General features: G+C 40.7%; 4 protein-coding genes across 5 annotated transcripts; 3 read left to right on the top strand and 1 right to left on the bottom strand.

Moving 5' to 3' along the window:
• Positions 1–551: 551 nt before the first annotated feature.
• Positions 552–23,902, top strand: LOC120545864 (nipped-B-like protein B). The gene is made up of 48 exons (XM_039780487.1): positions 552–957; positions 2,285–2,433; positions 3,116–3,281; positions 3,774–3,874; positions 5,978–6,086; positions 6,172–6,314; positions 7,098–7,216; positions 7,309–7,399; positions 7,531–8,052; positions 8,148–9,746; positions 9,966–10,079; positions 10,343–10,489; positions 10,830–10,901; positions 10,999–11,088; positions 11,186–11,286; positions 11,396–11,482; positions 11,627–11,846; positions 12,131–12,282; positions 12,387–12,467; positions 12,603–12,703; positions 13,723–13,852; positions 13,946–14,028; positions 14,147–14,279; positions 14,392–14,535; positions 14,631–14,717; positions 14,978–15,192; positions 15,293–15,395; positions 15,487–15,585; positions 15,877–16,023; positions 16,385–16,519; positions 16,616–16,714; positions 16,813–16,866; positions 16,994–17,102; positions 17,218–17,354; positions 17,860–18,000; positions 18,134–18,227; positions 18,557–18,711; positions 18,806–18,896; positions 19,030–19,203; positions 19,339–19,529; positions 19,686–19,793; positions 20,275–20,475; positions 20,590–20,736; positions 20,873–21,243; positions 21,353–21,527; positions 21,616–21,804; positions 22,279–22,611; positions 23,861–23,902. Exons 2-48 carry the CDS (start codon positions 2,370–2,372, stop codon positions 23,900–23,902), a joined length of 8,166 nt encoding a protein of 2,721 aa, XP_039636421.1. The 5' UTR covers positions 552–957; positions 2,285–2,369.
• Positions 23,903–24,589: 687 nt separating this feature from the next.
• On the top strand, positions 24,590–41,545 carry nup155 (nucleoporin 155). 2 transcript variants are annotated; one of them, XM_039780427.1, is made up of 34 exons: positions 24,590–24,745; positions 25,019–25,174; positions 26,408–26,545; positions 27,239–27,335; positions 27,527–27,597; positions 27,684–27,776; positions 28,324–28,587; positions 28,677–28,750; positions 28,872–28,963; positions 29,075–29,172; positions 29,270–29,437; positions 29,609–29,709; positions 31,121–31,291; positions 31,401–31,511; positions 31,754–31,848; positions 31,937–32,022; positions 32,248–32,389; positions 32,501–32,567; positions 32,684–32,799; positions 33,245–33,348; positions 33,547–33,680; positions 33,856–34,047; positions 34,208–34,346; positions 34,438–34,573; positions 34,671–34,824; positions 34,916–35,020; positions 35,197–35,351; positions 38,387–38,516; positions 38,608–38,721; positions 38,827–38,947; positions 39,033–39,143; positions 39,519–39,655; positions 39,797–39,903; positions 40,573–40,711. In XM_039780427.1, the coding sequence occupies exons 2-34, from the start codon at positions 25,045–25,047 to the stop codon at positions 40,709–40,711; spliced, it is 4,092 nt and encodes a 1,363-aa protein (XP_039636361.1). In that variant the 5' UTR covers positions 24,590–24,745; positions 25,019–25,044. The 2 variants fall into 2 exon arrangements, with proteins under 2 accessions (XP_039636361.1, XP_039636362.1); XM_039780428.1 differs by lacking the exon at positions 24,590–24,745 and having other exon boundaries at positions 25,045–25,174; positions 40,573–41,545.
• Positions 41,546–42,638: 1,093 nt separating this feature from the next.
• LOC120545863 (rhodopsin) lies at positions 42,639–43,875 on the bottom strand. Its single transcript, XM_039780486.1, has one exon. It carries the CDS (start codon positions 43,873–43,875, stop codon positions 42,748–42,750), a length of 1,128 nt encoding a protein of 375 aa, XP_039636420.1. The 3' UTR covers positions 42,639–42,747.
• A 936-nt stretch (positions 43,876–44,811) lies between these two features.
• Positions 44,812–56,017, top strand: LOC120544889 (palmitoyltransferase ZDHHC8-like). The gene is made up of 10 exons (XM_039778748.1): positions 44,812–45,168; positions 51,035–51,156; positions 51,260–51,417; positions 51,865–52,037; positions 52,164–52,266; positions 53,170–53,261; positions 53,350–53,479; positions 53,601–53,715; positions 54,064–54,176; positions 54,291–56,017. Exons 1-10 carry the CDS (start codon positions 45,065–45,067, stop codon positions 55,581–55,583), a joined length of 2,403 nt encoding a protein of 800 aa, XP_039634682.1. The 5' UTR covers positions 44,812–45,064; the 3' UTR covers positions 55,584–56,017.
• The last annotated feature ends 4,931 nt before the right edge of the window (positions 56,018–60,948 follow it).

Below are 60,948 nucleotides of genomic sequence, written 5' to 3'. Positions count from 1 at the left end.
AGGCCTACTTCAGCGCTTCACCCAGTAGCCCTACATGTTGATCTTAATCTTTTAGATACTTCGAATTAGTGAGTATTTTCAATTGGCCTTAGTGTTACAGAACTACACCTCTACATTCCTGAATCGTTTGGAGCATGTGAAAAGAAAACATAACAGGAGGAGACAGCTTTGAGTAATGCTGGGTAAGTTTTTTATAGGAAGCAGTCAGCTGTTTGGCCGATTGTTCTGTGTTGATTGTGATGTCTACATACGTCACCTTTCAGCTGACCAAAGATTCTCTAAACCGTCTCTGACAAGACCAGTTTAAAAAGTAGAGAGAACAAATTACCAAACTGAAATTATGCTAAACCTGAAAAAAAGACCATTTTATCATTACAAGATTTCATTATTTTCATGTAAAAAATCTTGTCTTTGTAAAAGAAAAAAAAAAATGTAGCTAGCCTACCACCGAAGTAACATTCAATGATCCCAAGAGGTTGCAGAGGCTTACCAATGGTCATAGACGTTAACGCTAATTAGCCTGGCTCCTCACCGGTTTAGCGAGTTATTCCCTTTCCCGGTTGTTCCGGTCGGCATTTTGAAAGGGAGAGAGAGATAAGGGGGTGGGGGGTAGACAATGTGGATCCCCCTTTTATTCTGTTCCTCGATTGTTTTCACTCTAGAAAATTAACCGGTAACGTTACCCGAAAACATAACCTCCACAGTCTGATCAAATTCTCGCCTGATTTAAGGCAGGTTGCTCTCCTCCCTAACGTTACCCAGTGAATGTTCACCGTGAGAAAGAAGAAAACCCCCCAGTCCTCCCGACTCACAGGAGCTGTTTGAACAGTGGGACAGAGAGGGAGCTCGATACTCTTCTCCAGCTCCAGCTCCAGCTGCCATCCTACTCCTGCTCCTCCCCCTCCTGCTCCTCCTCCACCAGAACCACTTCTCTTTCTCATCACATCCAGAGCAGAGGTAAATAAGCCAGATTCAACAATAACAACCTCTAATCAGACAAGTCGTTTACCTTCCTGAGTGTTTCCGGTTTGTCAGACACATCGGGCAGCCGTTGGGAACCGTAAACGGGATCTGAATCATTCTGATTTGTGATGGGGTCTTTGCTTTGTACCCCAGCTGCCTCCTTGGCGTTGGGTCGGGGTTACGCTTCCTAAGGCAAGTCCGAGGTCCGAGGTTTGTGAGCTAGAGATGCGTCGACGAAGGCCATAGTAAGTGTGAGGTGAAAATCTAAATCCATACACGACCAGTACGATAAAAAAAGAGCGATACTAGCTACTATGCTAACTGGTTTTGATCCACTCCCGGTGATGCTAGCTTAGGCAAGTTACAGCGCTTTGCCAGTTAGCATACGTTAGCTAACTAACGTTACACCTCCAGTTGTTGCTAGCCGGCTAACCCCGAGTTGATTTTAGTCACTTTAACATACGTTGCTATGCCGCTAGTCTTCTTAGCAAATGTAACGTTATACAACGCCATGCTAGTAATACATGAGTAATAATACAGTCACATCTGGTGTTAAGATAAGCTAACGTAATTTCGTTGTTATGTGTTTGGACATCCCCGGAAACCTTAACTGACACTGTAACAAAAGAAATAATTTGAGATATAACTACAAGGTTTCTGACTTGCCTTTTGCTAGTAACGTTAGGTATCAGCTACGACAATGGATATAAACCTCTCAAATACGTGTAGCGATGCGTAACGTTAGAGATGCACAGAGAGAGACAGAATCGTTGTAACTTTTTATCATTATTATTTTTATCAGATAGCAAGCTAGGTTTGTCACCACTCGAGTCAACTTGCAATGCACGACATACTGCATTCGTAAGAGAGCTAATATTGTTGATTGTATGTTTCTGCAGCAATTACATGCTCTTGAGCAGGTTGAAATATCCCAGCCAAACAATGCACACCCTGACCTGGAGCTGTGTGTCTATAAAGAGGTGTAAAGAGGAAAAGGAACCAGGCAACAAGATGGTTTGGGCACCAGAAGCTGCTACAAATCAATAACTTGTAAAGGCATGCCCAGGCTTGCTATAAGGCCGGTATAAATTGTCTAGTCAGAGGTGCAGTTATGTTGGCAATGTAATAATGCATACTCATGAGCTGACACATTTTTAAATCCCCATCCCAGAAAAAGCACACTGTAGTTATATGGAAACATCTTTGGCTATTTCTTAATACTCATAATCCCAATGAACAGTGCTGCATGTAATGGCAGCCATACCTTGTTGACAGTGTACATTCTGTAAAAGTGTATGTTGCCACTTTTTTGTCTTTGCAGTATTTTGGAGATGTGAGGAATATAAAGAGATTGGTGATATTGAGCAGCCTGTGCATTGACACGACCTCTTGACCTCATCTTCAGCATGAATGGTGATATGCCTCATGTTCCCATCACTACTCTTGCTGGAATTGCTAGCCTGACAGACTGTAAGTGCAACATCCTCTCTCTCTAATGCTGTTCACACAGCCTAAACACTAACACTCAAACCAAGATGTGGCATGGTTAAAGAATACCTCACTGCCAAAATGTTATACTATGTGTAGTGTTTTAGTGTGTCTAGTATAAAGTGTAGAACATACAAGAAGCTAAATACTCGTAACTGTGATGCTTCTCACTACTGGGGATTCCAGCGCAGACAGAAGTGAAGTGGCGTATGTTCCTGAAGATGGGAAGTGGTAGGCTCACATACCCCAAACCAGTTTTGATGAAAGAAAAAATGAATATCTGTTACAATATTTTTAAGGCCTTTTGATAAAAAAGATAGACAGCACGTTTTATTACATTATAAAAGCTTTTTTTTATTTAGTTTTGCATGTATTCTGATGCCTTCAAAATGTTTATTCTATTTAGAAATGTTGTAATGTTTACCCAAAAATGTACAAGTAAACTATATCAAGCTGAAGTTACTGTAACACGTACATTGTCTAAAAAAAATATATATAGAGAGAGTGGGCCAGTTGGATGTTTTTTTAAAAATTTTAAATCCTTACATGCACAATTATTTTCACATACTAAACTTTTTCCAAAAGACTTTTTAAATATCTTTTTCCTATCCTGCTTCCTTTCTTTTTTCATCCAACCCAACTTGTCCATCCATCATCCTTTTAGTATTGAACCAGCTGCCATTGCCTTCTCCTCTCCCTGCCACCACTGCTAAGAGTCTGCTCTACAATGGAAGGATCTCCGAAGAGGTCAGCAGCCTGCTGGTGTGTCGGGACGAGAATCTGGTAACTCAGCTGGCACATAGCCTTAACCAGGTCTCTACTGAACACATGTAAGTAACACTCACCGATATTTCACATCTTTTGAGAATTGAAATGTATTAGAGGAAAGCTTGCCAGTAGTTTATACTACTACTACTACTACTACTACTACTGTACATTAGGTTTGTAAAAGTGTGCTAACTCTAACATTCGTTTTGAATTGGGGAAGAAATCATTGTTAAGTCAACTTTGTTGTCAAAATATTACTAAATGTAAAATAGTAAATGCTTTACAAAGCGTTGTTTCACTGTTTACTTTAACAGTGAATTCAGGCATTGATGTTTTAATTTCTATGATCACATTACTGCCACTGCTTTACCAGATAGTTCAGCTCATGTTCTGGGTTGTCAGAATCATGAAGGGCTAGTCTAAACTGCACGGAAGATGGTAATTGAGACTGGTAGGAATCAGAATGCATTAGTCAAAACTGGATTTAGGTCCAGTGGGCAGCTATTGGCTGCAATATGACTGTGGACTATACTGTACTTTTCTTTGCTTTCCAGAGAGTTGAAGGACAACTTGGGAAATGATGAACCTGAGGGTGACATGCCAATACTCCTACAAACGTTGCTGTCCAGGGACCCCAAAATCTTCAGGGACAAAAGTATGCCAACCCAGTACAAGGTTTGGGGTGGTAAGAAGGAGGCAATGAGCTGCGGTTGACTCTTCAGTTGAGCCCAGTGCATGCTCTTTCCCTGGCTGTACTCTTGGTTTTCACTGTAACTAGTTATTCACCTAAACATTTCCTGGATCAAATACGCTACTGGTGCCTAGTTTTACTACACTGGTGGTTCCCTAACTGGGGGCAGAGCCATTGTAGCAGGAAAAATGTAGAGTGAAACTTAAGTTGAATAAACCTTTTTCACAGCAGATCTTTCAACCTGTAAACAGATGTGTAACTAATACCATCACAGCATTATTATTTTTGTATTGCATTGCAGTAATGACTGGAACCTGGCCATCATTGCTGTTATTAGTTCCACCTGTATTTTTTCTGCTATCACAATTCAAAGTGAATTTTTTGGCTTCTAAAGGGATGACAGAAAAAGAAAGTAGTTCCATTTAAACCTGTTCACAATGCAGTTGCAGTAATCTGGACATTGTTTGTGGAAAGACACATTGGTTAAAAAGAAAGAAAGAAGGGGTTTTGGTCATTGTATGCCTTTTATTAGACAGCACCAGTAGAGAGATAACAGGGGAGAGAGATGGAACAAAGGTCCCCAGCACCCTAAACTCCGACTGCACCTCAATGTTGAATTTTTTAAATGTCATTTTCCAATGCACCAAAATGGAATTCCATTCATCTCCATCGTATTGGGGAGGAGGAAGAAACCAACCCTTAAAATATGTGTCTTTACACACAGAGATTAAATCTTCTATTGTTCTCCAGTGGAAAGTCTCCATGGGTTGGAATAAAGCTTCTTGTACAGTTTAACGTATTATGGTAAAAACAGCTTGTTGTGACTTTATCAACAGAAAAAATATTTAAAAATATATTTTCACATGAAATCCATACACAGCTCTTAAAGTCTTAGCTGTGTTTGTTTTGCTATCATAAATTATATCACTAATTGCTATGAACAGTTGCATATTTGTCTTTTAACCTTTGTTCAGAAAAGCCTTCTAGTTTTATGAGCAGCTGCACTAGATTGCAATTACAGGTAATTATAAGTACATAGTTTGCATACACACTTTCATACTGAATCGTTATTTGTGCAAAAGAGGAAAAAAGACAACAGATTTGCGCAGTGTGTATTGTAGAGCTAGAGGTGCTGGCAACTGCAAGAAAATTAGAAAAAACAGACAAAATAAATAATAAACCACAAGCCTTTTTGGTAGTGACCGCACACTCAACCCACAAAAATATATGATCAAAGATTAGATAATCAAGGATTATTTATGAACAATCATACATGAGCCTGTTTAAGCACTGAGCAAAACGTGTTGCTCTTAATATTTTCTGTGGCATTTTAACCGGTAGTAGAAACTTTGTGCTTCTGATTCGGGGAAATGCTGCCCCAAATATATGCTCAATGTGTACGTGTCACCAGATAGGATCCACATAATCCTGCACATTGGTAACTCACTATTCTCCTGCAGCTATAACTTCCTCCTTCATCACCCTGAACTCCAAATAACTGTTGTGGTAATATTTTTTATTTTCAGAATAAAAAGTACAGTGTATATATCACTGAAAGTATTACTTATCAGATATGTAACCCCATGTCACTACGTTTGCAGTCCTGAGGTACATACAGGGTTCATACGTTTTGAAAAAAACTGGAAAAGTTATGCCTGGAAAGGTTTTGGAAAGTCATGGAATTTTTTTTAACACAGCATAACAGTATGTCATTAATAAATGTATTTTCACGTCGTCTTAACCTCAACATTCTATTCGGGGAGCGATATTATGAATCCCACTATGAACCACATAAATTGTCATTCATTTTTATAGTTAAACGTCTGAGGGTAAACTTTAACACAGATTTGTATTCTTATTGTATAATGTCGACTGACATTTTCAGGAACACATAGTCATGGAAATTTGCCATAAAGTCATGGAAAAGTCATGAAAAAGTCATGGAAAAGTATTGGTTAAAATGCGTATGAACCCTGTATAGGCGAGTTTTGTTGCTGCAGAATTGTGTATGTTCAGCTCCTTGTTTGTATGACCTAAATGATAGATTTTTTAATTCTTTTATCTTAGGTGTAATGCAACAGCCAATGATGCAACAGTACAAGGTGTCTCAGAATCAGGTTCATGGGAGTCCAGGATCAAACTATCAGCAAACCACTGTCCCCCAAAGCCCCCCTGGGTAAGGCAGTGCCAGCATACAGTCCGATGATGAGGACTCAGAAGTATCTGTATTTTTACTAAGACTACTTCTTACTCCTTCACAGATGCTTTACATCCCCACAGTCTGGATCAGGTGCTCGGTTCGTACAGAGCAGCCCTATACCCAGTCCCTATACTCCTCAGAGTCCTGCAGACTACATGCAGTACAATCCACCTAGTTATTCTCAACACCAACAGACACAGCAAGGTAAGTACAAAGTCAAGTCAAGAAAAATGTGTCATTAGCTGCCTGCCACACCTCTGTGAGGAACAGCAAATAGCAAAGGTTTAATTTTAATGAATATCATAGAAGAGTTGTTGAATCTTCATTTTCTGTGCGTTTGTACTGGTTAAAAGAAACCAAGCTGGACAATATTCAGCAGGAAAAGTACCTTGTAGTGATTGATGAACAAAAAGCCGTTCACAGGAGACTACATATCTTATAGTACATATTCAGGGTGTGGCTCTGAGGCGGGGATCACACATTGTTCCCTAACATAGGGGATACGCCTTATCCTTAAGTTCCTCCAACTATTCTTTGGAGGAAAAAAGTTATTCTTTTTAAGATTATGTCTTTGGCATTATACCTTTATTTGACAGAGGACCGTGTAGAAATGTGGGAGAGAGAGGTCCCTCGAAGGTCCCAAGGCCAAGATCAAAGCTGGGACGTTTCCGTTATATGGCATGCGCTGTAACCATTGGCTACCAAGGCGCTCCACAATTACTTTTTTTTTTTAAATGACACCACCTGCATGGTGTTTCAGACCTAGCAGGCCACAAGCCAAATGCTTAACTAATCCTTTAACATCACTAAGTTTTATACACACTTATGTGGAGTCAGTTGATAAGCTGACCCTTTTCTTACTGTAAGATGGTAAAACTACAGCTGTCTCTAAAGGTGAAAAAGAAGGTATCTATCTCTCGGGGAGACGGGAGGCATTGCACGTCACAAATAATTTAACTGGATATTTTATTTCGCTCTCTGTTTTAGTTAGAAACATCCATGACAACAAGGTCTCTGGTCAGCTATCAAGTACTTCATCTAATCACAATGCGAGACTAGGCTCAGATGAAGACTACATCAACATGGCTCACAGGCTGGGAAATGAGGTAATGCAGAGAATCAAGATATCTTGAATTGGATCTTGAATTGGCAGATGTGGACTGTTTAAAGGGATGATAAATGTCTTGTGTTCCAACAGGAGAATAACCCCTCCATGAGGGTTGCCACGTTTCCAGTTAAATCACCACAGTCTGTGTGTTCCCCTGCTGGGAGTGAAGAGACTGCAAAAAGTATGCTGCCTTAGCAACAAGTCAATTCTTCATTTTGTGGATCAACAATAATGCACCGCTGTACAACTCATTCTTTGCAAAGATTTATTGTGTGTGCTGATTTTTCCTTGAATTTATTTGTGTTTCAACAGGGTCCAGGCCTCCCCTTATCATGCAGTCCCCTCCACTTGATGTGCCGCCAGGTGCAGCACCTGACCGGCTACTCACCTCTGCCGACCGCAAAAAGAAGCAGAAAGAAAGGAGTAAAGAAGAAACTGAGCATATGGACACAAATGCCTCATATGACATTGTCAGTTCTCCATCAAAAGAGTCCGCCAGGCTGACTTTAAAACTGTCCCGAGTGAAGTTTTCAGACATGGATCAATCTGCAGACCTTCCTCTTAGGCCATGTGTCGACTCAGACCATGAAACTGATTTGATGAATAATAGTAATCAATTGTCAAGGACTGTCCAGGACTTATCACACACAATTGGTGCTGTGGAGCAGGCAAACTGTCAGCAGGTTCCTGTTCGGCCAAATACCAAGGAGTCTGGAGTCATCAGTGGGGTTGTGTTTGAAGATGCTGAGATAGACACACTTGCAGAGATTGAGAGAATAGAGCGTGAGTCAGCCAGTGAGAGAGAACGGTGGTCTAAAGAAGTCCAGGATAAAGGTATGGTGGGTCGGCCTGTGCCTTCTTACATTTTAGTCATGGCTAGATTTGTTTGTGTTCGTAGTAGATCTAAGCTACATTTTTCTTTATTGCAGATAAGCCATTGAAGAAACGGAAGCAAGACTCGTATCCTCAGGAATCCGGAGCTGAGTCAAGTGATGGGCCTACTGTACAAGGGGGCAACACTGACAGCAAGTTGACACCCAAGAAGACGAATGCCGCAAGTAACGGTGCCAGTCGGCCTGCTTTGATGGTCAGTATTGATCTGCAGCAAGCTGGCAGAATGATAGGACAGCCTGTAGTGGTCCTGGAAGCACAGAAGTTGTGTGAGGACCACCTACGGCAACTAAAGTCAAAGACTGATGGAAAGGTAGATAAAGTTGTTGAAAACAGACCTGGGATCATCAATCAGCATGCTGAAAGCCCCAGGAAGTCTGGCTCAGATGGGCAACCAGAAACCCCCAAACAGAAGCAGGAGGGTCGACGTGAATCCAAACACAGACATGACAGCAAAACTGTCAGTGGCAAGGGACACTCCGTTGACAGACGGCCAGACGCACCACGTCAGAAACATGACAAGCATTCAGACTTGAGCCACAAAGAGGAAAAGAACCACAACAGTCACCGAGTGCATGTCAGCCAACCTGAGAATCCAAAAACCATGAGCAAGGCGGAGCGTAACTCCAAACATGGAGAAGACAAAGTCAGGGATAGAGATAGGGCTAAGGACAAAGATAGAGAAAAGGATAAGGACAGAGATAGAGATAAAGACAGAGAAAGGGTTAAGGACAGAGATAAAGAAAAAGATAGAGATAGGACTAAGGATAAAGATAGAGAAAAGGATAAGGACAGAGATAAAGATAAAGACAGAGAAAGGGTTAAGGACAGAGATAAAGATAGAGATAAGGACAGAGATAAAGAAAAAGATAGAGATAGGGATAAGGACAGAAATAGAGATAAAGATAGGGATAAGGATAGAGATAAAGACAGAGAAAGGGATAAGGACAAAGATAAAGAAAGAGAAAGGGATAAGGACAAAGATAAAGAAAGAGAAAGGGATAAGGACAAAGATAAAGAAAGAGAAAGGGATAAGGACAAAGATAAAGACAGAGAAAGAGATAAGGACAAAGATAAAGATAGGGATAAGGAAAGGGAAAAGAAGCACAAGATGTTGAGGGAAAACTGCAACAGACACTCTCCTGACCGGCATACTAAACCTGACAGCCCTAGAGTGAAGCAAGACGGAAGCAGAAAATCCACTGACCTCAATGGTCGACAGAGGACAGACAGTTCCAGCCTTCAAAACTCCCAAAATAAGAAAGAGAGGAAAAGTGGGGATGGCAGCATTAGCTGCCCAGCTGGAAACAAACAGCAGTCTTTGGAGACAAATCTTAGTGAGTTCCCCTCGTACCTGCTGGGTGGCAAGTCAGGAAGTCTGAAGAACTTTGTGATTCCTAAATTGAAACGGGATAGAAAAGATAAAGATGCCCAACTTCCAGACCAATTGATAGAGGGCTGGAGCATTCCCCTGGTCAGGCTGGAGAGAGTGTCATTGGTAGATAACTTAAACAAAGGAGCTAAACCTGTTGTTGTGCTCAACAAACTGAGTATTGATGAGGTAAAAAGGATCATTAAGGAAAGCAGGAATGCACCCAGCTCCAGATCCAAGAACTTCTTTGAGAAATCAGGAAGAGGTATGATTTACTTTGTTTATTAAATATGTACGCAAAACTGTAGGGGATGGATATGTGCAATGTGACTGTGCCCAACTTTCGGATTGTTGATTTTAAACCACTGTTTCACAGTGTCATAAATCCCAAAAAATAGCTGTAGATTAATGAGTTACCGATTGTATTTCTTTTGAAGTATAGATTATTCTGTGCTGAAAACTAACTTCCCTCTTGTGCTTACAGAGATGGTTTTTTGTGAGAAGACGAACAAACGAAAGCACAGCATGATCAATAAGAAATCCAAGTACACTGAGGTGGATGAAGATGATGAGAACAATGATGACTCTGACAACGAGTGTCAGTATTAAACCCTAAAATTTCTTCATATTTGTCGAACACATCAGACTAATAGAAAATCTGTCAAAAGCGCTGTGCTGTCGCCACTATTGACCGAATATTGTTTTACCATGCAGCAATCCTGAAGATTAAACAATATGTACCTCGAAATAACTTTATATTGTAGTTATTACATTTGATTTATTTATTACAGCAATACGTGGTGCTAAAAGCTTAAAGAACTTGATATTTTCTGAATTATAATTTCTCTGTTATTGTTACAGCTGCAAAGAAAAGGTACAAGAAACATCACGACAAGGCATGGAAGCCAGAAGAGAGGAGGGGTTCTGGTGATCACCGGGGGTCCGGTAGCCGTCACCGTGAACCAAGTGATTCGGATGAAAGCTGTCCACCACCAAGCCTGAGTGACGGTACGTCTTTTTTGCATAGGCAAAAGAAAATATATAAATAAATGTTGTAGACAGCCTAGAGAGTGTTTTTATTTGTCTCTAAGAAGGCAAAATAATTTTATCTCTATTATAAACTTAAGACAATAAACACCAAAATGATCATTTTATCAGAGAATGCAAATTTTGATTCCTGTTTCTGACGGCTGTCATTCAAATTATTGCCACTTGAAACCAGTGATCAGCCAGACCTATTCCCTGGATAGTTGGATTACTACACCCAAGTCTTTCTCCATTAAATATTCACTGCTTTAGGGTGAGTTGCTGCTGTCAAGGTATTGACTAATGTTTTCTTTTTGTTCAGCTGCCAGAAAATCGAAGAAAAAGGAGAAACAGAAAAACAGGAAAGCGTACGATTCCAAGCTGACAACCGAGGGTATTGTGATACTACCACTTTGAGTTATTTTACAAATATGAATGCATTTTAAAACTAAATATTTTTATGAATCAATATGTTTGCATTTGTTAAACAGAAAAGATGGATTCCTCCACATTTAAGAGATTCACGGCCAGCATGGACAGCATTATTGAGAGCCTTGAGGACGTGGACCTCACTGCCACAGGTAAACATAAAGTGCGGCACAGTTTCCAAAGTTCATGACATTTGCTGAAGTGTTGAGTTTAAAAATGTTAACTATATAACGTTGTGCCCTCACACAGATGAGGATGAGATACCTGAAGAGCTCTTACTTGGAAAACACCAGTTGAGCGAGCTAGGCAGTGATTCTGCTAAGATCAAAGCTATGGGCATCTTTCACAAGGTTTGTGCAATGTCACATGATTACACTCAGGTTGATATTTAGCTGTTGTAAAGACCATCAATTCACAGCATCGTTAGGGAAAGTAATAAATATTTTGTTATACCCACAGTTTCCGTCTAATAAACTGGTGAAAATGTTGAATATCCTGGAGAAGAACATTCAGGACAGCGTCAAACTTTCCACACTAATGAATCATGTAAGTTGCCAGTTGGATATTATTTTTTAACAGCGGAAGTGATGTTATTTTTCTTACCTGATTTTCGGTTCGAGCTTTCCAGCAAGTTTTGTCCTTTTTATTTATTTATTTATTTTTTTACTAATTGTTTTTTGAAATCTGTAGGATAATGATTCCATGGATGAGGAGCGGTTGTGGCGTGACCTTATCATGGAGCGGGTGGCTAAGTCTGCTGATGCCTGTCTGACTGCACTCAACATCATGACATCTCCTCGCATGCCCAAGGCTGTTTATATAGAGGATGTGATTGAGAGGGTGTTGCAGTACACAAAGTTCCATCTGCAAAACTCTTTGTACCCTCACTATGACCCGGTCTACAGAGTGGGTCAGCACAGTTTTCTTTTGTTGCAAAGATATATATATTGCATATATATATAGATATATATATTGCAAAGATCTTGAGCTTTTTTGTGTGTGTGCAAAGTTTGCAAATTAGCAAGCTGATTAGGCTTATCCATGTTGATTATCTTTGCACCTATTTAAAAAAATAGCTCTAAATGGGGGAGCACCATTGTTAAAAATTGGTGTTGGTAATTTGCTGCTGATGTTTAAAGTGGTTTACTTATCTTTTATTCAACTCTTATTTTCCCTTTATCTTCCTCGCCTAAGGTGGCATGCATACTTCAAAGTCCAAGAGAGCAAAGAGTTCCACCCACAAACAGAAGGTGGTAGTCATGCTCTACAACAAAGTGTGTGATATTGTCAGCAACATCTCAGAGCTCCTGGAGATCCAGCTGCTAACTGACACCACTATTCTCCAGGTGAGACTCTTAATCTGGTCTGACGTCATTCAAATTCGTGACCCCATTTAACCCTTTACTCTTGATTTCTAACATACCTGACTGCTTTTGTGCCTGACTTTTAGGTGTCCACCCTGGGTATTACACCTTTTTTCGTGGAGAATGTCAGTGAACTGCAGTTATGTGCGATCACACTAGTGACAGCAGTAAGTCTGCCATGGCATGCAATTTTTTGAATATTTTAGCAGTGAATTTTGCTATTGTTTTTTTTACGATAACACGCACCTGCACAACATCTTGTTATGTTTCGATTAAGTTCTTTGAATTGTACTCTTCCGCAGGTGTTCTCTCGTTACGAGAAGCACAGGCAGCTCATTCTTGAAGAGATCTTCACCTCCCTGGCTAGACTGCCTACTAGTAAACGCAGCTTAAGGAACTTCAGGTAACTACATCTTAAAGTGATGGTTTGGAGTAATTCACCCTAGGGTCCTTTGCACCGTGACCTCGAGCCAAACACCCCCCCAGAAACTTTTTTCACCTGGGTCGAACATTGGGAGAGTTAGCTAGAGTAGCGTTATCAGCTGACATACGCGCAGGGCTAGCGCACGTTTGTATCTCGTAAATTACCCACTAATAATGCCCGAAATGATACCAAATTTCTACAAGTAGTACAAATAAGTTATGCTCTCATAAAACGATGGATTGGAAAGTTTGTAAGTACACCAGAAGTTTATGTAAATAACATGTGCCTGCTGGCTTCTGCTCTCTGCTGTTGTTGTTGTTGCTGCTGTAAGACGAGTGCTTAGGGCCGTCTACAAATTACAACACCGAAAAGAGATGCAACAAAAATATTTATTAATTTAACTTTTTTTTTAAAGTAAGTGCTAGTATAACTAGCAGGAGACAAGTAATAATTGAGGTAAGTTTGGAGACATTACCTTATTTAATCATTGAATTAATAAATATTTTTGTTGTAACTCTTTCGGTGTAGTAATTTGTAGACGCCGCTACGGCCTAACCGTAGTAGCAGCAGCAGCAGCAACAGAGAGCAGAAGAGAGCAGGCAAGTGTTCATAAACTTCTGGTGTACTTACAAACTTTCCAATCCATCGTTTTATGAGAGCATAACCTATTTGTACTACTTGTAGACGTTTGGTATTATTTCGGGCATTATTAGTGGGGTAACTTACAAGATACAAACGTGGGTCCATTAGCCCCTGCGCTAAGCTATTCAGCTGATAACGCTACTCTAGCTAACTCTCCCAATGTTCGACACAGGTGAAAAAAGCTTCTGGGGGGGTGTTTGGCTCGAGGTCATGGTGCAAAGGACCCTAGGGTGAATTACTCCGAACCATCACTTTAAATTAAAATTTGCTCAATAAAATTGCATGAATTAAGAAATTGATCATTGAAGTCCTCTGCTCAGTAAACCTAACGATACTTATGTCTCATAATCCCCCAGGCTAAACAGCACTGATTCGGATGGAGAGCCCCTGTATATCCAGATGGTCACAGCACTCGTTCTTCAGCTCATCCAGTGTGTGGTTCACCTTCCCTCAGAGAGGGATGCAGAGGATGAACATAATAAGAAGGTTACTACCAAGATTGAACTGATATAAACCACATTTATCTAATAAGGTGTTTTGATTCAGAGATTGTTTTACATATTGGGTACTTTTTTCTAGATGGATAAAGATGTCTTTATCACAAACACTTATGAAACTGCCATGAGGACAGCTCAGAACTTCTTATCAGTGTTTCTCAAAAAGTAAGTCCTTGATCTGAAGACTATTAAAGGGGGGACATTAAAACTGAGTGTTCTTACACTTTTTCTTCTGCTGTTCAAACGCATATTATAATAAAAGATTGTATTCTGTATGTTTCAGGTGTGGCAGTAAGCAGGGAGAGGAGGACTACAGGCCCCTGTTTGAGAAGTTTGTTCATGACCTGCTGTCCACAGTCAACAGGCCTGAGTGGCCTGCAGCGGAACTGCTGCTCAGTTTACTGGGCCGGCTGTTGGTGAGTAGCATACCCCACTCCAAAGTCTCATCACCCATCATCTGTCCAGCAGAAACAGCTGCTGATGTTTGTTTTCGTTGTGACCCTTCCCTCTCCCCTTCTTGTGCTCCAGGTGCACCAGTTCAGTAACAAGCAAACAGAAATGGCGCTCAGGGTGGCATCGCTGGACTACCTCGGCACTGTCGCTTCTCGCCTGCGTAAAGACGCTGTCACTAGCAAAATGGACCAAAAGGCTATTGACCGCATCCTCAAAGAGGTAGACTAGATAATTACTGACTTATTTTAACCGATGCAAATTAACAGATAGTGTTGAACTGCTTTTGAGATGCTCCTGGCTTATTGATCTTACAGACTGAAGGTAGTGATGAGATCCAGCAACTCCAGAAGGCCTTGCTGGACTTCCTAAATGAGAACATTGAGACAGATCCATCTCTAGTGGTGAGTGTTTCATTTTCGTATAGCTGTGTATTTACATACTGTAAATCATTATGGTCACATTGATGATTCCCTAAGGACTGGATGCTCAGTGTATACATGCAGTAATATGCACCCCTCGTACTCCTGTTACTTGAAACTGTCAAATGGCTTGACACAGATGTATTCCATGGTTCCTTGGTTTCAAACTGGTATTCAGCTCTATAGTGTGCCTTAAATGTTCAGCGTTTTTCATTACATATGTATGCATTTGTTTCATATAGTTTTCCAGGAAGTTTTATATTGCCCAGTGGTTCAGGGACACTATAAGCGAGGCAGAGAAAGCGATGAAGTCTCAAAATGACGATGAGGACTTGAAAGGTCGACATCATTCCATGGACGTTGACTCAACTGAGGAGATTATGCAGAGGGCTGAGACACGAAAGAAATTCCTGCGCAAGGTCATGAAGACGTCCCCATCACATTTCAGTTCTCTGGGGTAAATACTACTTCACTTTGGATGACTGCATCAATTTGTTACACAGTTTGACTTTTTCACCAATCCTGGTATTAAACGGTCCTCTTGACTTTTCTTTCAGGATAAACTCCAACACAGTGGACTATGAGGACTCATGTCTGATTGTCAGATATCTGGCCTCCATGAGGCCGTTTGCACAGAGCTTTGATATTTATTTATCACAGGTAAGAGGATTAATTCAAATGAACGTCAGTGAGAGATTGTATTGTGCTGGCTGTCATAAACTTTTTTTCTCTTACTGTTTCTCTTGTATAGATTCTGAGAGTGCTGGGTGAGAGTGCTATCGCAGTCAGAACTAAAGCCATGAAATGTCTGTCTGAGGTAGTAGCTGTGGATCCAAGTATTCTGGCACGGGTAAGTCATCCTGTATTGGCTGCTACACATTGCTCAGACCACTGGATTGATGGCAGTAGCACTCAATGTTTTTTTGTTTGTTTTCTTTTACCGATAAAAACATAATTTCTTTGTAAAATAAATTATGTTTTTATTGGTCCTAACGGGACATTCTGTTATAGCGTGTAGAGTGTTAGCCTGGTGTTGTGGCATTATCAGGCAATTATGCCAGTTTACCACAGTCACACTTGCAGCCATAAGATTTAGTAATGTTTATCTGTGGTTGACTAATCTCCCTTATTTGCTTTGCAGTTGGATATGCAGCGTGGGGTTCACTGTCGTCTCATGGACAACTCCACCAGTGTGCGAGAGGCAGCCGTGGAGCTACTTGGCCGTTTTGTGCTAAGTCGACCGGAGCTCATTGAGCAGTACTATGACATGCTCATTGAAAGGATATTGGTAAAAACAAAAAAAGCTTCCCTCTTCACCTTTATAGCTTCTGTACCATACAGAAATATAACCATTTTTACCAGGTGGTAAAGTTTAAATTGATTTGGCCACATCACGAGCCCTCTTAGGGGTTTGTGGAAAGGAATAGGCAGCATGTATCATAAGACAGACTCAAGTGGAAGTTGACTTTAGCAAACTGACAAAAAAGTTGATTTAAAGTGCAAAAGTTCAGCAGAGGTTAAATAATCTTTTTCCCACACTGCCACCTAAAGATCAAATGAAGAATTGCAACCATTTGGCAGTTAAAAGTACAATTGAGTAATGTATTTCTTCTTGTCTATATTGAGTTACCCATTTTGTCTTTCCACAGGACACAGGTATTAGTGTAAGGAAGAGGGTCATAAAGATCTTGAGGGATATTTGCCTGGAGCAGCCAGACTTCCATAAGGTCACCGAGATGTGTGTCAGGATGATCCGAAGGGTCAACGATGAAGAGGGGATCAAGGTTTGTGTTTATTTTTCTGTGAGTGCTGCTTACAAGTGTTAGTTTTTAGTTTTTGATATACAGCTTAAATACATAAATATGATTTTTACCATGCAGAAACTAGTGAACGAGACATTCCAGAAAATATGGTTCACCCCCACACCCAGTCATGACAAAAATGCCATGACCCGGAAGATCCTGAACATCACAGATGTGGTGCGTACTACCTAGGCTTGTGACAAAAAAGGTTCATCATCCAAATAAGAAATATTTTGGTGTAATCTGACTCATGTCATGTTTTGATTTCATCCCAGGTGTTGGCATGTAAAGACACAGGCTATGACTGGTTTGAGCAGCTTCTCCAAAATGTGAGTTGTTTAACTTGTATGGCTGTTTGATATCTCAACGTCATCTTGTGGGTCTTTATGATAGCTAAGCGGGTATGTGCATATGTTGTCGGGCATCTTATCTAACTTATGCATGACATCTGTTTAGCTACTGAAGTCAGAAGAGCAAGCTTCGTACAAACCTGCCAAGAAGGCCTGTGTTCAGTTGGTGGACAATCTAGTGGAACACATACTGAAATATGAGGAGTCTGTTGCAGGTAATAAAAATAAGTGTAATAGTATGTTTGCTTACAAAATTCGTATTGCATTGTTATTGTGTTAAACATTACTGTGCTGCGACAAATGTCATTGTTTTCTGCTTTAATGTTTCAGACTGTGAGGACAAAGGGGATAACTCAGGTCGTCTGGTAGCATGCATCACCACTCTCTACCTGTTCAGCAAGATCAGAGCACAGTTAATGGTCAAACATGCCATGACTATGCAGCCCTACTTGACCACCAAGTGCAATGTAAGTGCAACATCATTTTGTTTATTATGTTTTACTTGTATCAGAAATTATTTGTTGAGTCTGTTGCCCACAGGACAAAAATGAATAACACCAACTTTTATGTTGTGCTGTAGAGCCATCTAGTGGCAGCTAAATTAAATCAACACTGGGTCTGTCCCACAATACCCATACTTGCCTCTTTTGCGAGTAGTGCCTACTTGTGTGACATGTTAAGATCACAAACGTGTGGAGGTTTATCAGAGCTCACTGGGACACATTTGATTAATAAGGGTATCCCATCGCTCATGCAAGTACTGGACATCGCACAATTAAGCTCAAACGTTTTGCTGAAACAAATCAGTACTATCAACCATACAGTATTACAGTTACAATCAGATGATAGTAAAACACACACATTCAGGAGCTAAAAGGGGGAATACAATTAATAAAGCAATTAGTCGTTATACGTAAGTTATTTTCCACCTCAGCTATTGACCAAGCAGCTGTCTCTGTATCGACATTTCAGACTCAGAATGACTTCATGGTGATATGTAATGTGGCAAAGATCCTGGAGCTGGTCGTGCCTCTGATGGAGCACCCAAGTGAGACTTTCCTCACTACCATAGAAGAAGACCTGATGAAGCTCATCATCAAATACGGCATGACGGTCAGTGTCATTTACAGCTTACAGCGTTCACAGATAGCTCTAAAAAAACATGAACAACGTGGATGTAAAACTACTCCTCTGAACATACAGATTTTATTTGAACATGATGTCATTTTTTGTGTCTGCTTCGCAGGTTGTACAGCACTGCGTAAGCTGTCTTGGTGCTGTTGTCAACAAGGTCACGCACAACTACAAGTTTGTCTGGGCTTGTTTCAATCGCTACTATGGTAAGGCTTATGTACTGTATGTACATCCATTTTTAATATAAACATAAATGTCCTTATACCAGAATTATTATAAACCTTGATATGGAATGATTTGCATTTGATATTTTAATAACATTTTGATGGGGCTTGTAATTATCAACCTGTTCATTTACCTTCAAATGAAAAGTTACATTATGCCCACGTAACCGCATTATACTCGTCTCAATTCACATCCAAATAAAAAATTGCATTAAACACACACCAGTTAGTGTTTTATTGTCCACATTCTTTGCTAGTTCACTGTAGAAGAACAAAGTTAGTTTTCACTGCCCACATGTATTATTCTATAGGAGCTCTGGCAAAACTGAAGACACAGCACCAAGAGGACCCCAACAGCTCCACTCTGGTTACTAACAAACCTACTCTCCTGCGCTCACTCTTCACTGTGGGGGCTCTCTGTCGGCACTTTGATTTTGACCAAGAGGAGTTTAAGGGTTCTAACAAGGTAAACACCGGCAGTCTGCTTAAACTATGTGAGCAGGACTAACTGTTGAACCTGTTTTGATGACTGACTCACTATCTTCCACTGTGTCTCTTAGATTGTCATCAAAGACAAGGTGTTGGAGCTTCTGTTGTACTTCACCACTCATAACGATGAGGAGGTCCAGATCAAGGCCATCATAGGTCTAGGTATGTTGCACCTCATGTCAGACTAACATAAGATGCAATTACTGTCTTTTATACTGTAATTTCTTGTTTTCTTTTTTTGTCCTTGGCTTAAGTTTTTTCCAAATTGATTCTAATAATTTTCATTTGTCTCAAGGCTTCCAGTTCATCATGCACCCAGAGCTCATGTTTGTGCAGGATGTGAAGGTTCTGTATAACAACACCCTGTCAGATGAAAACAGTTCGGTCAGTCTGAAGATCCAGGTGCTAAAAAACCTGCAGACTTACCTGCAAGAGGAGGACTCTCGAATGCAGGAGGCCGATCGCGAATGTAAGTTTAACAAATCCATTTTATACTTAGGTGACTAAGATTAGAACTGTATGTTCAGCAGTGTTAATCTACATTGTTTATCATGTAGAATATCCTCAGAACGATTCAGCTGATTTTTTTCTTTTTTTTGTTCAGGGAAGAACCAATCCAAGCAGGAGGATCTGAAAGAAATGGGGGATATCTCATCAGGCATGAGCAGCTCCATAATGCAGATTTACCTGAAGCAGGTGCTGGAGTCTTTCTTCCACTCACAGTCCACTGCTCGGCACTTTGCCCTGAATGTCATTACACTGACTCTCAGCCAGGGCCTCGTCCATCCTGTACAGGTATGTTCACAGTCTCACCCAAGACTAAGATATATAAAGTACCTCTTACAAGCAAGATCTGTGTGTGATTTTCTTTTATCTCATAGTTGCAACATTCTCTGCTGTCTTGAATGCATCATGAGCTGTTCACAGATTTGGTAAACATTTTTTTTTTAGTGTGTGCCCTACTTGATTGCCATGGGAACAGACCCTGAGCCAACCATGAAGAACAAGGCCGATCAACAGCTGGCGGAGATTGACAAGAAATACTCAGGCTTCATCCATGTGAGTGGCTTGCTGGTTTATGATTGCCAGGATGAGGTGTAAAAGTGTATATTGACGGTTTGCTTTAACAGCGTCTATGGGCAGTGGTGTGTATATTTTATTATGGCGGGAGAATTTAAACAGTTAACACTTCACAACACTTTAAATGCTATGAGCAAGTAAAACGTATTGTTACTTCATGTTACAGAAGCATAGAAACATATTTCTTTATATATGTTTGTATCTTTATATATGTTTGTATATATATATATATATATATATATATATATATATATATATATATATATATATATAAATATAAATAAATAAATAAAAAAACATATATAACATTTCATATTGTACTGTAGTTCAAGTTCAGCTGATCCTAGACTTGTAGTCTAGGAAATACAGGCTTCACAAAAATCGTATTCATGGGAAGGATTACAACCATCATCATTTTATCTACATACATGCTAAGTTGTATCTCTCTTTGAATTCACAGATGAAGGCCGTAGCAGGGTTGAAGATGTCTTATCAGGTACAACAGGCCATAAATGGATCCAAAGGCGCAGTGATTCGAGGTTTTCGTCACGATGACTCAGACTCTGCTCTCTGCTCTCATCTCTACACTTTGGTCCGAGGGAACCGACAACACAGACGGGCTTTCCTCATTTCCCTGCTCAACCTGTTTGATGACAGCTCCGTAAGTTCACCTTTCTCCTTCTCTGTGTGTCGATGTGTAGGCTTGTGTGTCTCCAACCAGCCGCTATGCAAGCTTCAATGCTGGTCACGAAGTTTTACATTTTGTCCTCTGCAGAAAACCGAGGTGAACATGCTGTTGTTCATAGCAGACAACTTGGCCTGCTTCCCCTACCAGACCCAGGAGGAGCCTCTTTTCATCATGCACCATATAGATATTACTCTGTCTGTCTCTGGTAGCAATCTGCTCCAGTCTTTCAAGGAGGTGAGAAACTTTGTTAAAATTTGTATATGACTTTAACTTTTAGTTGTTTTGTTCATCATGGGATGAAAATCATATCTTGTGTAATATATCCGCTGTATATTTGGTCTGTGTTTGAGAGGTTTTGTTCTCTGTGCAGTCTTTACGGAAAGAGCCTGTACAGCAGGAAAAGAAGATGGAGACAAAAAAGAAGAAGAAAAAGAAGAAGAAGAAGAAGCTTCAGAGGAGAAAACACAGCTCTGATGAGGATGATGACGATGAGGATGATGAGCAGAGCAGTAGCTCATCCAGCAGCAGTGATGAGGATGATGAGGATGATGAGGTGGTCCACAGGCGAAAAAAACCTGCGGCTTGTGATTCTGACGGTGACATGGAAGATGAGGATGCAGTGATGGACCGTCTACCCGAAAACTCCATTCCTCTGCTGGACTTTGCCAGTTCTTCACAGGGCATTCTGCTGCTGCTGGTGCTAAAACAACATCTGAAGAATCTGTATGGCTTCTCAGACAGGTAGGCCACAGCAAAAATGCCAGTCAATAAATCTTTCATCAACTCTTTCTTAGTAGTGCAGTCGTTTGCATGACACAAACTCAACCAAACTTTTTTCTTTGCGTCACAGCAAAATCCAGAAATATTCCCCGACGGAGTCTGCCAAAGTGTACGACAAGGCAGTTAACAGGAAATCCAAGGTGCACTTCAACCCTCGCCAGACACTGAATTACCTGAAGAGTGACCTAGCCAACACGGATCTCAGCCACGACACCAAGAGGAACATTGTGAAACAGTATTTGGATGTAAGCATTCAGTGCTACGTTACGAATTTATGTATGTATTTTTTTCAGTCTCAGGAATATGAGTAATATGTCTGCTTTTATCTCTTAGTTCAAGGTTCTGATGGAGCACTTGGATCGTGACGAAGAGGACGAGGAGGGTGAAGCAAGTGCTAATGCCAGAAACAAAGCCATTACTTCGCTGCTGAAGGTCCCAAAATCTTTGAACCACAACCACAATAATCACACTCCTCCAGTGGAGACAGACGAGGAGGAGAGTGAGGATGAAGAGCCCCCTTCGGTAGGAATTTTAAAACTTTAGAGTCAAGATTACCCATAGGATTTCCATGTTAACTCACCTGTAATCAAAACTATTTCTGCATATAAACTGTTAACTCTGGGCATTAGTGAGGTCATGTGGATATCACATCCCATTTAAGGTACACAACAGAAGGGTGGATGGGTTAATAAGAAAGAGAAGAGAAAATGTTATACTCCGTTTAAAATATATATTCTGTATACCTAAACAGAATGTCAATATGACATGATATGACCTTCTAATGCCTATCACCTTCACAAACCTCATAGCGGTGTTTATGGATTTTACATTTCTCCTCATTGTTGCAGAGAGCCAATCAACTCTGCTGGCATTTCTACTGCAGCTGCTGTTCACACATTATCCCAACATGGAAAATGTCTGTAAGATTTCTGTGTAATGCTTCCTGTGCAAGAAGGGTTTCTTCATGTCGGAACACTCTGCTTCTTCTATCCACAGCGAAAACCAAGGAAAGGCAAGGAGTCCGCAGAGGATACAGGTCACCTGAATGAGAGAGTAAAGGCCATGGACGTCATTGCCATCTGCTGTCCCAAATACAAAGACAGACCACAGATTGCCAGGGTCATCCAGAGGATCAAAACTGGCTACAGTATACACTGGATGACTGGATCTTATTCTGGGCCCTGGGCTGAGGTAAAGAAACGGGACGGTCGCAAAAAGGTGCCTTGGGTTGACACTATCAAGGAGTCAGACATTATTTACAAGAAAATAGTTTTGACAAGTGGACACAAGCTGACAAACAAAGTGGCACAGACGTTACGGGCGCTATACGTATTGACAAAAAAAAAAAAAAAAAAAAAAAAAAAAAAAAAAAAAAAAAAAAAAAACCCCACACCCCAAAAAAAAAAAAAAAAAAAAAAAAAAAAAAAAAAAAATGTTTAAGTTAAACCCAAGAAAAACATAAGAAGGAAATGTTTAGGAAAACATTGTGTGGGAGTTCCTTCGCTGTTGTGCAGCAACTTCGTTGTTTGATTTTTACTCCCACTGTATCATAGTTTAACTAAACACATGTTTATATCTGAACATAATTCTGTAAAAAAAAAAAAAAAACTGAATGTTGGAAATTAGTGTATTGATGATGTTCTTAATAAAGTGTTTTTGGAGTTTAAACTAACACCAGATGGATTTATTCACTATTCATTGTTGACCTGAGCTCCAGGTCAATAATGAAGCTCCAACAACTTTTATCTTTCTTTTTTTTTTTTCTTGCTTTGAACATTTTGTTGTTTACCCACACTGTGTAATGGAGTATCTTTGATATCATTTATTTATGTCAAGAGCAGTGCAGTATCTGTGCCTATATGCAGGGGAAGTTATATTGTTTTTAATATAGATTTTGATGTTATACTGTAGAACACAGCAAGAAAAAAGTGATCCCTCGCTCTTCTGGTGGAACAAATACTGCAATAAATTTTTCTTATGTCTTTGTTACTTGTTTTTGTTTTTTTCCCCTCATCAGAATATTTATTGTATAATTTTCAAAGTCATCAGGATTTATTTTTTTGGCTGTACTGTGATTTCCTCAACTGTGTGACAGAGATCAGGGGGAGTGAAGCAAATCCTAAGAATTTTTTTTTTTCCAGTTCTAAATGGATGGCAAACAGGTCAGAATCAGAAAGGGCTTAATTGCCAAGTATGTTTGCACATACAAGGAATTTGTCATGGTGTTGTTGGTGCATGTCACACATTCTCAAATATAAGAAGGATAAGAAAAGTTGGAAATAAGTCTGATGGTGTTGTTCTCCTGATGTTCATGAGCTCTTCTCTGATGAATGAGATCCAGTTACCATCGCAAAAAACAGTTAAAACACAAAACAAAACAAAGCGCACCAACACACCGTGGCACCCTTCTTCGGCGCCATCTTGAGTTTATCCGTGCCTCTGAAGAAATATTACCAGATCTTCTTGACTGGTTACTTAAGTTTCTACTCATGGGGCAAATTTTGCCATAACAGATAAACCCAAAAGATCAACTTGCCATTGTGATTATGACCATGAGGATGTGCACATCTAACACCAGCTGGCAGGTAACTCTCAGACCTTGCCCCACACTAGTGGTTGATGTACTGTGCACAATTTCTCTTTTCACTTTAAGATTTTTTGCATTTTGGTAGAGAATGATATATCTAAATTCATACTGTTGATCAAGATTCATTTTTAACATTTTGAACAATCGTTATAACTAGTGGTTGATTGTATGTATTGTATAATACAGAAATTTTTAACAGTAACATAAACATAAAATGGGATATCAAAACATGCACATTTACACCATCCACAATTGTATGAATGTGTGTGTGGTGAATGAGAAGCAATGTGAAGCGCTTTGTCCGGTAAGGTAGAAAAGTGCTATAAATACAGATCATTTAACAGTAACCTACAACAAAGAGTAAATACCATAGGGGTTATATTATATGTCTTGTTAGGGGAATTATATATTTTTTTATTTTTGCTGCTGAAATGATTAAAAACCAACTGGCTATATTTTTAGGAATGGAAAAAAAAACTATTTATATTGGATAATGTAAGAATGAAAATGTAATGTATGATACATCTTTACTGCATTTAGGTCAACTGGCTATGTTGAATTCTACTTTTTTTTAATTGAATATGGTATTTTTAATACATTTTTAAATGTATATTTAAAACAAATGGTGTGGTTAATATTTCAGATAAAATTACGTTGACCGGTGGGTGGCAGCACAACGTTTCACGTGGCCCAGTCTGCGAAAAATTAAGGAGACGAAGAAGATGATTCACCGGAAAATAAATCTTTCACATCCGCCGCTGTGCATGAGGTTGGCGGGCTGCTAGTTGTACATATTTGTTTAAATTCTGCTGCTCAACTGGTGAACAAAACTTCTTAGTCAAATACCTCAGTATCACGCGGAGTCTTTTTAGTCGGGTAAAGCAACGAGTTCACTTTAAAACACTTTATTTTACACCTAGCTAGCATTTAGCTTGCATGCTAAATAATAAGGTTTCAATGCTAGTAACGTTAGTCGGCTAATTAACCGGCGCTCTTCTTCCATCAGATTTCTAACATTAGCTAGCACTAAACAGAATATTTAACTTGCTATGAAGTTCGTAGAATATCACTCCATTATTTACGTATGACGCCTCGCCTAACTTTGCTAATTATCTTTTTTTAACTCCGTTTGAACGGTTTAATCTGTAGGTAACGTTAACGGTGGTAGCTCAGCCATGCCGTCCAGCGCTGGACCCAATATCCTCGCCGAAGCGCTGGAAAACTCTTCCCGGCTGATTGACAGACATCTTCAAGATGACCGCTGCTTTCCTGACCTGTCGGAGCTGCTCAGCGTCCCATCTCACAGTAAGTTATGTGGAGCGATTGAGCAGAAGAGAGCGACCTAACCGTAGCTATCAAACTCCGGTGTTTCTGTTTACACTAGGGCTGCCATTCCAAAGTAAATGGTGGGATAAAGTAGGAGGATGGACGAAGTTGATAAAAGCAAAAATCGCAATATTTTTTTTTTTTTTTTTTTTTTACCACAACGTTGATTAAAAAGTAATACATGTAATAAAGTATTGATCTTAATACAGACAAACGTTGTCACTGTTGGTGCTTTCACACAGATATAAGCACAACATAAGAAATATTTGAGTAATGATCCTGTGTAATGGAAAATTATGACGAAGAAGATAGAGATATTCACAGTCTAGTAAGTTCTGAGAACAATATGATTTAATTGTAATGCATCAAAAGAGGCAGTTGCCATTCTTGGATGAAATATTGTGATATGGCTTAAAGAAAGCAGTAGTTTGCAAGATATATCAATGTATTTTCCATATATCGGCTCAACTGTGAAAGGATGAAGACCAAATACTTAAGAGATTCATTTGCAGAAATAAATCATCTTCTGTTTACACCTGTGTCATGCCGACATATTGTATGGCTTTCAGAACCTGTTTTCCTCTTGAGCATACCAGTTTTCTGGCACAAAGGTGAAATGGTTGAATACTTATGTTGACATTAAGCAGTTATGGCTATCAAAAATGACTTTCTCTATAATTCATCCAGAATAGACTACTACAAATGGGTCACACATTTGAAATAATGGCACAAGTAGCCTTGTAGCTCAGGTTATATTTAGGGCAGTGGTGGCCTAAAGGTTAGAGAAGCGAGCTTCTGACCGGGAGGTCGTCGGTTCAATCCCCAAATCGCTTGTCCCTCCCTCATTACCACTACTGAGGTGCCCTTGAGCAAGGCCCTTAACCCCAACTGCTCCAGTGGAGCTGCTCAGTGGCCAGCAGATCAGACTGTGGTTGTACTGGGCAGCTTCCAGGTATGAATGTGTAACTGTGTGAATGTGATCAGGGCGTTCCTGCAAAAGAGAGGCTGCCTCTCAGTGAACCTTCCCTGAATAAATAAAGGTAAAATAAAACAAATTTCAACTGAAGGAAAACACAAGGTGCCAAAATATGTCCTTCTGACTTTTTTTCTTTCACCGTTTGCTCAATGATGGAATATTTACAAGAGAAATGTATTATGATCGGAAAGTGCATAATCAGTCTTTAACTTTGTTGTTGTTGATTGTGTTGATAGATATGCCGTCCCTCTCTGGAGTGTCGGACATGGACTACCCCCTCCAGGGACCAGGTTTACTTAGTGTGCCAAATCTCCCAGAGCTCAGTGCAGTCCGCCGAATCCCTCTGCCACCTGAGCTGGTGGAGCAGTTCAGCCGTATCCTTTCAGTCAATCGGCAATTGAATGCTTTCACTTTCACCCCATTTGTTTTCATCAGACATAAGCCGAGGAATTAGGTCCCGACATAGTTCAGAGTTTTCCTTTCAAACACGTAGCATAGAGCAGGAGAATGTCCGTGTCAGATTCGTTCTCACTTAATTGAAATACTTTTTGGTTTAGACGAGGGGTTGCGCTGGGTAGAGCGGGCGGCAGACAGGACGTGACACGGATTACACCGTTCATGGAGCCAGTAGTAATTTGGTCATAAACAATGAAGTGTCTTGCTGTTTGTTGAATTTGTCTCACAATTTCTTACCGACAGAAGTTGCAGATTCTCTTCTGTCCAGGTAGATATTTTTGTTGCAGTCTTCCTGTAAATCACCCTTGGGTGCGAGCTGCATGTAACGTCATTTACACGCCCACTCACTTGCAGTGAATTCTCACACTTTGGGCTCAATCGGAGATTACATGGATTTCATACTAGGGAGCTGGCAGGGTAAACAATGTTTGATATCCAATCCAACTGATTCAGACATTTGCATTCTCACATACAGCTCTTCTGGTTAATGTCTAGATAAATTCCTGTTTGCAGTGCATGTGTGAGTGCTGCTATATAGAATGAATGTTAAGTTGATTGCTTTTGTTTAGTTTTTTAAGTTGAATTTGAGTTTCAACTTAACAATTTTACAGATATGCAATGTAATTGCATGATGGGAGTTTTTCCAGAGATCTCTCGAGCATGGCTTACTATTGACAATGACATATTTATGTGGAATTATGAAGATGGGTGAGTACATTTACCTTACTTGGGGACTGAGTGACAATGTTCATGATGAGCATACATGAAACCAACTGAAGTGTGCACACACAGTGCACTTAAATGCATTATTAGTATTCATTTTTAATTGTGAACTTCCACAGTTGATGAATCTGGAGTGCAGACAATTATTTATTTATTTTCTGCTATATTCTTTGCAGAGGTGATGTGGCATATTTTGATGGCCTTATTGAAACCATTCTGGCAGTGGGCCTTGTAAAACCAAAACAAGGTATGTGTAAACACTTAAACTCAGCACTGATTAAAATGTTTACATTTAATTTGAGAACTGTTTATGAGTTGTATTTTTCTTCTTAGGAATATTACAGCCACACATTCACTACCTCTTAGTATTGGCCACTTCTGTGGATGTAGTAATCCTCGGGCTGAGCTTCCCCAAGAGCCAGGCTGGTGAGTCCTTCCTTCATTTCTTATCTCAGTGACACTGCATTTGACTTGTTCCCTGTGGCATGTGATTTATATTGATGCCATTGAGAAATACTCTCATTACGCTCATTAATTGAAATTTTAGCTTTAAGAGTTTAACCTCTTATCCTCAGTCCTCTGGGGAATTCTGAAACACGATAATCGTATCATGCTGCAGTACAATAAGATGTCCAACTGCTTTAAAGCTGCAAAGAGCATGCATAACATGGCAGCTGGCAGCTAAATATGTTGTCTTACGTAGTTAAATATGTACAAACAAGTGGCAGATATTCATGTGCTAGAGAAGGATAGCCGGTGTACCATAACCCTATCAAATTGTAACTGTGTCTACCTTTAGACATGCACGCTGTCAAGAATCGGTACATAGATAAATGCTATATTTGATTGATAAGGTACTTTTATAGACATCAGGCAGATATGGAGAGAACTCGGGTGTCATATCCTACATATATTCATGTACCTGTATTGGTTTATCTGGGTAATCTTTGTGTCTCTCTTTCTTTTGTTATAGGGTTGAATGACAGCATGTCTGGTGGGATGCAGCTGCTACCAGACCCCCTCTTCTCAATCCCCACAGACAACACCTACATTCTATCCATCACCTCCACAGACCTGGGACGCATCTTCATGGCAGGAAAGGACGGCTGCCTCTATGAGATAGCTTACCAGGCTGAGGCTGGATGGCTGAGCCAGCGCTGCAGAAAAATCAACCACTCTAAAAGCTCTCTGTCCTTCCTCGTCCCCTCCATGCTCCAGTTCTCCTTCTCTGAAGACGGTAAGGAGAGGGACGCAATTCTATTTGGAAAAATGTCCTTGATTAAATTAAACTTAACTGTAACCTTTTGTTGTCCTTGTGCTCCACAGACCCCATTGTGCAGATTGCTATTGACAACTCCCGCAACACACTATTCACACGCTCTGAGAAAGGTGTCCTGCAGGTATGACTTTTAGTAAATGTCATGTCAATTTTTCACGTGTGGCTGTTTCTGATTACCTGAGAAACAAATCTGTGGTGGTTGTCAGTGTGCTGAAATAATTAAAAATTTCTCTGTGTTTTAGGTGTACGATTTGGGGGCTGATGGGCAGGGTATGAGTCGGGTGGCAACCATGTCACAGAACTCCATTGTTGCAGCTGCTGGAAACATAGCCAGGTATTTCTGGGTTTATTGAACTTCAAATATGTTTCTTTCACATCTGTCATTAATTCTCCTTAAAGGGAAGTAAGAATTTATTTTCTTTCTCTTTTAAAACGTCTTTTGCAGGACAATTGATCGTTCTGTCTTCAAACCTATTGTCCAGATCTCTGTGATTGATAGATCAGAGTCCTCAGATTGTCACCTGCTCGCCGTCACTCATGCAGGTAAAGATTAGTGAAGATGAGCAAACCGTAGGATACGTGTAGTGTAACATAAAATGTTTATACTTCATGTGTGCCTGTACATATTCTGTTTCTGTAGGTGTGCGTCTCTACTTCAGCACCACACCTTTTACCCTTCCACACCAGAGGCATATGGCAGTTCGACCTAGCCTGCTAGCTTTGGTCCATGTACGTCTGCCACCAGGGTTTTCTGCATCCTCTACCCTGCAGAAACCTGCAAAGGTCCATAAGGCACTACACAGCAAAGGTAAAACTATTGTCTGCTACTCATCAGTTTACCAGAAATATCCAATTGGAGTCAAACATTGTTTTTTACTTTAAGTTAACGTTCATGTCAATGGTGTCCAGGCCCACCAATGGCAAGTATCCAGATCTGCCTGTAATACCATTTTGTCTTTTCTTTGTTTAAATCTTGCAGGTGTTCTGTTAATGGCTGCTTCTGAGACAGAGGACAGTGACATTCTGTGGTGCCTCAACCATGACTCCTTTCCCTTCAAGAAGCCCTTGATGGAGACTCAGGTTGGCACATAAGTAAATGGATTAAAGGTGCTCTAAGTGATGTGATGCGTTTTTTAGGCTACAACATTTTTTGTCACATATAGCACACATCTCCTCACTATCCGCTAGTTGCCTGTCCCCTGAACACACTGTAAAAAAAAACGCGGTCTCTGTAGACAGCCCAGGCTCCACAAACGGCAATAAAAATAAACCGCGCCAACCTGCCCCACGAACCATAACAGTGTTCAGACAATAACTGACAAGGAGCAGCTGGTTGAGTCGCACATTGTGGAAGTAGCCTACGTGCTAACGCTGCTGCAGTGATGGCTCAACCAGCTCCTTCTTGTCAGTTATTGGCTGGAACACTGTTATGGTTCGTGGGGCAGGTTGGCGCAGTTTGTTTTTATTGCTGTTTGTGGAGCCCAGTGTTTCCCACACATAGACTATTGTGTGGCGGTGCGCCTCACTGTCAACACCGGCCGCTGCACATTGCGTTTCGTTATTAATTTTTATACACTATTTAAAATACGTTCTTCTGCATTTCCTTTCCCTGCTCTCCTCCGTCTCTCTGTCACTTGTGTCTCGCTCACATACACACACAGCGCTCCTCCCACCGTGCGGTGTTAGGGTTTTTTAAGCCCATAACATCACCTTCAAGGCAGCGCGGCAATGGTTATGTTTAAGGTTACGGTGAGCTGCCTGTAAGGCGACGTTGGAGGCTTAAAACACCATCGATCCCACTGTGCACACAGCTTCTTTCTTGAACTCTCCATTAAGGAGAGAAGGTGAGAAGAAATTCACAAGTTCACGAAAGGTTGGTATCTTGTGAATACCTTTACACAATCGCACATTAAAAAGTGCTATAAAAATATTTTATATTATGAATACAATGTTGTCAGTGTATTAAAGTAGGAGTCCCAACCCTTGGCAAACAAGCGATTGCGCCTGCTTTAGAAAGTTAACTAGTCGCAAGTTTGCAGTAAAATGCGGTTGGGTTGTTGAGGTCAAAACACTATATGTTGCAGCTGTGAATCAAATAAACGTATTATAAATAATGTTATGTAATTTTTTTACTTTTACACTGAATGTTTGCTGCTTCAATCCAGATAAATGATGAGTACCAGCCTGAATCGAAAATTACAGTGTGTTCAGGGGACAGGCAGCTAGCGAATAGTGAGGAGATGTTTGCTGTATGTGACGAAAAATGTTGTAGCCTAAAAAACGCATCACATCACTTAGAGCACCTTTAAAATTGTAGGTGTCAATATAAAGTGTTTTACTACCATTGGTTGTCGCTCTATAATGCAGATTGTGTATACAGGTGCTTTGGTCAGACCTTTAGCTGGAGATTGTTTTACCACCAAAAAGCCAGGCTACACTGTTTAATAGAAACCCTACAATATGCCTCTCTTTCTATTGTGTTCTTTTGCAGATGATGTCTAATGTAGATGGACACTCTTGGGCTCTTTGTGCTATTAATGAGGAGAGACCATCCAAGATATTTACTCCTCTGAACAAGGAACAGATCCCCATCACTGAATCACCTGTGGTTGTCCAGCAGCACAATATCCCTCCGCAGAAGTTTGTCCTTCTCTCTGCAAAGGTTAACTACTGCTTTTATGACCTATCATGTTGCACACGTGTTCACTCTTGTCTGATAAAACAATGTCTTAATGTTGTATACTAAGTGTAGACTCCTTGCTGTCTTGCAGGGCAGTCATATCTTCCAAAAACTGCGGCCAGTAGACCAGCTCCGTCACCTGCTGGTCAGCTGCGCAGGAGGGGAAAGTGAAGAGGTTGAGCGTTTCTTCAAGCTGCACAGGGTACAAAGCTAAGATCTTCACTGTCTAATATTTCATAATCCCCATATCATGGCCTGTAGCCTTAAACATGTGTATGATGTATGCATCGTTTAAGGTTACACGCTGCAAGCCAGCAACCTGCATGACACACAAACACCATAACGCAGGATTACGGCATGCAGCCACAGACCAGTGTGCGCGCGCACACACACACACACACACACTCACAGTATATATTTAAGTTGTTGATCTGTTCTGTACAGGAGGAGCAGGCTTGTGCCACAGCACTGATCCTGGCATGTTCCAGCGCTGCTTGTGACAGAGAGGTTTCACAGTGGGCGACCAGAGCCTTCTTCAGGTTAGAAAACATTGTTTACACACTCACAGATTTACACTTACTCACACTGTACACAAACTAAAAGCAGTTTTTTCATTGTCATGAACAGATATGGAGGAGAAGCACAGATGAGATTCCCTGCAGCCATGACATCTCCCAGTACTGTTGGACCCGTGATGAGCTCTCCAGCACCAGGTAAATTATAAGTAAATACTGATATATAGATCAAGATTTAACGTGGCAGCTTAAACTCTTGTGACTTGGTGTAAAGCCTTATACACACATTACCATGTCTGCAAGTATTTGACTATTTGGGTAAACAGGATACACAAACCAAATGTATTGTTAACATATTTCAAACATTACATTTGATAATACTATCATAAAATACATGCGTAAACTTACTTACTCTCCCCTCAGGCATCATGCCCCCAGCTTTGGCCACACCTTTCACACCAATGCATTCTGGGTCTGCCCCCATCACACCCATGTCCGCTGGCCCAGAGGTGATTTTCTCAGGGAAACACAATGGCATCTGTGTCTACTTTGCTCGCATTCTTGGGTGAGTAAATCTGGTCATTAGTTATCACTTTTTAATCTGGTTTCTGGGTGAGAACAAAATTTACTGAAAAATGTCTTTCTCCCCTGTTCCTTGCTGACCTCACTCCAACAGGAATATTTGGGATGGCAGTCTTGCTGTTGAGAAAACCATCAGTAAAGGAAATCAAACTGTCAATATAGTAAGTATCATAATTAAACCAGGGGTTTATTCAACCCTTTAATAGTGATTGTACGTTTTTAGAATAATGCTAGTAGTGGTTAGTTTAACACTAACTGTTATCTGTTGTCTCCACAGTTGGAAAGCAGCGTTGGTTCGATTGATCTGGAGTCAGTACTTATGGAGCTCTGCGGTCTGCGGGAGTTTCTTGATAAAAACTCTCAATTCAGTCCATCTGCTCTTGGTGCTGCAAGGTAAAAGCTCCTTCTCTGCTTCTTTAGTCTTACATTTTACTAATTGGTGTATTAATGCCTCAATAGGTTCTGTTAGTTCTCAAATACATTGGCACACACTTTTCCTGACCCTTGCTCAGGTGTCATCACGTGACGTACAGGACTTAGGTCACGTGATACAGGTGGTTGTATTTCTAATTTCTGGCCTGATCAGACCTAATGAGAAAGAAATCCAAACTGCATTTTGATGATGAGAGCCTTCTCAAACTCATTATGATTGATTATGTGGCAGATACTGAAAATAAATATTTTTCTCATATATTACTTACTACTACTTTGTCACTGTTAGTTTTTTCTACATGAAAGTTGAACCTGCAAAGACAGGATTCAGATCTGCAAATACCCTTACTGTAACTGAGTCTTGTTTCTCATCCCCCTGACTAACCTCTGTTATGCTACCTGTTAGTTTCAGCTCCCCTGCCAACCTGCAGCAAAGGCTGCTGGGATTTATGCGTCCTGAAGGAGCCACCTCTCAGCAGGTCCAGCAGGAGCTCCAGAGGAAATATCACAGTGAGTTATGAGTGCAGGTTTCCACGTTTTCTGAATATTCAATAATCAATGATATTTTAAACCAACATGAATAGAGTAAATGTGGAACTTTGACGTACCAGCAAAAGACAAAGAAGTGGTTTACTTTGTTTCACTCTCACTGACGTCTTTATTCCTTCAAATGCCTGTAACTGTTTGTGTTTCCGTCTTTGTATCCAGCCAAGGCTCAGGTCTATGAGAAAGTATCGCTGCAGGGTATCCAGCAGTTAGTGCATCGCTCCTATCAGACCCTGGCTCTTTTGAAGCTTCTCTGTGATCATCAGTTCAGCCTCATTATGTCTGAGCTGCCAAAGGTACACGTGTGCACAAACACTTCTCCTGTAGACAACTGCATATGCTCATGTGTCATCATTGCAGTATTCATCCACATGCCTTCCTTAATGTAATCTTGTTTTTAGCCAAAAACCCAGTGTTCAATGTGAGTGCTCCCCTCATTGCTCACTCTGGCACCTTTTGCTGTTTTTGTAGGAGTTTCAAGAGCAGATGAAGGGAGCAAGTTTTAAGGATGTAGTGATTCGGGGCAAGGAGCTGTCTGGAGCGCTCATCACAGCACTCATTAATGTCTACATCAAAGATAATGCCTCTGTGGAGGCCATCAGCAATCACCTCCGGGACATCTGTCCCCTGCTGTATAGCAGCGATGACAGCGTTTGCTCCAAGGTACAACGCTTTTTTTGTTGTTGAATTTTTTCTGAATTATCTTATAAATAATATTAACTAGATATAGTTAAATGTCATCAAAGTCATTAAAAGGTATTGATGTACCCACATTGATTAATGTGTCTTAATATTGAATTTGTTGCTTTTGTCTCCCACTCAGGCTAATGAGTTGCTGCAGGGCTCTAAGCAGATTCAGAATAAAGCAGATAAAGAGCGAACACTCAGGGAGTCTCTACGGCTCTATCAGCAGATCAGTCAACACACAGATCTGCCGCTGGTCTGCTCCCAGTACAGACAAGGTAGGGACACACAAGACACACTTTCTGTATTTGTGTAGCTAATTTGTTAAATAATGCTGTTATTTATTTTTTTGCTATTAAATTGTCGCAGTGCGTTTCTACGAGGGAGTCCTTGAGTTGTGCCTCACAGCAGCGGACAAGAAGGATCCACAGAGACTGGGGCCCCACTTCTACAAGAACGGAGAGCCCGAGGAGGATGGAGTGGGACAGCAGGCCTTCCAGGAAAGGTAAAGAAAGTCGAAAGAAGAAGCACGCAGATCTGCATCACTGGCCACTGTAGCCGATTGTCACAAACATTTATCACCCCTCCTCTGTCTGCTCCAGACTTTCGTGTTATAAGTGCATCACAGACACCATGCAGGAGCTGGTGAACCAGAGCAAAGCCGCCCCTCAGTCTCCCAGCGTCCCTAAGCAGCCTGGGCCTCCTGTAATGACCTCTGACCCTAACATGCTCAGTAACGAAGAAGCTACAGCTCATGTGAGTAAGAAGGTGACAGCGAATGATTATTTCTTGCCAAAGCAGTGTACATGATCTGCATAACTGATGAAAATATGTTGTTCCCTTGTAGTTTGAACAGATCCTCGGGCTGGCCCAGAGGTCTCAGGACGAGCTGTTTCACATTGCTCTGTACAACTGGCTGATTCAGGCCGACCTGACTGACAAGCTGCTAGAGGTAGTGTATCTTTTATGAGTCTAGTTTTATGAGTCTTCCAGATTTGATTGCCCCATTCACCTACAAACTGTTGTTTTCTGATTAATTGAGCCACTTTTAAAGGTGCTTGTGTAATTACATTATGTAAATACATGTGTAATCTGATAGCTGTCCTTTATTTGTCCATTGTTGTCCAGGTGAATTCTCCGTACCTGGAAGAACATCTGATGCATATGATAAAGCAGGATCAGAGTAAGGTGCACAACATGGACCTGTTGTGGCGCTACTATGAGAAGAACCGTAACTTTGGCAAGGCAGCTCATGTACTGGCCCGTCTCGCAGACATGCACAGGTTTGACAGACATCTACTGGATAATAAGTTTAATTCTCGTAGACCAAGCAGTCGGCCAAGAACTAGTGGCCAACAAAAACAGCCAAACCAAAAAATACTTGAACACACCGCAAAGACTACGACCGACGGCCAACCAACGGCCCGCTGCGACCTCTGGCTAGTAAGCTAACTTTAACTTGCTAATTCCACCCAACATGCCTTCATGCTTCACTGGTTACAAAACAAAGTTCGGTTGTGACCAGTGCTTGTTTGGGTCTTTTAGCTCACAGCTTTAGCAGCAGACAGTTGTACGTCCTGCTGTTGGAATCCTCTGCAGGGAAATACAGTCACACTTTTACACCGTTTCATTGAAGATTCACACCTCTAGTAGATACTAGTGATGGCGAACTGAAGCTTTCTGAAGCAGTGAAGCTTTCAAGCTTTCAAGTATCGAAAAAAGGTTCACTACTCGAAGCTTCAGAACTCTGAGGACATCTGGTGGTGAAGTTAGGGATAGCATTGTGTCACAAACTGTTTCACAGTTATTAGCCATGAATGTCTTTAGAGTAAGCCCGACCCAACCCGAGCCCGTGCGCGTTGTGTCCAAGCCCGGCCCAACACATTAACTGGATTTATGAGCCCGATTTCAACCCGACACTTTTTTAATACGTGGGCCGTTATAACTGACGTTCTCATACAATTCAGAGTTGTTTGAACTGCAGAAATCTGTTTAAAATGATCTTAATGAATAATGCAACAAGGACTAAACATGTAAACTGCGCTGTTTGTTTATTCAGAATGGAACGGATCGCAAATGGATCTGAATGAAGAAACGTAAAAAAAAAAAACTCAACATATTTCTCTGTGAGGGCTTGCCTCTCATCACGCTTGGAGAAGTAACAAATGAGGACGTTGAAGGCTGACTGTCATCTTTTCTGCCACGGCAAGCCTGCTTCATGTGTCTGTTCATCATCCAAGTCCCCGTTTTATTTGCTGTTACAGGCGACAGCGTGCCGTACTTAATGCACTCAACCAAGCCGACACATATGTATTGTCACTGCCCACGACTTGTTTAAAATGGTTCCATACCTCCGACTTTCCTCCAAACTTGCTCAAAGGTAATTCTCCTATTTCTGATTATAACATAGCTTTCTCCCCACCCAATTAGGCTATAGTAAAAAACACAAAAGCTTGATCAAGGGCCCGGCCCGGCCCGGCCCGGCCCAGGATAGTGGCAGAAAATAACGGCCCAGCCCGAAAGTCAGGCGGGCTCGGGCAGAGAATCTAAACTCTAGGCGTACTTTAGAGTTGAAGATGAATACATTTTGAGTATGAATTCATTGATAAATAAATAATGACATAAATAACTAAGCCTATGTGGGACCTTGCATAAATAAAAATGTAATTGCCTTCTCCGCCAAAAAAATGAACTATAAAGTTAGGATTTTGGTTGTGAACTGTCTTGTTTGAAAACAAATACATCAATTTGGGAGGGAAATGAATGAAGATCACATTGCACACATGTTTCTGTGATTAGGCCTACGTAGCCTAGAGCAACATTGTCTCCTTAGCCAAATAGGTGAGATAGGCACTGCAGAAGGCGCTCTAAACTCTTTTATAAACTCTCTACTCACTATAAACTAGGCTACTCGCTATGAACTTTCTACTGGCTATACACTTTCTTACTGGCTATAATAATCTCTCTATTCACTAACTCTCCTGACTCTGTTGACTCTCCTACTGCAACAACCCCAGCCCTGTGTCGCGCTGCTCGCGCAGCTTTTGAATTAAACTTCGAAGCAGTCACGTGGGTGTGTGTGAAACGAAGCTTCGGACGTCACTGGTCACGTGATTATCCCAAAACGAATCAAGCTCCGATACAAAGCTTCATTCCAAATTGGTTCATGTTTTCGATACATGCCTCGAAGCAGGAGGTTCACGGGTAACATCGCTAGTAGATACCGGGCACTAGGGGTGGGAATCACCAGAGGCCTCACGATACGATATCATCACGATACTTACGATACGATATTGCGATTTTAAAGATATTGCAATATTCTGCAATATATTGCAAGTTTGTTCCCAACTTCAAATTTTTCCCAATTTCAAATTATGTCCCCAAAAGAAAACTTTGTCAACATCTGTTTTATCTAAAAAGATAAATGTCTCTGTTCATCTCACTTAAATTTTATTGTTGCAAAATGGGATTGTCAAGCAGACCTACTGACCAACACATATAGAATATATCCATATATCCAGAAGAATCCAGTATTGCCACGGAAAATATTGCGATACTATGCTGTATCGATTTCGTTATATTAGCACTGTATTTTAACATGCGCTGTTAACGTTAACAGAAAATTGCGTTGCCTGTATGTTATCACGGCAAACGCATGTGTGTGGAAAGCGGTTGCACAGCAGCTTAAATGTTGTGTTGCGCTTGAACGTAGTGTTTAAACTTTACTGAAACAACCAAATAAAATATTGACTTCTTTTGAAATAAGATTTTTCAGTTTTGGTTGCCAAAGGGGGCACCCATTACTGTCGAGCCCTGCTTACACAAGTAGTTATGTATCTTGTTGTAAGTTTGCCCTCTTATGGACATAAAGTGCAAAAAAGTTCGAACCACTGTCTTTTTACAAGGAATATTTGAACGTCATTTTTGGCCCTATGTGTGTATTGCATTGGTCAGATGAAGCTGAATAGCCAATCGGATGGATTCCTCGCACAGACACTGACGCGGCCCAAAAAAGGCAGATGATGGCCGATGCGTAGCGACATTGCGTGACATACCGCAAAAACTAGGGCGACAGACACTCCCCCAACTTGGACCGACAGCCGACGATGTCCTTGGTGTGTCAGGACCTTAACCTATCTCCAGAAAATAAATTTATGAACAACCTCCAACACTGACTCTTCAGCAAACCCTGGTTACCACACATACATTTTTGTATACCAGGTATAGACTTGTATGGACTCTTCCATGGACTCTTGCTAACTGTTTTTTAAAGTGAAGACATAAAAAAGTACTTACTGTTCATTCTCTTATTATGCAGCACTGAGATCTCATTGAAGCAGCGTTTGGAGTACATTGCCCGAGCCATCCTGTCTGCTAAGAGTTCCTCCTGTATCTCAGCTCAGGCATCTGATGGAGAGTTCCTTCACGAGCTGGAAGAAAAGATGGAGGTACTTATGCGGTGGTGATCACAGTGAAGGTAATCTAGGAGGGATCCGCCGTTGTAACCACTCAGTTCCTGTGTTTGGTTCCCCTTCCCAGCTGGTGCGTATTCAAGTACAGATCCAGGATACCCTGATCAGACAGTACTCCCATCATCCCTCAGTGAAAAATGTCATCTCTCAGTTGGACTCGGAGCTTATGGACATCACCAAGGTAAAGCTCAGCAACAGAACAATGATAAGGAGTTGGGGATTATAAATCATTTTCAAAGTGAATGGAAAATGTTTATAAATGCTAAATAATTGTTTTCTGGTGTAGCTCTATGGGGAGTTTGCTGACCATTTCAAGTTGTCTGAGTGCAAGCTGGCCATCATTCACTGTGCAGGACACTCTGACCCAATCCTGGTGCACTCCCTGTGGCAGGAGATCATGGAGAAAGGCAAGTGAAATATCAGCACTTTGCAAAAATGTACCCATGCCATATATGATGTTGGTGTCAGTTATGATTGCCTTATCTTGTCTAGAACTTGGAGACACCGTGGCTATGAGTCCAGCAGACAGGATGAGGTCTCTCAGTTTGAAACTGGTATCACTGGGAAGGATTTACGCCGGAACACCAAGATATTTCCCTCTGGGTAAGCATTCATACCTTCCTGTGATTATATTCCGTTTTTCTCTTGTTTGATTTTTCCAGCTAGCTGTTGACTATTTTGTTAACGTTAACATAATTAGATTTCCCCTGTGCATCATTTATGTCAGCATGTCTCAGTGGTACAGGCCTGCAGGGTCTTGCTGGTGCTCTAGGTGATTGCTTAATTATCATCTCATTACAAGCAGCCTGATCAAACTTGTCTTATCTGTGGAGACAAAGATTAATTTTATGTACAGCCTTGGTATTTGCATGCATGCACAGGGTCAATTATGTCAGATGCAAAACATTTTTCCACAAGTAAAGAACAAATTGCTGAGTATGCAATGCTAACAAGTGCCGATATGTCCTGTGATTGTAGAGTTCCTAGTAAAGTTTCTAGAGCAGGAGGTGTGTCGACTGAACTGGGACGTGGGCTTCGTCACCTGCACCATGCAGGAGATTGGAGTACAGTTGCCGCGTCTTCTGGAGGTCTATGACCAACTCTTCAAAACTCGGGTACGTGCTTCAGATAAAATATCATATGTCAGTGTATCAATTTTGCTTAAACTTATGATTATAGATAGCATTTGCAGTTTTTGCGGATTGAGGATTAAATGGTCTCTTACTTAATCCACCAATCTGTCTTATTGCCTGTAGGATCCCTGTTGGCAGCGGCTGAAGAAACCTCTCCACCTGGTGGAGTGTATCCACGTGCTCCTGTCAGGATACGTGGATGATCCCAGCAGAGTGCCAACCTATGACAGGTAATCACTGGGCACTGTAGGGTTGGGCTTGTGTTTACAGAGCCATTAGCATGAGCATATGGTCCCTTGTTAAAATCCCTGTAACAGCCTAATGCTTACCCTACCAAAGTGTCCATGAGCAAGACAAAAACCATTCCCTACTCGCTCACTTTATTGTAAGCTTCTCTGGATAAATACCTGAACTGTAGCTGGACAGATATAAAACCTTACTGTGAGCTCCACATGCCCACTGTTTGTCCAAGCTTGATGCTTATTGTTTGTGTCATGATAAATACTCTGAACTTCTCGTCACAGGGGGTTATTTAAAGGTTCACATGTATTCAAGTCTTAAGTGTCATTGTCTTAAAATAAAATACTCACATGCCCATATGTACATAGAAAGGTTTATAGGTCGCGGTAATTGTTCCTCCTGTCCATACTGGATGTAAAGAAATCCCTTCCTAAGCAAATTCAGTTTAAAAGATACAAATACATACAAATTTCTCTCGACCACAGCTCAGTAAGTAAACACCGTCTGGGAAATACAAATGGGGGATTTTGGAACAACCCTGCTTAATTTGATTAACTCAAACTATTAAATTATTAGTTTCAGCAATGTGCCTAGTGTGTTACTGAAACTGTCAAAACCTGCAATAAACCTATGGTAAACGTGTTTTCCCTCCATTTCAGACGCAGATTCACTAATGTGTGTCTCGACGACATCTGTGGATACCTCGTGGAGCTGCAGTCTCTGAGCCCAAACTCAGCCCTTCAACAAACCATCGGCAACTTCAAGTCACTGCAGGCGAAGCTGGAGAATCTCCACTGACGCTGGTAATGACGTTGTTCACAGGACAAGGGACCGGTGACCTCTGGATCTTGCACTGTTGGCCTTAATTAAACAGTTGATTTAAAGTGTGATTACCTGATCAGCGCACGTTTGTAGTCCACTGTAGTTTGCCTCTTGTCCTCTTCAGTCTGATGTGTTGCAGCTTAGCAAGTGCGTGTTGTTAAGGGACAGAGGGAGCAGATGACTGTAAAGTCTTCTGATAAAGATGAGGTAGACTGAAGAGACACGTTTTATAACTTATTTAATACATTTTGTTATAGGTCCAAACAATGCTGAAATACAACTTTGGAAGCAAGACACTATTTGTCATTTGCATTGTGTGCAAATAGCTGTGTCTTAAAGATATCTTAAAAAAAAGACAAGATATTGGAGTTATCAGTTTATAAAAACATGAAATCAGGTGAGTTTTCATATATGAAAATGCACTTATCGACGATTGATTTGGGATATTTTCATATGAATCTACTTGGTGAATATACTGGACTAAAGCCTTTTGATCACAGGATTAATTTTGATTGTTCTACGTTTGCCTCCAAACTAACAGTTAAGAGTTGGATGTTGTAATTATGTACATAATAACTTGGCCATAATGTTGTCTCTTCTGCCAAAGTTCATGCACACACTTAAACCTTTTTTCCCATATGTATTATTTACAGTGAGCATTTTATCTTCTTGGTTGATACATTTAACAGTGCTTTTGTAATTGTTTTGAATGTGAAACACATTTTTAACGCAGTTCACAGTACTACACTCAAAACTTTGAGAAAAAAACATAAACATTTTTTATAAAGAAATAAATCTTGTCATTGCTTTTGTGGATGTTTTGAAAACACTTTACAGACACTAGTTGTCACCTGTGAAACAACAAACTTGCGTTCTTAGGTACAGTTTTGTGTTAAATTTTACAAATACATAGACAAATTGCTGTGTGTTGATAATGTGACACTGCAGAGGGAGTGCAATAATGGACTTAATGTCTACGGTTTGTGTTGACATAATTATCTTTAATTGGAAATGGCACTTAGGGTTTCTTACAGTCATCACCAAGGCAGTAATTGCTAAAGAATTTTTTCCAATTAGCTGTGCACTCAACAATTACGGTTTGCTAAATTTGTAGCCTCATGAAAAATAAAATATTTTTTACTTGATGCGGGGTTAATTATACAGTGAGTCCAGGGCCAATAAAGTATACCATGCATAGTCTAGCATTACCAGACCTATCTCCTCAGCACTGGAGAAAAGTCTGGCTGTACAAGTTAACACTGTGGGATAGTATGGTGTTATATGTTTTATTTCCAATCTCAATCGTCTTGGGTGGCACTCAGCCCCGGCTGCAGTACGATCCCTTTGCAAAATAGCAGAAGGGGAGGAGAATGCTGGCTGAAATAGCTGGCCAATGGCAGGGTTTATCCCAATAGTACGCAATCTGGGAAGTCAGACTGTACCATACATAATGTTTACCAGATAAGACTAATATTGGAATCGGTGTTGACAATCCCACCTCTTCCATCAAATCTACATTCACTTTTAATGTTTTACAGTGTCTTTAGGCATCTTTGTGCACAACCGGTAGCTAGAACTCATTTTATGTTTGTGCTTCTGTAATCTGCAGTGTGAGCAGCAATATTGTATTTTAACCTCTACCTCTACCATTATGTCTGACTAAAATATTCAGTTTACCATCTCAACAAACAAAATAAATGCAGCAAATCTCACCACTGAAAAACTAAGGAATGTTTATTTTACTTAAGAAATGAATAATTGATTATCAAAATAGTTTAAGGGTTCATTTTCTGTTGATGCGTTAATCGACTAATCATTTCAGCTCTAAAGTAATTCTAAAAAACCTGGAATTGTAATAAGAGAGAGAAGCTCATAATGGGCAATGAGTTTTGCTCTTGAGCCACATGTTCATCCCCATCTCTTCTACAGTTTCTTGTACAAGTAATGCATGCTTTCATTTATCAAAAAGACCACTTTTGGCAGATTTGGATCTAGCTGTGATGTACACCTTTCTATCTTTTCCATGAGCAAGAAATCCTTTTCATTCCGAACAGGAATATGTAGGGGATGATGCAGGTGTAGGCGGCTCCAGTATAGCTGGCCACCTCCATTGCGATTGACGAGGTGTGAACAGTGTTGGTGATGCGCACAACCAGATGAGTCAGCCAGCAGACCAAGAACACGCTGGCTACAGCCAGCACACTCTTGGCTGCCCTCACCTGAGTGGTCGAGCTCAAACTAGGCTTAGCTGGTGTTTGGCTGGGCCTTGGAAGATTTGGTGGAGGTCCAACTCTGCTCTCAGTGTTTGTTACCCTGTTGAGGGGAGAGCTGTGACCTGACAGCCCTCCATTTGGACAGGAATAAACAGGCACGTCTTTATAAATGTGGGTTAGGGATGCAGAATCTTTGGGATTTTTTGAGGTCCCTGGACAAGAAACAGTGCTGATATTTCTGTTTTCAATACTCTTTCTTTCATCCTTAACCTTCTCCTTGGTAGGGTCAGAGGTATGACCCTGTATACGTCGCAGGTTTTGGAACAGAGTGATGACAATCTGGACACTGGTAAAAACAATTCCAGCAACAGGGAGAGCATTAGCAAAGGTTAGATAAAATATGTCATAGGTTTTGCTGTCAATCCCATTAGGGAAGATATCTTTACACTGTTCATAGCTCTCGTTTTTGGACTCCGCTGCGACAAAGAAAAAGTGTGGGATGCTGAAGACCACAGCCAATGTCCAGCTCCCAGCCAGCAGACAGCCCACCAAGCACAGGCTGTCCAGCTGCGCCGGTGCGCCTCCACGCTTCAGGGAGCCGACGAGCTTCTGGTGCCAGAAAGCACAGATGAAGAGGGTTGTGTAGATGCTGCTGGTTTCAGAGAGGTCGGAGCAAAAACGAAACACGAAACAAAAGGTTTCCCCTAGGAACCAACGTCCAGCTAAATATGCCATGGTGTCGGGAAGGTCCACCAGGTAGTTAGTGATGAGGTTGGAGACAGCCAGGTTGATGAAAAGGACCTCATTGGTGCGGATGCCAGATTTCTGCGCATGCAGGGAGCATATAGCCAGCCAGCTGTTTCCCAGGATCCCTCCTAGAAACATGAGTGCTCTGATGATGAATTTAATCACTAGATCTGCATCCATTGTTTCACAAAATCATGTTACACCACTTCAACTTCACTTGATCTTCACTATACTGTCAACTGGTCTCACAGTTTCCCAAGTTTGTAATGTGGGATGCTTTGGTCTTTGGACATTTATAAAGGAGGGGAGAAGCCAGAGCCAATCACACTGTAGAGTTTATATCTTAAAGGAGAATGCCGCCCATTTTAGCATTTCACCGTTGTTGTTCCTGCGCTCTGGTGCAGTTCAGTTTAGGCTTCTTTGCAAAATATGAAAAAACAGACCATGCAGGTTACTTGCATGCAGATCTTAATTTAATCTCAATTCTTTTGTTGTGTGTGAAAAGTAAACGTATCATCTTACAGCTGCACAAAGTGAGCCCCCCATTATTTCTCTGTGCATCAGTACTTGATTTTACACCCTGGTGATTTAATCTTTAAAATGAACAAACATTGATGCAGTGTCTGAATATTGTGCCTTTACCCCTTTACATTAAAGAAGTTTCTGTCTAATGCCAGCAGAACTTTTGGTACTACTTTCTTTTTTCTTTAATAAAAGTAAAACAGTAGCAACTAACTAAGGCTATTATAAATGGTTAATGAGCAGAGGATGAAAGTAAGTACATTTATATTTAATACATGTAATATTTATTAATATTAAATTTTTCATTCTAATACTTTTGTACGTTTACTTCAGTAATATTTTAAATACATTAACTAAGTATTTCTACACTGTGATATTGCTACCTTAACTTAAGTAAAATATATAAGACAAGTTCAGTGGAGTGCCAGGAAATAACACTGGGCAATGTCATCCTATTTTTTCTTTTCTTTTCCAGATCCCAGCGGGGTCTCAAAGTGGAGCGTAGTAGGCCCTAGTGCTCACCATTTTATTGAGTCTATGAGTGCTCCACGTGATTTATGAGTAAAAGCTCCACCTTTAGGATAAACCAGAGGCGGCATCTGTGCGCTGCTGCCTATACCGGGACAGACGGACAGACAGGACGGGATGCGGCAGTGAGCAGTCCCGCTGCGGGGTTTGGCTTTCAGGTTTTTTCTTCTTTTTCCTCCTTTTGACTATGATTTTAGTTCTCCAGCGCTCTAAGGTTGATGAAGGGCTTCGTCCGAAAAAAAAAGATACACAAACAAACAGGTGTGTTTTGCCGTCGCTTTCGTTAGTATGAGAGCCTGATGAGTGCGGAGAGGACAGGATGCCCGCCAGCGGCGCCGACTCACTGAAAGCCAGCGCCTTCATCCCGGTGTGCACGGCCGCATGCCTCCTGCTCGGCTCTTCCTCCCTGTTCTTCGTCTTCACGTAAGTGCGACCGTGCGCGATGTAAATTAAAAGTTGAAGACATGCAGTAATGGTTTGGTCCACAGAAAATCCATCCATCTATTCATCCAGACACCCATATCTCCTTATTCACCATGCATCAGATATTCTTTCATTCAAATATGTTTATATTTTTGCACGTGGAGTTGGATTTTTAGTATGAAAGGTTAAAGATGTTGGCCATTATCTTTCTCTCTTTATTGTCACTAAGATGAATATAGTACAATATTATTCCCATTTTTGAATTTTAATTAATTTTCAATTTCTGAAAAGCTGCTAAGTATTAAAATAACACATGTACAACAAAGAGCACCATTTCTTCTTTTTTACTGACTTCACCCTGCTGGCAGGGGCGGCTAACATCTGACCTGGTTGGCTCTCAGTGTGGGCTAGCCTGGGTGCCTGCCCAGTGCACCCTGAGGACTCAGAGTAAGCACAGTTTAGGGGATAAGCCATCCACAATCAACATGTACCAAAGTGTCATTTTAGCTGTAGGAAACCAAAGACACACCTCCACAACCGCGTGGTTCGTGTCAAGATCAGACAACCTGATTTAAAATTGAAGTTGTTATACAACATTTGGTGAAAGTGTTTTAAATATTTGACCCATTTGTGAGGAACTAGTGGGAGGCAGAAAAGACTGCACTCAAGCCAAGGCTGGCATGCAGGAAAAAAAATAAAATATATCCCATAATACCGTAGAATACAATTTAAATGAGGACTAGTTAGATGTATATCCTAATGCTTTAATTATGTACATCAAAAACCACAAAGATTAAAACAAGCAGAGCAGTGTCAGATAATAAAGTACCCTACTTTCTAAATGAAAACCTCTTTGATATCCACCGACGACTAACTGATTGAAGGCTCCCACCTCATCAGCTCAATGCCAGTCAACTGACCCTTGACCTCCATAGCCATATCTGCCCTAGTTTTTCCGTATTCTCCAGCAGTGCTCAGTTTCCGCTGGAACCTGACACCAGATTGGGAGGATGGGGATTAGGATCCTCTTGCCTATGCCATGTGATCCACACACATCTGGGATCTTTAAATTTGCTATCAGCAGAAATTAACATTACCATTTTTGAAGCTACTTTCACTATGAAATACATGTTCATTCTGAAATTTTAACACCGCTCCATTATGTTTTGCTGAGAGTTATAGATATCAGCAGAAATATGCGCCCTTGTTTGTTTGGGGATCCTCAAAAGAAGAAAATGTTGTGTTTTTAGTTAATAAGGTTATTCCAAACATGTAAGAAGTACTGTATATCCAACACTGTTCTCTACTTCGGGGTTGTTTGTACAGATGTATTGATCTGCCTCATTATGTTGAAGTTTTATTATACAAATTACTTTGAAATGTAATTCAATGACTTTGAAATGTATTCATTATTATTCATTCATTCTTATTATTCATTCATTATCATTTACACGTTGAAATTCACAGCGGTCTAATAGCTGAAGGCGAGAGACCTTTGGGACGTATAGACAGGCTCACAGGCCAGAAAAAGTAGAGAAACCCGGATGAACCCCTATTTATTCTCTGTAAGAAGAAAAAAAATCAATGGCCTGCTGACGTGATAGATTGAGTAGAGACTGCTTAATTGAGACTGCATTGCTAAACCGGCAAAACCAGGACACTGCAAATGATTGAACGAACAAGTGATGAATCTGCTGCTTCTTATGGGACAAGAGTTGCTTTTTAGCTGCAATGACCTTATAAACTAAAAATCTTTTTAATTATCATAGCCCAGTAGAATAGAGCTCATTGCTTAAAATGAACCCACAGTGAGTCTCTGCACACCCTGGCTACTATATATCAACCTTTAAGTTTCAAACCTCACTGTTTGACTGACCAGTGAGTCTTTTTACTAGCTTTGTTTGCCCTTGTGGAGTGACTTCTTTCCTCCAATAGCAGAGATGGACAGGTGCCCCACCTTAGTAACAATGAGTCAAAGGGACACCACTTGTCATGTGCCATAACTTCACCTAGGCCTTTATCCTGGTTACTGTGAATCATGAGAAAAGGTGTGAATACCATCCAGTCAGATCTTGTGGCCTTAAGTTTTGTCACTTTTTATATTGATAAACACTTAGCCTCAATTTTATTCATAAACCCTGTAGCCATATAAAACCATAGTCATTTCCTCTGGTAACATTCATGCAATTATCTGTGTGTGTGTGTGTGTGTGTGTGTGTGTGTGTGTGTGTGTGTGTGTGTGTGTGTGTGTGTGTGTGTGTGTGTGTGTAGAGTTAGAATACACCCTTTGAAATTGTGGAGGCTCTTTTGTTTTCCTTTGCCTGATAAAATTCATTCGTTACCGGTTTCCTGCTTTTGTTCCTCTGACCGTGAACTTTTGTTTGGGCTAGTTCTTAAGGTTTCGTGCATTGTTAAACTCAGGCTGGTTGCCTACGCCTAACAAAGACGGCAGACATCATGAGAAAAAAATGTCCCTTGTTAATTAAGTTATGTTTCACTCTACCCTGACAAAGGCAACAGTTTCTGAAGAAAGTGTACAAATTGCTGCTGCAAGAAACTGTAGACAGGTTAGAATATCATTCTTTGCATGTGAAATATTGTACATGTGTTGCAGTTCAGGTTGAAACACTTAAAGGGACAGTTCACCCTAAAATAATATAAAAAGTCCTCTGCTAATTATAAATCTAGATTGTTTTGGTGTGAGTCGCCAACTGTTGGAAATTTCGGCTGTAGAGATGTCTGCTTTCTCTCGAATATAATGGAACTAGATGGCACTCGGCTAGTGGTGCTCAAAGCGCCAAATATACATTTGAAAATCTCAACAGCAAAAAAACGATGTCCCGCTTATCAATATACCTGGTTGTGAGCAGTTTCATGTAGGAACTATTTTCTTTCTACCAGACTACACCCGCCAACCGTGTTATCTGTCTGAAATTGGCTAACATTAGAGGAAATGTGGATGACACAAGTCACGGATTACGTGAGAACGCTTTAACCCACGACACCGTGAGCACACGCCATGAGGAGATTTATTGTAGCCTACAGTCTGTGGGAATTTTCTGTACTGATATGGTGTCTAGAAATCTGACAGATCACATGGCTGTGATGTCACTTATGTAACCGTGACAATATTTCACAAAAGAAGCCCTGGCTGCCAGCAGTAGTGAACTTTCCGCTTGACCATTATTGTGTGGTGTCTGCTGTGCCACTGACCCACTGCGAGGATGAGGGCTGTGTGCAGATTGCAAGAGCAGCTTACTGTTCTGTGTGATTTAATACAGCTCTGTCAGGGCTGTTTCATTAGGTGGGGCTTGTCTTTGCCACACTGCATTGTAATGAACTGTTTCTTCCTACAGTCCAGATGGCCTCAGAACGATAATGGAGGCTCGCTGTGCATACAGAGGCGTCCACACTGTAATCTGGTCAACAAGAAATCAGTCAGATAAACTCATGTCAAAACCAGTTCTTTTAGTTATACCGTATCTGAAGAGGAGAAAGAGGAATAACAAGATCTTTTGTAGAATAAGTAGATTGATGCAAGTAACCAGCTTGAGTTACACAGATTAATGTATCTGATCAGCTATGACAGTTTAAGCACATGTCAAACATGACCATGTTTAGTAAGAAGAACTTTGACACACATCTTGAATAGCAGAGACGGGGGGAGGGGGGCTCATGTTATGCTCCTTAATCTTTTTGTCACATATTTACTGCCTCTTAAGGTCCTCATAATTTCATTATGCTAAATTTGTCTACAAAGAAATTCTTGTCCTATTTCCAGTTTTTCCCTCAGCACCTGTTGTAAGAGGGAGTCCAGTTCCACTACCAGTATACAGTATATGATAGCATGCTGTGTGATATGGTGACTGCACGATCTGTGTGTTTAGTATGTAATATGAGGAATGCACTGGACTGTCAGAAATGGTCTGTAATCCAGAGATCCTAATCCAGGGATTACTGGGTTTGCAGCTGGCATAGCATCAGCAGGCGTTCCTCTCGAGGGGGTGGACCCCTCCCCCACAGCCTAAACTAGCCGGGGGGTTTGGGGATTGGAGCTGTGCTGGGATGAAGTTCATAATTGAGGCGGATAAGTCTTAATTTTGTCAGCGTTTTCACTTTCCATTAGACTTTTTGTTTAAACACTCATATGTGTTGACAGTTAATTTGCCCATGGATTCCTTTCTGAAAGAAAATGCATGGATTATACTATTTCCATTCAACAGTCCCATAGTACATGCTTTTTTTTCTACCTATACTGGTACCATACCAACAAAAAAAAATTATCCAAAAAGGAAAAATTCCCATACAGTTTATGTATGTAGGTTAAACATGTGATGTTCAATCAAACACTGTTAATATAATCCAGTGAATCTTTTCCTCTGTGTCTGCTACTGTAACCTGATTACACTGCCCCTCCCTCTAATCTCACACAGTAGAGACAGAATCATACTCCCATTCAGTATAATTCAGTATGCACACACACACACACACACACACACACACACACACACACACACACACACACACACACACACACACACACACACACACACACACACACACACACACACACACACAAAGTCGGTTGAAGAGATAAGTGATGGTTTTCAGAAAAATGAAAGATGTTATTCTGGTTAAAATCCCTGACAGGACACTTTCAATACTGTAATAAATATAATAGTTTGACATTATGTTATCCGTTTAGAAGCATCTAAATTTAATTTAACACCAATTCCACAGATTTGAATTTATCTTCTTTCTTTCCTCTTCTTGCACGTTTCCTTAACTGGACAGTTTTTAATTATGACTATATGATTCCTTATTATGGGTCAGCGCAGTGATAATATGCAAACAACAACAAATGTCTCTCAACATTTTACCAAAGTCCAAGGTGACATTTTAAAAGTCCAAAATATATTCCGTTTACAATCTTATAAAACAGAGAAAATCAGAAAATCCTTACATTTTAGAAGCTGTAGCAGGTAAATGTTTGACATTTTTGCTTGAAAAATTACTTTGGATTAATTTTCTATCAGCTGACTAATCAATGGAATCACTTAATAAAGCTGAAAGATTTGGATGATTTTTGCTGGTTCAAGGTTCTCAAATGTTGGGATTTGCATCTTTTATCTGTTTTATATATCAATGTAAGTTGAATACATTTGGCTTTTGGACAGTTTGTTGGATAAAACAAGCAATTTTCAATGTCAGAATAGGAATAAGGTACTTACACATGCGTCTTTTATTATTGTCTGACATTTTATAGACTAAATAATTAATCAATATTGGAAAAAAGGGGCTGTACTCGAAATACTAGAAAGAAACAGCGAGCTAGGATTGCCTCCACACGGCTCTCACAGACCATTCCCCAGTACCTGGCTTCATTCTCTGCTCAGGACGCCATTACTCCACTAGATCTTTACATAGCAAATGTTTGTTTGCTGCCAAAGTAATGTTCTGAATGTCGAGTACAGCCTTTTTAAGTGTCCAGACTTGCTCAATTGTGCAACACAGATACAGTTAGTTGCATGCCTTAACTGCAGGGTGCAGAACCTCTTTGTCAGGAGAGACCCCATCATTTAATCCTTTGTTGTTGGCACTGTTGAACAAACACTAATACATGCTTATCTTTCACTGTAAACAATTACTTTTGGGATCCACCGCTCCCATGAGAATGAATGGGATGAAGATTATCCCTTAAAATCTTTGTTGTTAAACTCAACCTCTAAGGGATGGATGTTTGCAAGGCTTAAAAACGCTGTACAGTAAAACCTTTGATTTACAACATGAATTCTGTTTTGAATGAACACTCAGTTACAAGTACAGGAAATGTTTTTTCTTCCCTCCCTGTGTTTTGTGTATTCAGATGCCCATGGCTGGCTGTGGCCATCTGCCCTGCTGTGCCACCATGCTGTGCCGTCCTCTTCCTTTTTGTGCTGGCCAACTTCACCATGGCAACCTTTATGGATGCTGGTGTGCTCCCAATTGGTTAGTAATCAAAGTGATGTTATGCTTACGGTATTTTTTTATTTTAAGTGTTTTATTGTGAGTGTGAATTGTTATTTGACCAGTTTCACATATTGTTTTCCAGCAAACGAGGACGAAGACAAGGATGATGAGTTCCGCGCTCCGCTGTATAAGAATGTGGATGTGAAGGGCGTCCAGGTGCGGATGAAGTGGTGTGCTTCATGTCATTTCTACAGACCTCCACGCTGCTCCCACTGCAGCGTCTGTGATCACTGTGTGGAGGTTAGTGCATGGACAGATTTAAAGCCGAGAAGAGACATGGCATTGGCCGTTTTAGTAAGAAAAACTACATACAGGGGAGGAAACAAAACAATTTAAATGGGGAAAATTAGTGATAAGAGCATGAAAGGAAAGATTGGGGGAGAAAAGTGAGTAGCGCTTATGAGTGAGGGTTTCTGCAGAGTAAATGATGACTGTGATGGAGGGAGAGAGATCTCATTAATCAGGTTAATCCTTTTCTCAGATCTTAATAGAAATGCAATTTGAAAAAGGGTCAGACAGCCTGCATTAAACAAAGTGTATTTAGATTTAGTGGATAATCCACAAGTTTTTAACCAATTGCAGGACTTTCAGTTCTGCTGATTATTACTCAGTGTGTCATGTGTGTGTTTTTCTTCTGGCTCTTTAATTTTTTAATTTCTCTTTTCCTCCCCTTTCCTCTCCCTTTAGGACTTTGACCATCACTGTCCCTGGGTGAACAACTGCATTGGGAGGCGAAACTACCGCTACTTCTTCCTGTTTCTGTTGTCACTGACAGTTCACATGATCGGTGTCTTCACTTTTGGCCTCATATACGTCCTGCACCACATGGACGAATTATGGAAGCTGCACTGCACTGTCACGTATCCTTATACACACATAATACTGCATGGGTCTGTGCGTCAATCTGTGCATTTATCCGTGTAAACGTATAAAATCTTTGTCAACTGGGACTAATATGAAGCAGTTTTCCTTAACAGCATACACAGTTTGGTAGTGATCAGTATATCAGGACTGTTTCTTATCCCGGTCCTGGGTCTCGCTGGATTCCACTTGTACCTGGTGTCCAGAGGACGCACCACCAATGAACAAGTCAGTTTGATTTGATTGAAAAGTATCAATAAAGTAGATTTTTAAGACTTATTTTGATGGCGTTTACATCTGTACAATAATTCATTCTTATTTATTTATTTTACCTTTATTTTACCAGGAAAAATAATCACATTGAGATTACAATCTCTTTTACAAGTGAGCCCTGGCCAAGAAGGCAGCAAATAGAGGATACACTTTAACAGACAACAAGTAACAGACAGACAGGGATGGACAGGAATAAGAAATAAGAAATAAAAACATAAAAATCACATTTAAAAAACAAGTGCAGACATGTTATGTGTATATATTTGATTTAGGTAGGACTTGAATTCAGTATGTGAAATAAAAACCTGCTGATTTTGCAACTCATTCCATGAAGTTGGAGCACTGTAACTAAAAGCAGTTTTGCCAAACTCTGTTTTAGTTTGTGGAACACCATACAGTATGTATCTACTTGATCTTAGATTGTATTCACATCTACTAGGTGCTAAACGTGTAGTTAAATATGAAGGAGTGTGTCCAGTTATTGATTTGTACACAAAGGTCAACCAATGTTTGAGCCTTCTTGTGTTGAGTGAGGGCCAACCAACCATTTCATATAATACACAGTGATGGGTAGAGTACTTTGCATGCATTATAAATCTCAGTGCTGAATGATTCACAGAATCCAATGAGTTCAACAGGGTCTTTGTGGAGTGTCTGTAAAACACATCTCCATAGTCTAAAACTGGCCAAAAGGTAGATTCAACCAGCTTTTTCCTGACTTTCTGTGTGAAGCAAGAACTGTTTCTGAAGTAAAAACCCAGCTTTAATTTCACTTTAGTGAGCAACTGCTCAATATGCAAATTAAAAGACATGGCTTCCTATATACAGGTGTATGTTTATCTCTTTATGATCCAACAGGTAACTGGGAAGTTTCAAGGAGGAGTTAATCCTTTCACACGAGGTTGTTGCAACAACCTGGAGTATCTGGTTTGCAGCCCCATCTCTCCAAAGTAAGAGACATTTCTTCTACTTAATCTTCAGTTTGTCAGGAAGCCTTATAACTCACTGGCTGACACCTTGTTTGTCATGTGGTACCAGCTACACAGCGAGGCCCTGTAAGAAAACAGTGATCCACATTCAGCCTCCATTCTTGAGACCAGAGATTGACAGGCAGAGGCTAGTGAAAGTCAGGGACAACGGGATACAGAGTCAGGACCTCCAAAATAAAGTATGCGTGAACAAATTACATGTCAAATTCAAAGTTAAATATTCTCTCACACATTATCGAAGGATTGTGACATCAGTTGTCAAGATCTGTCATGTTTCTCTGTGTTTCTTTCTCCTGCCAGCGAACCTCAGCCGGAGCTGTCGAGCTGTCGGACATCAAACAACTGAAAACTCTACCACCGCTGCCACCAAAACCAGACCATGGGCCGCTGAAAAGCCAACTCGCTGTTATGGATGGTACTGTAGGATGACACATAAATACTGTGATAACCAGACTTGTATAGAGGCAAAGATAGGAAACATTAAGGATAAATCCAATTTATCTGCTGAGTCGATTTAAGGATACATCTGGGGAGATTTTATATTTTGCTTATTGTTGGCAAATCACATGAAAATACCAAAACCAATAAATGAATTAATCCTAAAAACAAGTATTTTTTTTAATTTATTGACAATAACATAAATATAGAGTGTCGCCAGCCTCATACTTTAAAACTCTCCTTTGTGTCATTGCTGAGCTGTTTCTCTGGATTCAGTATGAATTCTGTATTCTATAATTCATCACACAAGTGTTTTCTTTTCCAGAGATGGGACACCATACCAAATCTATCATTCCTGTATCCATTCCCACTGTGCCGCAGCTAAGGCCAGTCCTGGAAGCCATATCCAGAGGATCGTCACCCATTCCTCCAGAGCAGGTGCTTTTCAGTCTAATATTAGTTTGTTATGTTGTTTGAGCGTGATTCTCAGTATTCAAGTCCTGGTTTTGATCCTTGTCTGACAGGCATTGCCGTCTGGTTTTTGTTGTTTAGTTGCTGAAGACATCAGAGCAGCAAGGGAACCACAAAGGTCCTGACCTCCGCTCTGAGTCTAAAGAAAGCCCTGGGAGAGGCAGCCAGCAGGCCGGCCTTCCTGTCCAGACCAACACCATCTCCAGCTCGGTGGAGCTTAACTCTCTCACGCTTAACTCCCGCTCTCTCACCCTCAAACACAGCAGTCGGCACAGCAGCAAATCCCAGCTACCTGCCATGCATGGTGACAGATTGGGAAGCAACCCCTCACCGCCGGGCATCATCAGCTCTTCCAACCTGCTGGCCAACCACAGCAGCAGCCTCTCCTATGACCTTATTAACACAGCAGACCCTCAGTTCCTGGCACAGAGAGGGGCTCCTCCAGCCGGCTACCACCCTCACTTCATGGCTCTGGGCACAGATGGGACTGTGTTGCAGCGGCCCCCTTCTCACGGATACAGTCCCGTGTTTATGGGCGTCACAAGACAGTCTCCTCAGCCTCGGGACCCCTCACCTTCTTTGCAGGGCCTCTCCTCAAGGGATCCCTCACCTTCCTTCCAAGGTTTCATTCAAAGAGACCATTCTCCGGCTTTTAAAGGGCTGATGCCGAGAGACCTTGCATCCCAAAATTTAACATCCCGAGACCTCCCCCCTCCTGGTCTTGCAATGCGAGAGATGACCTCTCAAAGTTTTAGAGACAACCTTCGCGATCTCACTCCACCGGATTTGACACCTCAGAAGTCTGCCACTGCACGCTATGACAACTTTTCAAAAACTATCATGGCATCTATCCACGAGAGACGAGAGATGGAGGAGAGGGAGAGGATGCTGCGTCTCCAAGCCAGATCCCAGGCCCTCTATGGCCCAGATGTTGGGATCTATGACATCCCCAGCAGGAGGAGTCTACCACCAGATAACATTCGACCTCAAGGCTCTCGTGGACCAACTCCTCCAGCCTACGGCTCCCGGGAGTTTCTGATGAGTACAGGCATCCTCGGTTATGGCATGAGGACCTCACCTCTCTCCAACTCCTCCACGTCGTCTCTGACCCGAGGCCCGAAAACGTCCAGCTCTCCTCTGCAGAGCAGCAGCAGCAGCAGCCTGCAAAGCAAGGGCAGGTCTTCCTCTCCGGGTTACTGCCCTCCTGACAGACAGACTCAACCACTTCCTTCCTCTACATCCACTCTGCCCCGTTTACCCTCCTCCTCCACCTCCTCCGCCCCTTCATACGCCTCCTATGCCACCGCAAAACGATCCTCACTCCCATATTCCTCCGAGGGGAAGGACTCAGTCACACTGGGAGCACTGAAATAAATAAGAATTACTCCATGTTTCTGATGGTGTGAATGAATCATCTATGCAGTGTTAGTCTCAGTCTTCACAGCTCCAAAATACTTTGTAAATAAGAGGCCATATGGGACGTTTCTGTGTGGGAGGGTGTGTGACAATACACAGTGAAGGATAAACTCAGAAATAGTGTCATGCAAGTTTGACCAAATCCAAAAAACGGTGTATCTCAGGAAAGTCGTGCCTCCTCTTACAAACAGAGCGAGCTCTATAAACTTAGTCAAGCAGAAGAGCTATGTGAAGAATACAGATTTACTTATTATTTGTTTGTATGTGTTTTGATATTGCTTTTGTGAAACAATGTAATACCATATCATATCAATATGTCTCCTGCTGCAAAGTACCCATTTTAATAGAATTTTGTAGTTGTTTATATGAATAAACTTATTTTGTAATTTTCATTTCTGATTTTCTTATGCTGTTTTTTCATGTGAATGGCTGCCAATGAAGGCACCCGCACAGGGCTGCAATAGAATATAATGAATGTGTGATTGAGGCTTTACATATTTAAAGCACCTGCTGCTCTTAGCAGCAAAAGGAAATATGCATTTTACTGTTGGTTATCAATCTTGCTTCAAACATATTATACTTGTGCTAAATTTTCTTTTTCCAAATCACAAGATAATTTAAGCTCATAACTCAACAGATGGCACACTTCATGGAGATAGAGGCACAATGCACTTATAGTCATTTCAATTTAAAACTGCTACAATGCATACATTTGTATAGCAGTGATGAAAGTACTGCTGAAAGAAATGAAATGATGACACATAATGGGGAGTTTAATGAAATATAACACTGGTAGAATGATTAACTCTGCAATGCCAGTTTCTGCATTGAATTTGTGTATGGCACCCTCTAGTGAACCGTTTCAGAAGGTGGTGTGATGTTGGTTAAGCAGACAGATCCAGTAGATGATGCTATTGTGTGTAAAATGCCAGAAAACAGCATGTTGTTGATCTCAAGGGCTACAAGTAATAGAAAAGACCAGGGGAGGCTTCATAGTGTGCCCTATATTCCAAAAGGTCCATTTCACACAGCAGTTTATTATCACTACAGGTAGTTCACAATAAAATAAAGAAAAATCAAGAATAATATAAAAACTTCATTAGGCAAAAAAGCATCTGTGTAAAGTTGTTTTCTATGTTTCAGTGGGGTCAGATGAGGAATCCAGTGACATATTTTACATTTGTCTTTTTTCAGACAGCTTCGAACATATGCTCTTCTGGCTGGCCTTGAGTCTCAGGACTCGTGAGTCATTCAGGGTCTTTGCGACAGAAATATTTTTAATAAGAACTTTCGTTACCTTTAGCTGTTGGAATCACACATTTTTTGTTTAGGCAATACATGACAAGGCTTGACACTTTGAGGTTGAAGCTTTTCATGTGAGTTATTGCTGGACTTGACCTTATAGCAGGTGAGAAGTGTGAAAGGATTGACGGATTTAAACAGGAAGGAATTTATAACTCAGTTTTATAACTGGCAGATATCCCACTAGACCGGTAAATTCAGTGTGATGTAAAAACAACTCACTCGTACATGGCTTAGTTAAATACCTGACAACAATGAAAGATGTAGAACATAAATAAAAAATAGCCTCTCACTTAGAGTGCGACTGCCAGAGAGCAACAAGTAAAGTGTAAACAACATTGTTCAGGACTCATCAAAGCAGTTGTTCTTGCAAAAAATGTCTTACAAGATATTGGTTAATATTACACAGTCTTTTCACTCACGAGATTGTGGAAACAATTCAAAGGAGAGAGAAGAGGACAAAAACAGGGCCTCCAAAGCATCATTTGAACCTAAGAGGGATGTGAACAAGCTTGCAATTTACATGAGTCATTGATGTCCTCCCCTCAAATATCTGTGAGTCAGAACGCAACAGATCTTTGAAAGTTTTGTTTTATTTCTAATCTATTCTTTTCTTTTTACAGGAAAATGTATGCAGCATTGACCACAAACCACTGCAATCATTGTCTAAGCTACAGCAGTTTGCAATTCAAGTCATAATTAAAATACACAAAGAAGGGGGAAAAAAAAGCCCCATGAGGCACTGATCTCCAATGACTATGTGTCGGATCCCTCCATAACTGCTTCAATGTGAATTTAAAAATGTCCTATATCCTATTTCCTTTATTAAAGGATAGATTCCCAGTTTTTCACATGCCCACAGATTAGCCCTCAGAGTACATTGAAACAGTTTTTGGTCCCTGCAAATGTTTCTCCCGTCGATACTGGCTGTAAAGAGATCCCTTTCTACCACAATTCTAATGTAAGAGATGTTTTTCTCCTCTCACAAAGGGGCTTTTCCAAAATGGTCTCCAAAGTTGATGAATCTTAGAGTATGTTAAAAGACATATTTTTCTCCCTCTTTCAGTCCTCTGTCCACACTAAAACAGTGTTTTTCTCAACCACAAATGTAACTTTCCCAAAACTCATTACAGTGGATACATCTTAAAAGACTGATTTAGGGTTTTAGTGCATACCCCACATAGCCCAGTGAGGTTTGACGAATGTGTGGCTGTAAAGATAAAAAGAACTTTACAGCCATACATACGACTTTTAAACAGACTTTTAAAAGACAGAAAACTTTTCTATCTCAACAAATAAATCAATTACACAAAAAAGCATTACTGATATGGCTCCCACTCAGTTTCTCTAAGGTTAGCTTCAGAAAGTACTAATGAGTTTCCTTATGGTCAAAATGTACACCATGAACAGAAAGAAGCACATCACAATCCCATTATGAGACAAAGGAACACATTTCAATCTTGCTCTCCTTCACAGTTTGCAAATCCATTTCCTAAAACATATATCTGTTATATTGTTTGTCATGTAGTCTATGTTGTTATCTTGTAATGTTGAAGCACGTTGTTGATTGTTTCAGGGAGGTAATGGTGTTGAAATGTTGAAATTACTCTCCTATTTCAAATCCATCACAATCAAACTGTTTACGATTCAGTGTTCACATCCACATTTCTGACCACCGCTTGACTTTTTCCAGTTTGTTAAAAACAAAGCCAATATTGTAGAAATTACAGGATAGACATTTGGATGTTCTGATATTTTTCTTCCTTTCTCTCTTCCCTGTTGTGTACTTGTTGTTTTGCTCCCCCTTTCCTCCCTCTCTCACCCATCCCAGTTTCTGTAGCCAGGGGTAAAATGGTAATGCCGGTAATGACAAGGCTGCTGTGCACAGAGGGATTGCAGGTCGTTGACTTAGAGAGGAGTGATCAAAAGTATTCTGTGCAGAATGTGGTGTCTGAGAAGCCCTCCGTCTTACATCATGCTATTTTTACAATTTTTCTCCATGACAAATTCGTCTTAGAAGAGACTGGTTGCCTCTACATTTGTCTCAAATATACCTCAAGCTGGAAGAATGATGCTATAGCAATCTATATCTACTATCTAGAATCTATCTACCACAATGCATTTGGTAGTTTTGCATTGTAAACATTAGACATTCCTTAAAGTCCAACTTAAATCACAGTTAGTAATTTCTTTTTTGCAGTAAAAAGTACATATATGGCAGGCTGAGCCCCTGTACTGAACATTTGCTTACTTTATGTAAACAAATTTGGCTACAGCTTACAAGTCATGGGCATACAGTGTTTTGTGGAATCAAAAGCATATATGAGGTTTTATATGTCTGAGTTAGACAAATCAAGTGGGTGTCTTCTAACGTGAGACAAAGTAAGTATGAATTTCACATTAAAAAGTAAAATACCCACTTAGACTGTTGATTTTGTCCTCCATCTCTTACATTGGAAACTCATCAAGTACGGATGTCTTCACGGCCAGTCTGGACAGGAGGAATAATTACAGCGACCCATAACTCTTCCTCAAGACAATGAAAAAACTTACCCTGTGAAATATTTCCAAGACAGATATCTCAAAACCTAGGCAAGTAAAACCAAAACTATCAATAGCTGTACCACTAGAGGCAAAGGTAGATTTATTTTTTTCTTTTGTATTTGTGTGAACTGACCCTTTAACCCACTTATAACATTACATAGAAGGAAAATTGTTATAAAACGTAACCTTTATGTTTAATTCTTAACCAAGACTAATTAAAACAACATAATAATCAGTGATTAACCGTCCAATTGTTCAATCATATTCACTTTATTTGGCCTCTGGATCACAGATTTTTCTGCGTTGCCATGGTTCTTCTTGTATCTAGATGCATGATATGATAAACAGAGCAATAAAAAATGAGCAAATAATAACGTGGGGCTTCATCTCAGGAATATGGACTCATACATAACCTCTTGAGTAATTTAATTCTGATCAATCTCCCAGTCCCCTAAATCTTTTAAGATACTTCTAGAGATGCTGCAGACTGACCTACATTTGTGCCTCCTCTCTCTCTCTCGCTGTCTCTCTCTCTCTCTCTCTCTCTCTCTCTCTCTCTCTCTCTCTCTCTCTCTCTCTATCTCAGTCTCTTTCTCTCAGCTCATTGATATGCCTGATCATCAGAGGCATCACTGAACTGGCTGATTGTCATTTTCAGCTGCAGTGCCACTGATGCATTTCATTTCCTCCCTGGGCTCTCTGTTGGTGTGATTAAGCACTTGCTGCAGTCAAACTTGACAAAGAGAAGTTGGATTAATAGCACCCTGGTTTGTTTATTGCTTAGAGGCATATTTTATGATATTTAAATTATTCATCAAATCCCTGTGAAGGGATGTATTGTAGTGCTGCATTAGGATAAGTAGTTGTATTCTATATGGGTGATCCTGACTGCTATTGCTGTTCCTATAGCTCACCAAGGGGATGCAGCAATAAGTCGATGTGAAAGTCAGGACGTCAGGTGTTGCTTTGTCATTCATAGTCTGAGGGCAAACTCTCAATCTGACTGGCTCCTTACCAGAGGCACAGATTACATGGATTTCAGGTTAACTTTCAGCAAATTGATGTTACTCTATATGTTTAGATCATCTTCGAATATTTGAATATGAAAATGAGATGTGACCTTTCTCTTCTGAAACCGAATTTGGTGACCTTTTCTGGTATTTCCATTGTCATCATGTGCTCTATGTGTGATGGTGCCATATGAAATACATGCAACATTCAAACCAGTCACTGCTGGCATGCACCCTAGTTTTTGGTTAACTCTTGATAGATGTTGTGTCTCCACGTTAAATTGAATTAGCCGCAGCTCCACATGCCAGCTTGAACAGAGCAGAGGTGGGTAGTGTGGGGGTTTAATTAGGACGACAATTTGCACTGACTGTGCCTCTGTGTGGCAGGAAAAGGATGTGAAATGCCCCGCTGAGCACCAAAGACTGTGTGGGCATTTCATTGCAATTAATACAGCACCATACATGCC

This window comes from Perca fluviatilis, chromosome 17 (genome assembly GCF_010015445.1).
Source record: "Perca fluviatilis chromosome 17, GENO_Pfluv_1.0, whole genome shotgun sequence".
In the NCBI taxonomy this organism is placed as follows: domain Eukaryota; kingdom Metazoa; phylum Chordata; class Actinopteri; order Perciformes; family Percidae; genus Perca; species Perca fluviatilis.
The sequence above is the reverse complement of the archived record's forward strand: the minus strand, read 5'-3'. Positions and strand labels throughout refer to the sequence as shown.

Bases quoted from the DNA above. Each gene is read 5' to 3' on its own strand.
- LOC120545864 (XM_039780487.1), top strand. From the start codon at position 2,370: ATGAATGGTGATATGCCTCATGTTCCCATCACTACTCTTGCTGGAATT. The intron at 2,434-3,115 runs GTAAGTGCAACA...TCATCCTTTTAG, and splicing joins AATTGCTAGCCTGACAGACT to TATTGAACCAGCTGCCATTG. The intron at 22,612-23,860 runs GTATTGACAAAA...ATCTAACACCAG, and splicing joins AGACGTTACGGGCGCTATAC to CTGGCAGGTAACTCTCAGAC.
- nup155 (XM_039780428.1), top strand. From the start codon at position 25,045: ATGCCGTCCAGCGCTGGACCCAATATCCTCGCCGAAGCGCTGGAAAAC. The intron at 27,598-27,683 runs GTATGTGTAAAC...TTTTCTTCTTAG, and splicing joins CCTTGTAAAACCAAAACAAG to GAATATTACAGCCACACATT. The intron at 39,656-39,796 runs GTACGTGCTTCA...TATTGCCTGTAG, and splicing joins ACCAACTCTTCAAAACTCGG to GATCCCTGTTGGCAGCGGCT.
- LOC120545863 (XM_039780486.1), bottom strand. From the start codon at position 43,875: ATGGATGCAGATCTAGTGATTAAATTCATCATCAGAGCACTCATGTTT.
- LOC120544889 (XM_039778748.1), top strand. From the start codon at position 45,065: ATGCCCGCCAGCGGCGCCGACTCACTGAAAGCCAGCGCCTTCATCCCG. The intron at 53,262-53,349 runs GTAAGAGACATT...ATGTGGTACCAG, and splicing joins TGCAGCCCCATCTCTCCAAA to CTACACAGCGAGGCCCTGTA. The intron at 53,716-54,063 runs GTACTGTAGGAT...TTTCTTTTCCAG, and splicing joins CCAACTCGCTGTTATGGATG to AGATGGGACACCATACCAAA.